Below are 71,230 nucleotides of genomic sequence, written 5' to 3' on the forward strand. Positions count from 1 at the left end.
TTCAGTTCTGTCACATGGCTGAGGGAAGCAGCCACCATTTTGGGTTTGGTTGGTAGCCAAACAGCACGACTGGGTAAAGCTGAGTTGGGGACTCTCTGTCCTTAACATCGGCCGGTTTCGCAGCCTAAGGTCACACCCCCTCAGAGCAGTCGTCTTGCCTAAATCACCCTTCCTGATCCCCATTACCTTTGAATCTTTCAAACCTCCTTTTTGGACTAAGAGCAACAAGCACTGGGGGAAACATATGGCCCACACTGAGTATGTGTGGGGGGGTTGTTTTTTTTTTTTGGGTATCTAAATATAAGCCCACATGTGTCTTCTTTTGACAGGGCTCAAAAGAATCCCCTAGGCAAGGAACAGAAACACATCTGAATTTTCCCCATAGATTTAGTTGCTGCTTATTTAGCTTTCAGTTTTTATGTGAAAACGAGAAACGAAATGGGATGAGGGAGTTGGAAATGTAGGGAAGTTCAGGAGAGGGATACCATGCCGATCATCGGTTTTTACCTATGTATGTACCTAAGCATGCTCAATTGTATGTTCAGTTATTCAACCGTTTCACCCTGAAATAGTTATACTGTTATGTGATAACTTTGTTCTTCCTCCTACTCCTCTGGGGACACATTATGGTCACAATCAATCGATTGCTTCCTTCGTCATTTTACCGCATTCCCAGAAATTCCCGTCGTGTTTTCCTTCTCCGTAACACCCCGAAGTGGGGCCTCTCACAGCCTAGCCATGGTCTTGGGAGGCAGCAGGCTGGTGCGCGGAACTCACTGGATATGTTCGCTCAGGGCAGTCAGTGTCTGCACAAACTGAAGACTACCGGCATTTGGATCAGGGCATTTCTGGAAGTGCAGCAGTGTGGGCTAATGGATAGAGCAGGGGCCTAGGAGTCAGAAGGATCTGGGTTTTAATCCGGGTTTTGCCGCTTGTCTGCTGTGTGACCTTAACTTCCCTGGACCTCCGTTACCTCATCTGTAAAATGGGGATCGAGCCTGCGAGCCCCATATTGGATATCGATTGTGTCCAACCTGATTATCTTGTATCTACCACAGTGCTCAGTACAGGTTCCTAACCTTTCGTGCTCAGGGTGATCCTAGGGTCCCTCAGTAAGTAAGGAGATGGACTGCAGGGGATGGGGTTTCTGTTAGCAAATATGGAATGGTCAGGCCTGGAAGTAGCAGTTGGACAGGACCAAGAGCCCAGCTATAGAAGGTTCTTCTTCCCGTGAGCCAGACTTGTTCAACAAAACATCTCTCCAGAGGCCCTTGTGACGGCCTGCCGTCGGTCAATTAGGATACCATATCCAACTCAGCGTTTCAGGTTCGCAAGCAGGGACGAGCCAGGATTGGTCCCTCTCTGAGGATCACTGCTCTGGCTCACTGCACCCACCATCTACTTGTCAATCTTTTGGTGTTTGCTGAGCACCTACGGGGCCCTGGGTACCGTTCTGAGCACATGGGGGAGTAAAGGAGATTTAGGAAACATGATCTCTGCCCTCAAGCATCTCACAGTCCAGCAGGCTTATCCAAGGGTTTGGGTAAGATCTGCTCTGGGGAGAAGGCGCAGTTGGGAGTCTCCGTCCTACAAATGCAAGTCAATCCCCGATCTGCAGGGAAGTCACGGCGGAGAGTAGGGGTAGGGATTCCTCAGGCCAGCTCAGTGGCCAGAACTGCTCTCTAGAAGGCAGTCTGGAGGGTGTGCCCTGAGAGTACACCTGGCTGAGGGGTGACCATGAGGCAGAGCCATTTTGGCAACCCTGGCAGGCATCACCCGGGAGCTGTGGGGGCGTGAGGAATCTCAACAAGGTGTATCCAAGAGGTCGATTCCACACAACGAGGGGACCCATGTCCTGGGTCACAGAAGGCAACAGTCTTTTCTGCTAAAACTCAGTCAGTTCTAATTTACTGAGCACTTACTCTGTGCAGAGAGTAAGTGCAGAGTACTGTACTAAGTGCTTGGCGAAGTACAATGTAACAGAGTTGATAGAAACATTCTCTGCCTACAACGAGCTTAATTTTAGAGGAAGCTTACAGTCTAGAGGGGACGAGGAACCTTAGAGTCACCGATGCTGTTGAAATCTGAGCCTTTACCAGAAGGCAGGCCAACAGTGTCGAGTGAAAGCTCAATAGGTTGTTTCCACAACCGTTCCTGGGCCCACGGACACCCGTGCCCGCACAGCCGGCCTAACTCCATGAAGCAGAACGGGCCGTTGGAGATCTGGGAGTCTGGGTTGGGCAAAAGGTTGGAGGGGCTCCACGGTTTGGGAGGCTCTTTCTCACCTTGGCTGCTGAGTGTGGACAGAGGAGCCGGAGGGGGGTGTCAAAGAGACCCTTTGCCACTGGACTCTGAGTCTCCTCTCTCACGTTGCCTTGCGGGTTTTATCGTTCTCAACTTTTCTTATACATCTGTCGCCAAACTCCTACACTCCTTATCCTTAGATTGTGGGCCAGGGGCTGCGTTCATTTCTCACCTGTGCATGTCTGTGTGACCTTGGACAAGTCATTTCACTTCTTTGTGCCTCGGTTACCTCATCTGTAAGATCTGTCCCCTTGTGGGACAGGGACTGTGTCCAACCCGATTAACTTATATCTACCTCAGCACTTAGAACAGTACCTGGCATGTGGTAAGTGCTTAACAGTTACCATTATTATTATTACTTTTGTCTCCTCGACACTCAGTCCAGTGTTTTACATGCAATCAATACTCTTGTGACTTACTCAATACTAGTATTGTTTCCACCGCTTCTCACCAGCCCGCTGCTCCAGGCAGGTAGTCGGAGCTAAGAGGGGCACTGAGAATCCACCCTTCTAAACAAGCAACAACCCAAAAAACAACATATTGCCGTCCTGCAGAAATTCTGAGTGCACTGAAAAAACAAGACCATATGGTGGGTAGGGTGGGACTAAAAGGAATCTAGTTATCACGTTCTGAGCATTTCTTGTGCAGACTTGAGAGAAAAGCAAGTTCCTGGGACGGAACGTGGACGGCTCCCAAACCCTGTCTGTTCCCCAAGTGCCGCTGGAGAAGCTGAAGGCGCCTGGGGGAATGGAGCAGGACTCTAGCTCAACTTCCGAGGAAACAGAACACAACACACCCACACACCCACCCTAACCCCCTCGCCGAGCCTCTACAAATAGGAACGAACCGAGAAAGCTAAAGCAAAGGCAGCGATTTCCCAAACTGGGATTCTGATGGGGAAGAGGCTGTGCTTAGAAGATGTTTGCAACCCCCTCGACCCCCCCCCCCCCCACCGCAAATTCTGACCTGGGAGAGCAGGGACAGGGATTCTGCGGGCCATTGTGGCGGTCCACAGACCCTCTGAAACGCAGCCTGAATGGGATCCCTCCAGGTTGATGATGAGGATGAGGTATTTGAACTACCACTGTTAAAAGTCACCCAGGAACAAGGTGGAGTGAGGAGCCTCGGTCCGGCATTGCAGAGAGTTAAACTAAACAAGGCTGTTGTCTTTGCATGTAGAGAGGACTCCTCTAGACTGTAAGCTTGTTGTGAGCAGGGAACGTGTCTGCCAATTCTAGTGTGTCGAACTCTCCCAAGCGCTCAGCACAGTGCTCTGCTCGTAGTAAGCGCTCTATAAATACCGATGATTCGCAGTTCTTTAAGAAAGGACTGGCTCCGCTCTGATGCCTGGGTTCACTCTGAGCGTAGCGGAATCAACATTGGGTCGGGGGCTCTGGGAGGATTCTCAGTTACATCGGTGTGTTCATAAACACCCTGTGCGTTCCAAGTCAGGGAGAATCAATTTCATTCAGTCATTCAATAGTATTTATTGAGCGCTTACTATGTGCAGAGCACAGTACTAAGCGTTTGGAATGTACAATTCATCCACAGATAGAGACCATCCCTGCCCAGTGACGGGCTCACAGTCTAAATGGGGGAGATAGACAGCAAAGCAAAGCAGAACAAAACAAAACAAGACAACATCATCAAGATAAATAGAATCAAGGGGATGTACACCTCATTAACAAAATAAATAGGGTAATAAATAATATGTACAGATGAGCACAGTGCTGAGGGGAGGGGGAAGGGGAGGAGCAGAGGGTGGGGGAGCAGAGGAAAAGGGGGGCTCAGGCTGGGAAGGCCTCTTGCAGGAGGTGAGCTCTCAGTAGGGCTTTGAAGAGGGGAAGAGAGTTAGTTTGGCGGACATGAGGAGGGATGGCATTCCAGGACAGCATAGGACGTAGGCCAGGGGTCGACAGCGAGGCAGGCGTGAATGGGGGGACGGTGAGGAGGTGAGCGGCAGAGGAGCGGAGTGTACGGGGTGGCCAGTAGAAAGAGAGAAGGGAGGTGAGGTAAGAGGGGGCAAGGTGATGGAAAGCGTTGAAGCCACTTTTGAACTGGGTTATCTAGATTCTGCCCACTGAGCTTGCAGGGAGACCAAGATTCCTTACGGCTGTGATGAGAAGATGGGAAATTCAGGGATTCAGTTTAGGTATCCGTGTGAGAACACCAGCGACCCGAAGTGTTTTAGAAGATGAAATCCAACCTGTCGCTCATGTCTCACGTTGGAGCGGTTGGGCCAAGACTCTTAAAATCCTACTCTCTCTTTGGAAAGAAAACTGTGGAAGCTGCAATCTTCCATGGGTCATTTCAACCTAAAGGTGGCATCTTGGGACAGACAGTAGCAGCCCCCTAGCTGAGTCTTCCTCTGTTTCTGGACATTCCTGCCCATCTTTCTAAACCTAATGTGCCTACATCAGCCCACAAACTCTTCCTCAGATCATTTTCTAGGAGCAAAGCATTCTTGGTCCTGGTGGGTCTGGGCCTGGAACGCTCAGGTTTGGGTAATCCCCCCTGCCCCTCCCCACCCTCTTGCCTAATCATTCCTGGCAGGGCCTCCGCTGACCGAACGAGAAGGTCCAGCGGGCCTCAGCTGGCCCAAAAACCTGGGTGCCAGAGGGAGGAAGTCAAACAGCCCAGGACCAACCGGTTGAGAGAATGAGTAGCTCAGGCCCAGAGACACAGTCGGTGAAAGAAACGGGCGGGCTCCCTTGCCACAGACAGCTGTTGCCAAATGGAATCGGCCTGTGAGGCAGCGTGGTCCATGGCTCCAGGTTGGGACGCACAGTGGCTGTGGCTGTTTCCCCCGGCAAACAGGTGCAGCGGTGCCAGGAGCGGCCCAAAGCCAAAGGCAAGAGGCAGGGCCTCTGAGGGGGAGCCAGACTGCAGGCCTGGCAAATGCCATGCCTTTGGCTAAGCCCTGGAGATCCTAGGGGTGGATGCCCTTCAAAGCCACAAAGACAACCAAGAACCAGTGTCTTCAAAGCCTTATTCAAATCACATCTCCTCCTTGAGGCCATCCCCGACTAAGCCCTCGTCTCCCCTCCTCCCTCTGCCGTCAGCATTGCCTCTGCATTTGGATCCGTACCCTTTTAAGCACTTGATATTCATCCCACCCTCAGCCCCACAGCACTTCTCTATATAGCCATAATTTCTTTAAAACTCTCTCTCCCCCTCTAGATTGTAAGCTCCTTGTGGGCATGGAGTCACATGTCTACCAACTTTTTTGGACTCTTCCAACCGCACAGTGCAATGCTCTGCACACAGTAGGCATGCAGTAGATTCCATTGATTGATGGATTAATATCCCAAGTCATCTGTCTCTGCTATGGAGATAACCAGCCTGGCTTCCCTCCCATGCAGTCATGTGGCGAAGTCACTGTGCATGATGCATGAGCTTGGTTTGGCCCTTGGATTGGAAGAATTTCCACTAAAAATCTCTAAGGACCAAAGGGAATATCTCTAAGCACTTGGAAGAGTACAGTATAATAGAGTTGATAGTCATGAGCCTTACACTCAAGGAGCTTATTCACAACGTTCTAGCCATAACATCAAGTGAAACACATGCTCTGGAAGAACTGAGCGTATTGCGTTCCACCTGCCGTGCTGAAATGTCACCAGGCTTCACCCAGTGGATGGCACCTAGGGCATTTCTTCTGCGGGAAACTTGGGTGGATAAGAGCACGGGCCTGGGGGTCAGAGTTCTGATCCTGGCTCTGCCACTCATCTTCTGTGTGACCTCACTTCTCTGTGCCCTGGTGCCTCAGTGAGCTCATCTGTAAAATGGGGATTAAGACTGGAACCCCCGTGTGGAGCAGGGACTGTGTCCCAACCTGATTAGCTTGTATCTACCCCAGCCCTAAGTATAGTGCCTGGCTTAACAAATGCCATATTTAAAATAAAATTTTTTTTAAAAAAACTTCTACAGAGCCCCGTCCTCCATTCAAGTGCCTAGGAAAGACACCGGGATCCCATCCATCTGTCCTGCTTTATTGCTTTACACTGCAACATAATCAGTCAATCAGTGGTACTTACTGAATGCCTACTGAGATTAAAGAGCTGTATCAATTACCTGGGACAGTGTGCAGAAGTAAGACACACTCCCTCCCCACAAAGACCTTATATCCTAATGTGGGAGACTGAAAAGAAGCGCTTAGTACAGTGCTCTGCACACAGTAAGTACTCAATAAATACGATTGAGTGAATGAATGAAAGTATGTTCAAATGTACAGAAGGAAGAACAAGGATATAACAGGTGGCATAACTATGTCAGGATGAAATTAGTTGAATCAATAGCTGTTTATACATTATATATACACGTTAGTACTGAGGATGGGAATAAAATACTTAACTTCTATGGATGACTGTTATTTTGACATGACTTGGATTTTTTATGGTATTTGTTAAGGACTTACTATGTGTCAAACACTGTACTGAGCTCTGGGGTAGACACTAATTAGGTTGGACGCAGTTCCTGTCCCATATGGGGCTCACAGTCTAAGTAAGCGGGAGAACAGGAGAACCAAGGCACAGAGAAGTTAAGCAACTTGTCCAAGGTCACAGAGTAAACAATTGGCAGAGACAGGATTAGAACCCAGGTCCTTCTGAATCCCGGGCCTGTGCTCTTTCCACTAAGCCATGCTGCTTCTCCTGGCAGCATGTTGTGAATTAGAGAAGTAATGTGGCCTAGTGGATAGAGAACGGGCCTGGGAGTCGGAAGGAATTGGGTTCTAATCCTGGCTCCACCACTTGTCTTCTGTGTGACCTAGGGCAAGTCACTTAACTGTTCTGTGCCTCAGTTCCCTCATCTGTAAAATGGGGATTAAGACTGTGAGCCCAATATGGGACAGGGACTGTGTCCAACCCAATTACCTTGTACTTACCCCAGCGCCTAGTACAGTGCTTGGCACATAGTAAGCATTTAACAGATACCACAGTTTTTATTGACACGTAGTAATTGCACAATAGATGTTATTGTTTTTATTATTATTACTATTAACACAGGAGGGCTTCTTGGAAGACATGGGCTTGTAAGAGCGCTATGAAGATAGGGAGAAGTTGGGGATTTGAGGGGGCTGGGAGGGCAGCCTAAGGGATCAGAGGTGGGACGGTCGGAAGCGACGTACAGTTAGAAGGTGAGTTTGGGAAGGATGAAGCGTATGAGTTTGAGAGTAATGGAGGGAAGAGAGCTAACGTGCATGAGTTATCTTCGAAACATGTAGAATGTTCATATCTGACAATGACTCTCCCCACCTTCAAAGCCTTATCGGAGGCACGTCTCCTCCAAGAGGCCTTCCCTGACTAAGCCCTCGTTTCCTCTTCTCCCTCTCCCTTCTAAGCCACCCTTACACTTGGATTTGCTCCCTTTATTCACCCCTTCCCATCAGCCCAACTGCACTTAAGTACATATCTGTAATTTATTTACTTATATTAATGTCTGTCCCCCACGCTAGGCTGCAAACTCACTGTGGGCAGGGATCACGTCTACCAACCGGGTCAGGGTGTTATGTTGTACTCTACCAAGAACTTAGTGCCGTGTTCTGCAAGCAGTTAAGTGCTCAATCAGTACGATTGGTTGACTGATACTGGGAAGATTGTGACTGTTGAATGCTGAAGCACCAGCTGGAAGGGTGAGGAGTCTGAAAACTGCTCCTTTAACCTTATAATGGCGGGGTAGCAAATAATAGCTATGGTATTTGTTAAGGGCTTACTGGGCACCGAGCACTGTACTGTGCGCTGGGGTAGATACAAGATAATCAAGTAGACACAGTCCCTCTCCCACATGGGGCTCACAGATTAATAGGAGGGAGAAGAGGCATTGAATCCCCATTTTACAGATGAGGAAACCAAGGCACAGAGAAATTAGATGACTTGCTCAAGTGTACACAGAGGGCAAGTGGCAGAGCCAGGATCATAACCCAGGTCTTCTGACTCCCTGGTCCAGGCCTTTTCTACTAAGCCACATTTACTGTTTGAATTTTTGTGCTTTTTTCTTACATTATTTTGTTGTCTTTAGCATTTCAGTCTTTCCTCGTTTGTCCATCTCTGGCTCCTCTCCCCTTATTCTTATATCGCGAGCCCCTGTGGGCCAAAATCGTGTCTAAATTATCAGTCGATGCTGAACACCTGGTAGGTGCCAATCAGTAGTATTGCATGAATAAATAGAACTCTGCCGCAACTGGATTTTCAGGTCACCTGACAGCCTTGGTAAAATTTGACATCTGTTCAGTCGGAACCCCTGTTTTTTGAAAGATGCACTTATTGATTTCTTAATGAGATCATGGGCCCTTTGAATAGCTCCGCAATGGTTCTCCCTGAGGGCATGATGAAAAGTCACGGAATGTATCGTCCCTGCTAAAGAATTCCCTATTGTCATGTACCAGTCCACGGTGCTGACATTTTTGAAACCAGCCAGTTTAACTGTGGAACATGTGAATGATGTGTTTTGGGCGTGCTTATCAGGCTACCCACTCCACTTCATCTCCTAGCCCAGGGGAAGGTCCACCGAAGTGAAGATTTTTATCTCATCTCCTTATTCAGTACCTGGACTGCAAGGTTAGGGTGATAGGCAGAGTAATTTCCCAGATCGATCAATCAATCAATTGTATTTATTGAGCACTTACTGTGTGCAGAGCAATCGTTCATTCATTCAATCTTATTTTTTGAGTGCTTACTGTGTGCGGAACACTGTACTGAGTGCTTGGGAGAGTACGATGTAACTGAGTTGGAAGACGTGTTCTCTGCCCACGTCCAGCTTATGGTCTAGAAGACAAGCTATCCTTTCCACGTTGGCCCCTGGTCACTGTGCGGCTAACAGTGAGGCTTCCCTATTGTTAATTAATAATGATGATGATGACGATGGTATTTATTAAGCGCTTACTATGTGCCAAGCACTGTTTTAAGCACTGGGGTAGATATAAGGTAATCAGGTTGTCTCAGATGGGGCTCACAGTCTCAATTCCCATTTTACAGATGAGGTCCCTGAGGCCCAGAGAAGTTAAGTGAACCAAAGTCCCACATCTGACAAGTGGGGGAGTCAATAATAGAACCCGTGACCTCCGACTCCCAAGCCCGTGCTCTCTCCACTAAGCCATGCTGCTTCTATGCCGGTTATGGAGAGTTGAAATGATTTCCACTTCTCCCATTTGGAAAATGGGTTCGGGGGCAAAAGGTATTTCAGGTGGTTTAAGAACCTCCGTGTAACCATCTACCGGGGGAAAGTCGTAGGATTAATTTCCAGGTTCCTGTTTGGAATTGATTGTAATTGTTGCGTTGTGGCCACTAGATGACACCATCAGCTAAGCAAGCAAACCAAATTCAGCTTTTTCCACATAAAATCCTACCGCTCCATTCTCTGAGACGCTTTAAAGGGGAGTCACAGTTTCTTTAAAATAATGACTGACAGTTGGAAAAACAGCTGCAAAATATGTTGTGCTGAACTTACTTAGTTTTAAATATCATTTCCTGGATTTGGGGCGTTTGGTGTCATTTACCTAATTAATAATCATAATGATAGAAGAAGTGTTATTTATTAGACACTTTACAGTGTGTTAAGTACTATCCTAAGTGCTGGGAAGGACACAGAAACATTGGTTTAGGCATGGTTCCTGGCCCACAAGAGGCTCACAATCTAAAAAGAAGCAGTGTGGCTTAGTGTTAAGAGCCCTGGCTTGAGAGTCAGAGGTCATGGGTTCTAATCCTGGCTCCCTCTCATGTCAGCTGTGTGACTTTGGGCAAGTCACTTAACTTCTCTGTGTCTCAGTTCCCACATCTGTAAAATGGGGATTAAGACTGTGAACCCCACGTGGGACAACCTGATAACCTTGTATCTATCCCAGTGCTTAAAACAGTACTTAGCACATAGTAAGTGCTTAACAAATACTGACATTATTATTATTATTAAAGTTAAATTTGAATATATGAAAGATATATTGGTTTCCCGTGGGGGGGCTTTGGAGGGGGGATGGTGATTGTGGGGATTGTGGTCTTTGTTATGGGCTTACTATGTGCCAGGTGCTGTTCTAAACTCTGGGGTAGATACAAGCTTATCAGGTTGGACACGGTCCTTGTCCCACATTGGACTCAAACTTTTCATCCCCATTTTACAAATGAGGTAACTGAGGTACAGAGAAGTGAATTGACTTGCCCAAGGTCCCACAGCAGACAAGTGGCCGAGCCAGGATTAGAACCCAGGTCCTTCTGACTCCCAGGCCCATTCTCTATCCACTAGGCAACACTGCTTCTCTGTCTGTCTAGCCTCCCTTCTTAGAGGGTAAGCTCTTTGAGGGCAGGAACCACATCTGTCTCTAAAAGTGTATCTCTGGCTCCTAAGCAGTGATAGATATATAAACTGTAACCACTCCATAAATCCTTATTGCTGGGGGTAACGGTGACCCCCCGCAGGAGTCTTTATGGGGAAGGAATCTTTCCCCACCAGCCGTACTTAAGTCAGTCAGTCAGTGGAATTTACTGAACACCTGTGTGCGGAGCTCTGTACTAAGTGTTTGGGAGAGTACAGTACAATGGAGTCGGTGGGCAAGACCTTTGGGAAGGAAGACGCTAAAATAATTTATAGATCTGGGAAGAAAGAACAGGGGATGTGTGGATGAGTAGGTACCTGTATAGTAAGCGGTGCAAGTCAATATGTATAGAAGTGTGATGAATGGTTGTGAGTATCCAAGTGTGTCGTTGGCCCAGAAGGGCTAAGGTGGTAATTGGGTCGGGGGGTGGGGGTGGGGGGGTGATGGGGGATTGGGTGCCGGGGGCGAAATATGAGGTGGGGAGGGGAGAAATTAATCAAGGAAATCCCTTTTGGAGGAGGTGAGATATCAGGCGGGTTTTGGCTCAAGTAAGAGCAGGGGATGAACCCAAGTACGAGCATCCCTTGTGCGTTTTAATTGGACCTGAAGGTTATCGGTCTGGATTCAAAGATACCGCAGCATCAGGCACCAGAGGAGAAACAATTAGCCCGACCAGAAAATGAGGCAGCTGCTTCCTTCAGTTTTTCTTTCCCCTATGGACAACAGAGGTCAAAATAGAAAGGAGCAAAGACTATTTCAAAATCCCCTTCCGGGGTTCCAGCTTTGATCATTTCTTAGTCTTTCCCCAGGACACAGCTGACTGGCATAATTAATTAGTAAATTAATTATGATGTTTGTTAAGCGCTTATTATGTGCTCAGCACTGTACTAAGCACTGGGGTAGATCCAAGATAATCAGATCGGCCGTAGTCCCTCTCCCCCATGGAGGTCACAGTTTAATCAGGAGGGAGTAGGATTTAATCCCCATTTTACAGATGAGGAAACAGGTACAGAGAAGTTGTGACTTACCCAACAGGCAAGCGGTGGAGCCGGTATTAGAACCCAGGTCCTCCGACCCCCGGGCCCATGTTCTTTCCACTAGATCGCCCTGCTTCGACAGAAACTTTACTGGTAAGGGACTATGGGATTGATCAGTAAGACGATTCAGACCAACCGATGCTTCAAAATAGGAGAGAAAAGGCTTTGCAAGGAGCATCTGCTAATAAATCAACTTCAGGACCCAGGAGTAGATAATTTTTTTTTTTCAATAACTGCCATCAACTGCGCAAAACCTACTCTTTGATTTGGAAGGAAGAAATGTCCCGATCCAGAAATCTTCCTGTAAAGAAGAATGTTTCCTGATTCGGTGTCAGGGCCCCCCTGAACGAACAGTCTCTCGGAGGAGTTCTGATTTCCAATTCACCGACGGCAAACATGTAGACCGCCAGACGATTGGACTGGGAGAAAACTCATCAGTCTGGGGCTGTTTTGTCAAATACTAGTTGGGGGGGGGGTGTATTGAAACTTTGCCTCACCAGAGGGTGGGGTTGGGGTGGCGAGAGGAGAGAGGAGGCCCTGGAGCTGAGGGTCTGGGGAGGTATAAACCTTGTCCGGGCCCGGGACACGAACGTGGCTTCGATTGATTGGGAGCTGAGACCCGCTGCATTCTCAGACTGTGCCAGGAAGGTCTAAGGCCACAGCTGCAGAAACACTTTGGATCTGCAGAGGCCGAGGACGTGCTGGGCCCCTGCCTTGCTTCCCAGTGCCAGAGGGGAAGGAATTAATAGACGAGAGACAGGAAACTGGGCCAGGCAGAGGCAACGGAAGGGACCGGGGGGAGCCCTCGGCCCCCATCTCTGTGAGGTCCTGACTTCTCCAGGCAGCTCTATGCATTCATTCATGCGATTGTATTTTTTGAGTGCTTACTGTGTGAAAAGCACTGTACTAAGCGCTTGGGAGACTACAGTGTAACAACAGACAGATAAAGTCCCGCTCAAAATGAGCTCACAATCTAGAGGGGGAGATAAACATTAAAATAAATGAATAAATAGATAAAAAATAAATTACAGATATGTACAGCTATATGCATATGTGCTGTGGAGGTGGGAGGGAGGACGAATGATGGAGCAAGTAAGAGAGGCACAAAAGGGAATAGGAGCAGAGGAGAGGAAGGCTTAGTCAGGGAAGGCTTCTTGGAGACGATGTGCCTTCAATAAGGTTCTGAATAATAATAATAATTCCGGTATTTATTAAGCGCTTACTATGTGGCAGCCACTGTATTAAGCACTGGGGTGGATACAAGCAAATTGGGTTGGATACAGTCCCCGTCCCACGTGGGGCTCACAGTCTCAATGCCCATTTTGCAGATGAGGTAACTGACTTGCCCAAGGTCACACAGCAGACAAGTGGCAGACCCGGGATTAGAACCCATGACCTTCCGACTCCCAGGCCCGAGAGCAATTATCTGTCGGATACGAGGAGGGAGGGCGTGCCAGGCCGGGGGCGGGATGTAGGCGAGTGGTCGGTGGTGAGACAGACGAGATCGAGGCACAGTGAGAAGGTTGGCATTAGAGGAACAAGATGTGCAGGCTGGGTTTTAGAGGAGAGTAGCGAGGTGATTAAGTGCTTTAAAGCCAAGGTTTTATGCATATTGGAACCGCAGCCTAGCCTACATCCACACCGCACACACTCTCAGTCCTGCCGGAGCGCGCGTCTCCCCTCGGAGAAGGCAGAGACCAGAAATGCCCCTCCGAGGGCTGACCGGGATGGGAGGCAGGCAGAGCGGCCGGGGCCAGTGGTAGCAGAAGAAGGAGAGTCGGGGTGCAGGAGGAGCCTCAAGTCTTTTCCCTCCCGTCCCCAGCCTCCTCTTCCTCCTCTGCTGCCGCCCGATTCCCCCCCACCCCCATCTCGCCCCCATCTCTGACCTCTGGCTCCCAACTCTGCGGTCCGGGAAGGCAGGGGCTGCTGGATGAGGAAAGAACGGGCTGGGACAGCTGGGGTGGGGAAACAGCAGCTGGGTCCCTGGTAGAACCCAGCATCCTAGAACTTTCCAAATGAGAAAAGTGGCACGAAAATAATAATGACAAGTTTAGTACTTACTAAGCGCTTAATATGTGCCGAGCACCGTTTACCCCACCCTTCTACCCTGGGGTAAATACAAGTTAATCGGGTCGGACACAGCCGCTGTCCCACGTGGGGCTCACACTCTTATCCCTGTTTTACAGATGAGGTAACTGAGGCACAGAGAAGTTAACTGGCTTACCCAAGGTCACACAGCGGACACGCGGTGGAGCCGGGATTCGAACCTGGGTCCTTCTGACTCCCAGGCCCATGCGCTATTTACTAAGCCACGACTAGAGAGGGCCATGGGGGGGGGGGGGCGAGTCTAGAAAAGTCTCCCAAGGGAGGGGGAGAGCAGGGCTGGAGTGGCATTCCTTGGAGTTAGTGGGGTTAGATTTTGTATCTTGACAGGAAAGCAATCGTGCACAAAACATCTGAGACTCAGGGAGCCGCAGATTCGCTCCTCTGTCAGGTACTCTTTTTAAGGAATTTATTAAATACTTACTATGTGCCAGGCACTGTTTGAAACACCGGGATAGACACAAGATCATCAGGGTGGAACACAGTCTCCCACATGGGGCTCGCAGTCTTAATCCCTGTTTTGCAGATGAGGTAATTAAGGCACAGAGAAGTGAAATGACTTCCCCGAGGTCACAGAGCAGAAAAGTGGCGGAGTCGGAATTAGAACTCAGGACCCTCTGGCTCCCAGGCTTGTGCTGTATCCAGCAGGCCGTGCGTCTCATATGCTTCTCATATACCTTGCCTGACATCTCCGGGTCTTTTCCTCTGCTCTCATACATGAATGACTTACTATTCTCTGGACCTTATCTGCTCCTGGGAGCTTCTTTACCTACTTCTTTTCATCTCCATTGGCCAAACCGTCCCTCTGGATTGTTCACTGTTTGCCCCAGCAAGCCTCAGGATTCGAAAGTAACTCTGATATCTACTGACCATTACTGTATGCCAAACACTGTGTTGAATGCCAGGATAAATCGGATCAGACACACGCCCGTTCCATATGGGGCTTCCAGCCTAGGATGTAGGAAAGTAGGTGTTTATCCCCATTTCACAGATGAGAAAGTATGCACAGAGAGGGAAAGTGATTTGCCCAAGGCCACGCATATCCAGCAGACCAGTGACAGAGGTGGGATTAGAACCCGCACCTCCTGACTCCCGGCCCCCATGCTTTTAAAGTTGCTGACAGCTTCCCTGCCTTCTCCTCAGCCCAGAGTAAGCATGTGTTTCTCCGTCGACTACAAAGAACCAGGCAGATTTTGAAATGACGGACGGAGCAGGGACCGATGCCGTAGAGCTTTAACTTGCCGTAGTAGATCCTGGGCACTGAGGAAGGAAGAGGGCTTTTATCCTTCTCCCCACAGTTGTGTTTCCTGCTTCTCTCAGAGAGTGTATTCTAGCCCCGAATTTGACAGTGACAGTATCAAAAGTCATCACGGGAAAGAATCAGAACTGCAGCTCAGCTCCTGGCCTGCTCTGTGATCTTGGGCAAGCTACTTAGCCTCCTTGTGCCTCAGTTTCCTCATATGTAAAATGGGGTTATAATAGGGCTCCCTTTCCCTATCCTTTAGACCGTAAACTCATTACGGGCAGGGAACGGGACCGCTAATTCTATTGTCTTGTACTCTTCCAAGCTCTCAGTACCATGCTTTGTACACAGTAAGTGCACAATAAATACCACTGAAGGATTGGTCGATTGATCGATTGACCTCCATCTGTCCAATCTGATTACCTGCTATCCGCCCTAGCACTCGGTACGTAGTAAATGCTTACTAAATACCATCACCAGCTAATAAATAGTTTAATTGGATTGACGTTGCAGTTGGATTTTCCAGTCCCGCCACTCAGAGGATTGCAGTCAAAGAGTGATGTTGCTCAAACTTTAAGATTGTAGGTCCTGGCTAAATGTTTTTGTGCGCGTTCTAGAGAGGAAAAAAACATTTGCTTCAGCACTGCCTTTCACCTTTTTCAGTGCTCGCCATCGAAGTCTTCATTTTGCCTCCGTTGTTAGTTTAGCCACAGCACTTGTGCACACATCTTTAATTTATTGATTTATATTAATGTCTTCCCCTCTAGACTGAAAGCTTATTATTATTATTACTATTATTATTGTATTTGTTAAGCACTTGCTGTGGGAGGGGAATGTGTATACCAACTCTATTATACTATCCCAAGTACTTAGTACATCTTAGTACATTGCTCTGAACACAGAAAGTGCTCAGTAAATACCATTCATTGATTAATCGTATTGTTTTTTAATCTGTGATGATTGCATTGCACCTTCTCCACCTCTTAGCACAGTGCTTGGCACACAGTAAAATCTTAACTAATGCCATTATTATTATTATTATTAGTTGACTGTGTCATCAGTGCTTAGCTGCTGAGCTATTTGGATGCAGTGCTTGTAGGAGAATAGGCTGGATTCAGGTGGGATCCTGATTCCAGCAGGATCAGTTGGTATTCCAAGAGAATAGACTGATGGAATTTCAACCTTCCTGGGATTGAGTTCAGAATTTATTTCTAGAGGAGGCCAAATCAGGAGCACAGTTTCTGTCATGAAACAGCTCCGTGATCCACTGACTGGGGCGGGGGGAGGGTATGGGAGAGGGTGTGGTGGTGTGTGTTAGAGAGAGTGCTGTTTAGAGAGAGCCACTGTCTCAGTAGGTATTCTGCTCAGCTCCCAGGATGGTAAGCAGATAAATACCGGGAGTGGACAGAATGTGAATGCTCAAGGTATTACCTGTGATCATCACCACCGACAGCATTTCTTGCGCGCCTGTACGCAGAGCATTGTACCGGCTCTTTGGGAACATACAACAGAAGTAAAAAGACAAGCGCCCATGCTTGTTGCCCACAGCACCTTGGGTATTTTCGGAGGGCTCCAGCTGTTGTTTTAGAGGGAGCCGATAGCAAATTAGTTTCCCTCACATAGCCATCGGCCTTTAGGCCCAAGTTGGAAATGAATTATGCAGAGATCCTACTTATAGATTTTTATTCTGCATTAAATTATATGGCACTTTATAGTATGTTTTATAATTAAGTCCAATCACAGGCTAAAGGACAGATTCCATTTTAACAAGACCCATAGATTAGAATTCATTTTAAATCATCTTATAACTTCATTTATTAAGAATGGCTGTCCAATGCCTTAAATACCTCCGCTGCCATAGAATGCACCTATATATTTTTTTAAATAATTGAATAAGCCTTCATCAGACATTCCTAAATGGATCTTAATGCATTTGGAATCAGGATCAGATTTCCCGTCCATTCTCTTCCATTGTGGAGGCAAGCGGGGTGGGTGGGGGCGGTGGAGGGAGAGGAGGACGGGAAAGAGAGGAGAGGCAAACCGTATCGCATTGGAAGGGATTTCTTTTGTCCTTATTACATATCACAGAGAACCAGGGCACGGTGCAGCTCGGATGTCATCTTACATATAAAACCAAGTGGACACCGGTCAGTGGCATCTGTGGTGTCTAATGATGTCTGCTATTCAGTTCGTCGTGGGCGGGAATGTGTCTGTTTTTTAATAATGTTGGTATCTGTTAAGCGCTTACTATGTGCCGAGCACTGTTCTAAGCACCGGGGTAGACACAGGGTAATCAGGTTGTCCCACGTGAGGCTCACAGTTAATCCCCATTTTACAGATGAGGCAACTGAGGCCCAGAGAAGTGAAGTGACTTGCCCACAGTCACACAGCCGACAAGTGGCAGAGCCGGGATTCGAACTCATGACCTCTGACTCCCAAGCCCGTGCTCTTTCCACTGAGCCACGCTGCTTCTCTTTTTGTCATATTGTACTCTCCCAACAGCTTAGTACAATGCTTTGCACACAGTAAACGCTCAATAAATGATTGAATGAATGAAGGAATGAAGATAATTTGGATCAGTAGTGCTGATGGTATTTTTTAATGTTATCTCTACAGCGCTAACTAGATGCCAGCACTGTACTTAGCATTGGGGTAGATACAAGGTTGGGCACAGTCTGTGTCCCAGTCGGGGCTCACGGTCTTTTAATTCCCATTTGGGATGAGGTAACTGAGGTGCAGAGAAGTTAAGTGACTAGCCCAAGGTCACACAGCAGACCAGTCAGTCCGTGGTATTGATTGAGCACTTACTGTGTAGAGCACTGTACTAAGCCCTTGGGAAAGCACAGTATAACAATATAACAGACACATTCCCTGCCCAGGTCCTCGAATTCCCAGCCCCATGCTCCTTCCACTAGGCGATGCCGCTTTGCTAATCTATTTACCGTGTGATGACTAGGTGCAGTGCACGCCACTAAATGCTGGAAGAGAGGAAAGATCTATACCTCCGGGCCCACTGGATTAATGGTCTGCCCCACTGCTCGACTTGTTGGGCGAAGAACTTGAAGCGCATGCTGTGTCTGCAGAGGGGTGACTTGGCTTGGGGACTCCCCAGTGAGTGGATCCAGAAATAGCAGATGGGGATTTTCTGTACAGTCTGCATCTTCATTGATTCAGTCAGATTTATTGAGCGCTTACTGTGTGCAGAGCACTGTACTAAGCGCTTGTAAAGTACGATTCAGCAATAAAGAGAGACAATCCCTGCCCACACCGGGCTTACAGTCTAGACACCAGTTTTACAGTCTCTGGTTGGACACCGTGGTTCCAGACGGTCAGGCTAACAAGCCACAGGTCAAACAAGTCTCAGTCAATCCATCAGTCGTATTTATTGAGCACTCACTGTTTAGAGAGCACTGTACTAGGCCTTTGGGAGAGTAATAATAATAATAATGGTATTTGTTAAGCGCCTACTATGTGACAAGCACTGTTCTAAGCACTGGGGTAGATACAAGGTCATCAGGTTGCCCCACCTGGGGGTCACAGTCTTAACCCCCATTTTAGAGATGAGGTAACTGAGGCACAGGGAAGTTAAGTGACTTGCCCAAAGTCGCACAGCTGACACGTGGCAGAGCCAATATTGGAACCCGCGACCTCTGACTCCCAAGTCCGGGCTCTTTCCACTAAGCCACTGTTGTCACGATGGCCCCTTGGAGCAGAGGCAGGATTGTCCGGTGGCTGGGACAGCAGAGTGGGAGACTTCCTCTCTGATCTTATTTCCACTGCTACTTCAGAGCCTCAGTTTTCCCATCTGTAAAATGGGGTTGCAAATGGCTGCCCCGTGGGTACCCCAAAGGGGAATTTTTATCCGTAAGAAGTGTTTGGGGCTACTCTGAATACAATGGTCATGGCAAGGAAGGAGCCACTGTCTGCCCAGTGGACTGGAGCTGGGTTGGGTTCAGATGGAGGTAGAGAGGATAAAGTAGAAAAGAGAAGATAAGTTTTCTCTTTCTAGAAACTTTTCCAATCCACCCTGCCGGAAATCCGAATGGCACACGTCTTTATTAGGAAGGAGGGAAAAAAGGTGCTTTATTTTTGATTCTCCGTGTTTGCAGCAGTTTTCTTTGTTGAGAGGAGCATGACCTGTAAAGTGAGTGAATATTTTTTACAGTATTTGTTAAGCACTTACTGTGGGTCAGGCGCTGTACTAAGCACTGGGATAGATATGAGCTAATCAGGTTGGACACAGTCCTTGTCCCTCATGGGGCTCACAGTCTTAATCCCCATTTTACAGATGAGGGAATTGAGGCACAGAGAAGTAACCTGCCCAAGGGCACACAGCAGACAGGTGGCAGAGTCAGGATTAGAACGCAGGCCCTTCTGAATCCCAGGCCCATGCTCTACCTATTTGGCCACGCTGCTTTTTCCACCCATCTCGGACTACTCTGGGCCACTTTTGCCTTGCCAGTAACCCATGCGGTGCTCATCTGTGTTTATCTTTCACCTCCACCCGGTTCAAAGGCTGTATCCATAGCTCAAAAGTAACCCCAGACATGGAGAGGCTGAATTGGCTATGTCCCAACCCAGCTGGATGGCCAGCAGACCCCCCCCCCCGCCGGACTCCCCCACCACCCATACACAGGGGACTGGAGTCCAGACAGAAAACCACAGGCCAAACAGTTGGAGCTGGAGCCTGAGTCCACCTCGCTGATGTAGTGGAAAGGCCTGGGAGTCAAAAGATCATGGGTTCTAATCCCGGCTCTGCCGCCTGCCTGCTGCGTGATCTTGGGCAAGTCACTTCGCTTCTTTGTGCCTCGGTCATCTCATCTGTAAAAAGGGGAATGAGACTGTGAGCCCCATGAGGGACAAGGACTGTGTCCAACCTGATTAGCTCGTATCTATCCCAGTGCTTAGTACAGCGCCTGACCCATAGTAAGTGCTTAACAAACACTGTAAAAAATATTCACTCACTTTACAGGTCACTCACTTTACAGGGGGGACAGGGACTCTGTCCAACCCCATTTGCTTGTATCCACCCCAGCACTTAGCACAGTGCCTGGCACACGGTGAGCACTTAACAAATGTGATATTATCATTAATAATAATAATAACAAACTCTGTTGCTGCCAGTCGATCCCTCGCTTTCAAGCTGTTTGTGGGATGGGCTCGTAATACCCCTTCGTCATTGGGGCTCTGCTTACCTGACTTTTGGTAGCGGATTCACCCAGCCTTTTGAAATATCATCAGTGTTGAGTGCACAACAATTCATTTATATTGAATTGCAGTATAAATCTCCTTAGCTGGTAAATGAAAGAGAGGGTACATGGTTAAGGGCCCCAGAAGCTGTAGAACGCTGCACCCTAAATCAGTCAACCAGTGAGTGGCATTTATTGAGCACCCACTGTGTGTGCAGAGCACTGTACAAACCGCTTGTGAGAGTACAACAAGCCGGCAATGAGCTTGACTCTCAGGACCCCAGGAGGAGATGCAAAAACCGAAGTATTTTCTTCTACCTGAATACGTTTGGTGAATTCCACTGGTTTTGTTCCCAGTACTCTACCAAGCGCTTAGTATGGTGCTGGGCACCTCGGAAGTGCTCAGTAAATACCACTGATTGATCGAGCCTGGGACAGAGGTGGGGTAGCTGGCCTCCGTTCATCCTCAACCTTGGGGGAGTCAGTCAGAAAGATGGGGGATGATCAGCATTATTAAATTTTTTCACCTGTGGGGGTTCACTCACTGATAACATTTGTTACAATGGGAGATGGCATTCAATTGAATGTGGGAAGGGAACATGTCTACCGATGCCGTTGTAGTGTATTCTCCAAATGCTCTGCACACAGTATGTGCTCGATAAATATGACTGATTGATGGGTTTATTAATTAAACTGGGGGAGACGGGAACCATTCTCGTGGAAGACGGGAAGAGACTTCAAAATAACATTTGCAAATTAGAGAAATAAGGTGAACTTTGACAGCTACAAGTGCAAAGGGTTATTATTACTGTATATATTTAGTATTTACTTATTTGCTAGGCCCTAAGGTAGTACATGTTGGGTCAAAACCTGAAACTATAATAATAATGATGATGGTGGTATTTGTTAAGTGTTTACTATGTGCCAGGCACTGTACTAAACGCCAAGGCAGATACAAGATAATCAGGTTGGACACAGTCTGTGTCCCCCACGGGGCTCACAATCTTAGTCCTCATTTTACGGATGAGGTATTTGAGGGAAAGAGAAGTGCAGTGACTTGCCCAAGGGCACACAGCAGACAAGTGGCAGAGCCGGGATTAGAACCCATGACCTCTGACTCCTAAACCCATGCTCTTTCCAGTAAGCCACGCTGCATATAAAGAAGTGAGTGTAAAGGGAAAAGAGGAAGAGGCCCAGAACAGACTGTTAGGGGATTAGAGGCGGAAGAGGAGCCAGTAGGAGAGACTCAGAAAGCAGTCAGAAATGTAGGAAGGAAACCAAAGGGAACTGACTGTGTCAGTGAAGCCAAGTTTAACTAGAATTACCAGGAGGAGAGAATGATCCACAGTATCAAAGATGGCTGAGAAGTCAAGGATGATTAGGATAAAATCAAGACATTTTGGTTTGGCATTGGTGATCTTGGAGAGTGCAGTGTAAGGGACAGAAACCAGATTGTAGCGGATCAAGAATGGAGTCAGAAGAGAGCAAGTGAAGGAGTGAGCGTCTACCATCCCTTCCAGAAGCGTAGCCGGGAATGGGAGCTGGGAAAGGCGGCAGTAGCTAGAGGTGCACTGGGATTGCGAGAATGCTTTTTTTTCAATAGAGGGGAGTTTGGAGCATGTTTGCGGGCAGAGGGAAAGGAGTTCACCTGCCCCCTCAGGAGGCTGGACCTGTGAATCTCCTGATGTTCCATCCAGCTCTGATTCTAAGTTGGACTCTCCGTCCTCTTCCTGACTTGCTGTGCATCTTGGTTTCATTGATTCCATCTGAAATATTTATGTGAGGAGGATTTATGAATTTAGAAGATAGCAGCGACTACAAGGAGGAGTCACGTAATAGCATCAATTAGCGTGGGGAATGGTACCTGCGGAGTCGATGCGATGGACAAAGATGAGCGATATTTTTTTTCCTATTTTTAAAAAGGCAGCCCTGCCTAGTTGATCATCCACCGACTTCCAAGCCAGCCCCCCGGGAGAAAGGTGAGGCCAGTGCCTACGTTTCAACGGACACAAAATCGCCCTTCACCCCAGTACCCTGAGGTGGTCTCATACAGGCTTCTCAGAGCCCAAATTCAGAACCCCAGCGGACATGACTTCCCTCAGGTTTCGTACTGGATCTGTCCCTCCCTGAGGGAATAACCCATTCCACCCACCGTGTCGATGGTCTGGGATCAGTAAAACATCCTGCAATCTGCCTGCCTAGCTGGATGACGGCTGCACCTTAGATTAGACTGTAATCTTGTGGTGGCAGGGAATGTGTCTACCGACTCTATTATATTGTACTCTCCCAAGCGCTTAGTACAGTGCTCTGCACACAGTAAACATTCAATAAATAGGACTGATTGATCGATTGATTGATAGATTATTTGTCACTAAGAGGGAGGTATCCTCCACTCAAACAGAGTGCTCTACTCTCCCAAACTTGGGAGCCGGGGTTGGAGCTACCAACTGTACTGTACTCTCCCAAGTGCTTAGTACGGTTCGCTGCAGAAAGTAAGCACTCAATAAATAGTATTGATTGAATCAACTCTCAGTGGTGCTCCATAAATGCCACAGGTGGTGAGCGGTCCCCCCGAAAACACTAACACTGATCTTGATTTTTCAGTGCATTAGAAAGAGGAAGATAAATTTTTCTCAGTGATGGGCACTTCCGTTCACCTTTTAGTGTTAGTTCCTAAAGCTTCCCACCTTTCATTTTGTAGGAAAGGAAGGTTGTTCAATATGGTAAATGAATTCTTCATGTTCTAGGAATTGTATATATATATATATATATATCTATACACACACACACACTTTTTTTTTTGCTGTCAGGTTCCAGGCCTACTCACCAATTCAAAATCGCTAAACTGCTCCCTTCCTTATCAGAGTATGTGCCTTCCGCAAAATTCGATCTCTTTTAAAGTGCCTGGCACATAGTAAGCACTTAACAAATACCATCATTATTATTATTATTTCCCAAGCCCCAACTTCTTACCTTCCCAATTTTTTTTATGGTTTTCGTTAAGTGCTTACTACACGCTGGGCACTGTTCTAAGCACTGGGGTAGATACAAGGTAGTCAGGTTGGATATGATCCCTGTCCCACATAGGGCTCATAATCTTAAACCCCATTTTACAAGTGAGGTAACTGAAGCACGGAGAATTGAAATGACTTGCTCAAAGTCACAAAGAGGACAAGTGGCAGATCCGGATTAGAACCCAGATCCTTCTGACTCCAAGCCCGTGCTCTATCCACTAGGCCACGTTGCTTCTCCAGGCTGTCTTATGCAAAATCCCTCGCCTTTGTGATTAAACCTCATCTTAGTTTTTGGTCCACCCATTGCTGCTAGTCCACAAAACCAAGAGCACCTTCCAGCTTCCCTGCTTCAGAGATGGGCCGAAAACTGCTACCTCAGTGCACCTAATCAGCTTTTGATCCTTTTTAGAAGCTCTCCTCTGCTCCTGCCTTCTCCCTTCCTTCTTGCTAACAAGATAATCAAATCCAACTCCCTGAATGTCCTAAATTCACACCATTTTGTTCATTACATTCTCGGTCTCTACCCAATCATATTTTCAGAAACTACCAGTCGCTTTCCAGAATGTAATGTACATCTCTAGAGTGACAGGGTCTGAACCAAAGAGAGAGAGTCAAGAGTCAGGAGTTCTTAGCCACACTGCCTCTGACTTCCTTTGCAACCTGAGGTAATCATTTACCTTTTTTTTTTTTTTTGGCGGGGAAAGGATGAGGGGTTGTGTGGGGGGGAGAGAGGATGTCCTTAATTTCTCTTTTATGAGAGAGTAATGTCAATGAACTAGGAAAATTCCCCAAAGAAGTGATTTCAAGTAAGGGAAGAAATAGCGACAATTGAGATTCTTTCGTTAATTAATTATAAAATGGGAATTCATCTATTCTTTTGATGTTCCTCTAACCATACTGATGAGATGGATTTGCTCTTGTAGTGGTGGGAATATGTGGTTGTTTTTTAATGGATAAAAAGTTTCTACATTGTCAGAGGAAAGGGCCAATGTGATTTGCTCATTTGTGACAAATAGAGTTTCTGGTTTTGGGTCCTAATGCTGAAGGGCAAATTCTTGTTTTGGTGTGTGATGAGCAAAAGATCATGTATGGGGGAGGGTGTTGGGTAAGACAGAGTCATTTCAATGTTTGAAACACCCACTTTCTTAACGTTCTTGCAGTTTCTTTCCTTTATAATACAGGATCTGAAATCTAGTAGAAAAAATGTTTTCTGTATATTTTACAATTGCACATCAACCGCTTAGAAACGGAATGTTAATTTTTACTTGCTTTTAAAAGAAACTAAATATAAACCTCAGATGGGTCCAGCCTAAATTCATTTTCTGCGTGGTGCTCTGTAAGAAATTTAAAGGGAAGAAAAAGAAAAAAGCTCTCAAAAGTACTTCGGGGTGTATGTTTCCAACATACGTCGAACCATGCTTTTGAGTTAGTGAATCATTGAGAGGCTTCGATCCAAATGGTTTGGCATAATATTTGCCCATTTTTATGTTCTCTAGTTAATACGTAATTTGTATTCTTGAGAGATCCTTTCTAAAATTATATTTTGGATCGAACGATTTCTACCGCAGTAAATCCGCAAAAATAGGTTCTCTCTGTATACTTGAAACGGTTTTCTTTGTTACCGTTTTCAGGTCTAATTTGCCCCCAAGACTTTTCATGTAAAGTAAGATCATTAGACAAACATTTCATGCTGACACAATCTAATAAGCAGAACTTTATTTTTACAAGATGTATGTAAACTAATCACTTTTAAATTGCTTAGTCAATAAACACACTTCATTACATCAGCACTGTTATGTTTACCAAGTTGAATTCTTTTATTGGAAAGAGCTGAGTGTGTCGAGCGCACTACTGTAATTTAGAAATTCACAAGATTAAAGTGATACATCTGTACATATATTCCCGGAGAGATAGGACATCAACACGTGAAAACCTAAATAAAGCCGGTTCCCCTTCGGTCCAGTAATTTGGGTGATCGTTTTTTTTCCCTCCGAATATTGTTCCAAAGTGAAAGATTTTATTTTAGTGCTAAAAACGGTGGCATCCTTTGATCCATCCCCGCACAATTTAATATCAGATTTAATATCAGTTTGCAAGGGAGTGTGTATTAAGCCTGTAATTACACGAAGGTTTAATCCACGGAAATGATGCCAAAACGGTGTACGTGTCAACTGACAGAACAGCCCGCAGTGTTCGACTTCCCTTATATTCTGCTGCATAAACACAACTGACACTTGGGCATATCCTCCCTTTAAAGCGGCTATCCCACCCTCGGGGGGTTTCTCCCCCAGATCGAAAGATGACAAGGTTTCCGTTGGTTGTGTTACAGAAAAACAAAGAAAAAGAGAAAATTTGCGTTCTTTATTTCACTTACCTGCTTTTTTCCCCCCTTTAATTGAATGGAGTTCAGAACCCCTGCAGTAGCAGAAATCCGTCGAGTTTGGCTGCATGGAAAACTGATTTTTGCATTTCAGTTTTCCTTGCAAAAGGCCCTCGGTCGATCAGGTGAGAATGAGCAGCGTTCAAATCGTCCTACTCACCTGCTCCATCGAAAGTCGTTTGGTTCCCCTGCAATGAGAATTTGGGAAACGGAAGCCGCTCGGGCTGCACCCGCAACTTTCTAGAACAGCGAATTTTGCAAAGCCTCGCTGAGAGGTGCCGTGGCCCAGCTCATAGAAGGGACCCAGCAGAGCAAAGCAGGCCAAGTAGATCTGTCGGCACCTTATTTTACGCGTTATAATTTTTTTAAAAAAATGGTGGCGACAGGGTGCATCTAAAAGGTTAATGCGTCCTCGTCCGATTATTTTAAAATGTAATATATTCTGACTTTTTGGGGGGGGGGGAGTGAGTCGGTGTCCTGACTCTTCTGGGCGATAGAGGGCGCTCTGGCATTGTCGACCCTCGGCGCCTCGGAGCGCAAAAGCGCTAGCGTCTTCCTCCTCGGGAAATCGGAATGAAGCAAAACCATTGCAATTTCCCAGTAGTGCAGTAATACTTCATCTCGGACAAAACAGGAGCAGCTCAATGGGGTTTTTTTTTTTTCAAATGATTCCGAGAAGCTTTAATTTCAGACCGCTAAATGCAAGTGGCAATTGCAGAAGGGGTTCCGAGGAAAATCTCGTTGAAGTTCTTCCCCTGGGAAGCTGTGATTGACTGTTATAGTGCAAAATTGCTGAGGATGGAATTTCGAAGCAGGAGCCCTGGCGATGGACATTAAACCCGTCGATTATTTCGAAGGGGGGGGGGGAGAGGGGATTAAATAATCTTAAAAGATTCAGAAACGCACCAGATCGCACCCTGCGGATTTAATCACGGAGATGGCCGAGTTGAGTTTTCCTATCTCTTTGGTGCCCCGGTTTACGGTTCTTATTTAAGAAATGTTGCCGGGATTACTTTTTGACTAATAAATCTTTAGGAGGGAGTCGCTCCGGCCGTCATAAAGGTGTAGGATTAGAATAGGGGATTAGATCCGTTGGCATTACGTAATGGGTGGTTATTACACAACTCGGCCGGAGATGTGTTGGGCGATGCGTCGCGTTCTCCTTCGAGACGTCTCTAGGGAAGCGAGGGGGGTGAGATTAGAGAAATCGGATGGGCACTGCGGAAGAATTTAAAGATATACATTCCGGGGCCTGCAGGAAAAAAAAAAAACACGTTAATGCTTAATACCCACTCGAAATGTCTTGATAGGCATTCGCCCAGGCGTTGAACAAAAGCCGCAAATTCAGCCCTAACGAATCTGACCGAGTTCGGCTGTCCTTACTCTTCTCTCCTTCCCCTTCATCTCCCTTGACTCTCTATGATTCCTAAAATTAAAAAAAATAAATAAATGAGGAAACGGAGGGAAGAATCCAAGCGGCAGACCAGGAAAAAATGCATTTTAGCTTCGGAAGGCGCGAGGGGTGACGAGGACGTGTGAAGTCAACGTGGAGGGGGAGAAACAAGTTATCGGTCCCCCTTTAAAAGAGGGTGACAGATAGTGGGGTCCCCGGAGATTGGGTGCAGGGGGGACTTCAGGGCTTTTCGGGCGGATTTAGTTATCCTAGCTGAGCGTCTCTCCATCCGGGCCGCGTGTTGCCTCAGTCCCTAATATCACACCCCCAGCGCAGTAGGAAGGCGCGGTCCCTTTGGGGTTCAGGCCACATTTCGACCCTTTCGTCCTTTGGCTTCATTAGCGCCTCGTGTCCTGAACTTTTGCCCACCGGAGCAGCTTCAGCCGCGCTGGACCATTCGGACTCGGGGCGGCCGATCCCCGGCGGGGGAAAAGTAAACGCGGCCGGGCCTTGATCCTGGGGTTTAAGGATGTGAGCTAATTCGGAAGAGAGCATTTGTCGCTTTAAGGTTTAAGCTCTTCTCCCCTTCCCCGCAACCGAAGTTTTGGGGTTTTTTCTTTCCCCCTGCCGGGGAAATTAAGAACAAACGAGGTGAGGGGTCAAAAGCGCTGCAGACGCCCGCACCGAGAAGGGTCCCCCGGGGTGGCCGGGGTGGCACCGGCCTTGCTCGAAATGCCCAGGTCCCGCGTTGCCCCTGTGCGGGGCCGGGGAAGAGGGGAGAAGGAAAGAGGGCGGGGGGCCCGGGACGCGCTTTTTTAGCCCCCCTATCCCGGCCCGTTCCCTCCCACCCCCCTTCGGGTGAGGGTCCGGGGGGATCGTGGAGAGATGGGAGGGTCCCTGGCGACTGGGGAAGCAAGACGCCTGCGGGCTGCGGTGTGACACCGTCAGTCCCGCCGACGTTTTCGGGCAATCGTATTCGTTGAGCGCTTACTGCGTGCGGAGCGCTGTACTAAGCGCTTGACGGGCGGGGGCACCGATTCGGGGCGGGGGGGGGGTGTCGGTCTCCCCGAGCTCCACAGTCGCCAGGTTGGACTTTTAGCATCTCCCCTCGCCTCCGCCGAGGTGCGGTTCGGATGAACGAGACTCTGTCCCGGGAAGCTGGACGCGGCGGGACGATTCCCCCGGATCGGCGTCGGTGGGCGGCCCCGAACCGGTGCCCGGCCGTGGGAGACTGGGTGGTCCTCCCCACCCCGGCCCCCCTCCCCTCCCCCGAGCCTCTTCCCTTTCCCCTTTTCCTCTCGGGGTCCCGGGGGAGGCAGGCGAGCGGGCCGGGCAGGGAGGGGAGGGCCTCGGGGTCAGCACCGCGGCCAGCGGCCGGACCCGCCTCCGCCGCCTCTCCGGCCTTTGTTCCCGGGGCCGCCGGCGGGTCCGGGCGGAACAAAGCCAGCCACCGAGACCCCCCCACCCGCCCCCGTTCTCCCCCCCCCCCCGGAGTCCCCTGGGTTCCTCGGCCCGGCCCGGCCCGGCCCGGCCCGCCTCGCCCAACCCCCGAGCCCGGGGATGCTCCGGTGGCCCTCCCGGAGGGGGAGTCCCTGCCGCAGAGCCGGCCCGGGCCGATCGGAGCCGGGCCGGGGAACCGCCGGGTGCCAGCGGAGTGTGACGCAGACAGTGGGGGCCGCGGTCTGGACGAAGGCAGGGAAGGCAGTGGCGTGGCGTGCAACAACGGCATCTAATGCGCCCCGTGGCTCTTTTCTCTCGGAGCCCACCCCCCGGCATGGCCCGGGGCTGGATTGACCGGCTCCTCGATGCCCGCCCCCCCCCCCCCAAGAAAGGACTGTCCTCGCACACCTGCCCCTCTCTAGGCGGTTGTCCCTGGAGCCCCGCTCCGAAAGCTCCTTTGGAAAGGGAGGCGGGATGGGCAGAGGGATAGAGGAGGAGGAGGAGGAGGGGAAGAAGGGGGATTTGCCGAGTGTCCTTTCCCGGCTCCAAGGTGTTCGCTGTGGGGACCCGGGATGCCCCCCCCCCTCCCCTCGCCGGGGCGGGCCGTGCCCCGCGGGATCCTCGCGGCGATACCAGGCTCCGCTCTTGGCATTCACCGCGTGCCTTAATTGTATGACATTAAATCAAGGTCCGCTGTGAACACGGAGAGGCAGAGTCTCCCATCTCGGCGCCCCCCGACCCCGGGAGGGCACAGATGGCCCCCCTCGCCCACCCCTTCCCCCCCAACCGGGGGCTCCGCGCTACATGACCAGGCGACACCGCGTCCGGCCTTCTACGTGGCCGCACACCTGCCCTTCGGATGCCAGGACCAGCCCACAGTTGGTGCCCCCCTCTGCCCCCGAGAAGCCATTCAGGCGAGCTGCTCTTTGCCCCGGAATGGCGCCCGGGCTACTTTTGAGGGATGGCAGATATTTTCTTAGCTGTCACCGCCATCCGTCTTCCCAAACGCCTTCGCAACCCTGTTGGCGGCGCCCGGGGCGGGATCGTTAAGAGTTACAGGGCGGGGAAGGGGGGAAAGGGGCAGGAGACGGGGGGCGCAGATTCGTACAGGTTGGCACGATAGTGATATCCGTGTCCGGGGGCGGGCAGGGAGGGGGAGGATTATTATTATTATTATTATTGTTATTATTTTTTCCGTCTGAAGGCACCCGAGAGGCCAGAAAATAAAGAGGGCGGACCGGGTCAGCTTTCTTTGTAATGCGGAATTAATAACCGATTCGCACCTGCCCGGGAGGGTCCGGTCAGCCCATGCGGCCCGGCTGCGGTGAGGCTGCGGAGAAAGAGAGAAGGGCTGTGCGTATCGCTATGGCGTTTTTGCGGGGACCCGGGGTCCGGGCAGCAGCTCGGGGTGAGCGGGAAGGCGTCCGTGCGACCCCCCTCCCCCAAACCCCCGCCTCCCCCCCCCCCCCGGGCCGAGTGGGAGGGGGCGCCCGGACGAGTGACCTCTCCGGGCCGAGCTGGACAGAGCGCTCCTGGCAAGAGGAGGGCAAGTTGCGGCTCGGGTAGTCCAATGCGGCTGCAGCCTGGCCCGGGGGAGGGGGTCGGGGGGTGAGAGGAGGGGGAAGGGGCTCCGGACTTGGGTGGTCCACGGGACTTTGGAGGCGTCGGCGACTCGGTGTCCGGAGGAGAGGGGGGAGGGTCCGGTCACTCCAGGCTTTGACGCTCTAGATCCCGTGAGCCAGCCCCTAGGAAACAGAAACAAAAGCAGCCGAATTAGGGACCGGAGGCCGGCCGGGGGTGGCGGGGGGGGAGGGGGAGGGCAACCAGGACGGGCGGGATGGGGGGCGGGGATGGGGCTGGGGGGTTGGTCCGCAGGCTCGGCCGGGAGGGCGGTGGCCACTAGCCCGGCCTCGGGGAGGGGGAGGAGGAGGAGGAGGAAGGTGGGAGCAGAGCTGCGGCTCAGGGGCGCTGTGGACTGCAGGTAGGGGACCGATTTCCCCAGCTCGGACCTTCGAGGCTCGTCCGCAGCCCAGAAGCTAAAGGTCCGCTCCCCCTTCCTCTTCTTCCTCCTCCTCCTCCTCCTCCTCCCTCCCTTCCCACTCTCCCCCCGCCCCTTCCCTTGCACCCCCCTCCCCCCCCAAGCCTGACCCCGGACTCGCTTTAGAGTCCTGCCAACTGCAGCGCGGGCACATTCCAGCAGGAAAATCGAAACGATCGATTGGCGGGTGTGGGGGTGACCCATCGGGGGTGCGGGGGTGCGGAAGGGAGAGAAACGGGGGGTGGGGGGTAGAGGATGAAGGAAGAAAAAAAAAAAAACCCCAACCCCAACCCGTTCAAACCTGCAGAGGGTGAGAGCTCCTTTCTCCATAGCAGGTCGCCGCTGCTAGGTGGTTTGGGGTCGGGATGGGGGGACGGGGGGGGGGGGAAGGGGGAGCTGGAGCGGGGCCGGTCCTTCCCCCTCGCTCGCCGATCCAGAATTAGGGATTAATGGCTCTCTCCAGCCAAACAAATAAGGCATCTGCCTTCAGCACAAGAGGATTACACGGGGCTGCTGACGTCACCAGCCAGGCAGATGTTGGCTCCCAAAGTCCCGACCGGCGCTCTCCGGCTGTGTCCTTGAAACCAAAGAGAACCGCGGAAAGGCTCTTAGCCCCGCAGAGCCCCATGCGGGTCCCGCCAAGGGCGAGGCCCAGCTCGCCACCAGCCTCGGCCTCCTGCTTGGACCTTCCTGCCCGGGAAGCGGGGGGGGGGGGGGGGGGGAAGGTGGGGGGGGGGGGTGAGGCTCGGCCAATCCCACCGGCCCGGTCCCCTTTCCCACCCAGGAAGGCCGCGGGTTCGGCTGGCCCAGCTCCAGGACCGGGTCGCCAACTCCTTGGGCCCAGAGTCCGGCCCGGGACCCGGCAGGATCCCGCCACCGAAACTCTGTCCCCGAGTCAGCTTGGAGAAGATGAGCTAAACCGCCAAGCTCCCGCATAGTCCTACTTCGCCTCCCTCCCTCCCTCCGCCTCCTCCAATCCGGTGCCTGGATTCCTCTTAAACTTAATCTTACCGTTAATGCCGCTCTAGTATAATTTGTCGTCGTCGTTCCTTCTCCCCCCCCCCCTTCTCCCCCCCTCCACCCCCCTCCGTCTTACAGTAACCTTAATTCCACATCCTAATATAACTCCACAGCCCAACGTGGACGAGAACCACATAAAAAGGACCCGCTTCCACGCGGCGAAACTCCACCATCGGGGGTTTTGATTTCCGATCGGGTGAAATGAGAAGGTGTTCTCTTCTCCCCCGCCTCCCCCCCCAAATACTGCTCCACAGACTCCCGTCGCAGGAGCGCTCCCTCATCCGGAGCGATTGAAGTGTAATTTTCTAGAGGAGGCTAATACGAGTAAAAGCCAAAAATTAAATTCCACCTTAGACCCCGGGCCTCCTTCAGGCTGAGGCCGCCCTTGGACAAAATCGCCTCAGATGACCGTTTCCGAGGCCGAGTAACCCTTTGCTTTTTAAATGCCATTTTAGGGCCTTTAACCCGCCCCACCGAGGCCGTTTAACGAATTCATCAAAAGGCACGCGGAAACGGAACATTCGAGGAAATCATTTCGGGGGACGCTCTGCAGTCAACAAATGAAACGATTCTAAACGAACTCTAGATGTAGGCAGGAATCGCAAGCAACGGAAACGGCGATCAAAATAGAAAAAAAAAAACCGCTGGCCTCCAAAGCCTCGCCACTAAATGAAGCCTCCGTCTCGAATCAAATCAAATCTTCACGTACCAAACGGTCAATGACTTCGGGATAGCAATAAGGTGAAAGTGAATGGTAGGTTATGACCTTATAAGGAGTAGAAAACAGGTATGCAACATCCAGACGGTGAAAGGGTAGCGGCTTTTATAGGCCTGTTTCACGTTACCTTGTCCGTCAAAGTGGCATTTAATTTTTCCAATTCTATGCATCGTGGAAGTCGGTCAGTGATAAAAATCAATTTAATTTACACTAGTGTCACTCAACTCAATGAAAGAGCGGGACGATAGATTTATTTGTTTTTTTTTTTTTGTCTCAATGTTTAGGGAAGAGCCCGTAAGTAGAGTGATTGGATATTTCTTTTAACTCTTGTTTACTGCTAACAAAAGATACGCTTTACGCTGTGTAGTAAAGAAATGCAATCTTTGGGACGGGGTCACTATATATTATATATATATATATACATTTCGGAATACCAATCCCTGCGTCTTAGAAACCCGGCAGCCGCATAGTGTGGAAATGACATATATTGAAAAGAGATGGGGCTGAGAGTTTTGAAAATGCATTCGTGTGCATGTGTGTGGAGCGTGTGTATGCCACTCAGACGTGTTTTGAATGATAGCCTTGGGCTTTCACAATATTTTCTCGAGCAATATTCTCCTTTGCCTGTGATTTAATATCCGTTCGCTGTCCATGGTTTTGATCCGTATGAGGGGAGTTGCGAATGGTACATTTTTCCCAGTGTAAACCACAATGCCTCTGCCCGGATTTGGCTATCCCGCATTCTAAGGGATGTCAAAAAGGAGGAAGACGACGCTTGGCAAGATCTTTTTCTGCGATATTTACTTTCGGGTCTGGAACGCTGCAAACGGACGGACTAAGTTTGTATCGGTTTGCATTTCATTAGATTTTAAACTGAGACCGGTACCGGGTCTCCTACTCGACCTTAGAGCCAAAGAAAACGAAACTAATAATGACAATACTTTATCGATGGGCACAACTCTATCTTCCTCTCTGACAATCAACACGGGTACACCCCCCACCACACACACACACACACACACACACACACACACACACACTTTACTGGTCCATACGATTCGACCGGTAGAGAAAACTGTAGGTTAAAGAACAGCTATTTCGGACAAACCATATAAGAGCAGGACATGCACTTTTTAAAAGCAGCCAACAGCATAAACGATCATTTTCAAAACACAAACCGTGACCCTTAATCCAATAAAGAAGGCGTACGCTATTTCGTCATTCATTCTACCCGAAATAAGTCTTCGCCGTCCGTTTAAAAACAAAAGAATTCCCTCCAAGAGAGCTTTTAGGTTCCGGGATGATTTCTGAAAGGGGGGAGGGGAGGCGGAGGGCAAGTGAGAAACCTCTGGAGCGTTTAATCGGAGGTCTTGCCGATCCGTCTTGGAGGTTCTTTTTTGATTTTTTCAGACCGGATGGCTCTGAAAAGTGATGGGACGTGGGTTTGTTGATTTGATTTGATTTCCCCTCCCCCCCCCCGGTTCCCATTCTAAAGCAGGGCAGGCAGCGCTTTGGCGGCCGAGGCGTGGGAAGGGGCCGATTTCAGGGCCGAGGCACCGAAGCCCCAGATGAGGTGGGTAACAATAGCCCCAGTGAGGTGGGACGGGGGAGGAAAGCGGCTGCCCCGCGCCAGGCCAGGGGGCCGCCAGGCACACCTCTCCATCCTCCATCAAAACATTTCCGAAGAGGGAGAATTTCAGAGTGGGGGTGGGGTGCGGGTGGTGGGAGGAGGGGGGAGACCCTTATGCCGGGAGAAAACGGCTTAAACACAATAGGCCTCGCCATTTTCTCCTTGCAAGACACAAAGCGGCTCGGCAGCTTCAGCACCACACAAAGAAAGCGGGCCCGGCGGATTTCTTTCTTTCTTTCTTTTTTTTCTTTCGCCTTTCCAGGAGGCCAGAACCACCTCTCTTTCTCTCCAGCGAGGACCGACCCGTCTGAGGCTCTGCACTCGCCGCTCCCTCACGCTCCCCCGAGCTTCCCCCCGCCCCAAACCTCACAGACACACACACACACTCACTCACACACACACACACACACAGAGCCATCCCTTCATTGGGGAGAACAAATAAAACCCCGCCCAAGAAGGACTCAAGCGCGCTTATCATGCAAGATGCCCGGGCTCCCGGTGATCCTCTCTCCTCTCCAGGCTGGACCTAAATGGACATTCTCCCCCCCCACCCCCCCAGCCCCCCTAAGCACCCCCCCACCCCCCAACCCTCCGATCTGCGCCAGAGAAGCTGTGAGCCGAGCGTTCTGCGCCTCCGACACCTCCCCGGTGCCAAGCAAATCAAACGCACCACGCCAGGGCCGAGAAACGAGCGGATGCCCGGCGCTGGCGCCCGCATCTCCCGCAATCCCCGAGGGGCTCCGGCCACCCGCCGCTCTAGAAAGCCTTCGCACGCATTCACGGGGCGAGGCGACCCCCCAGATCGCTCGCCCAAAACAAAACAACCACCGCCAAAAAAAAAAAAAAAGAAAAAAGCAATGTCAGCGCTCGGATGCCCTGGAAACAAAAGCCCCGACCACCGCCCCACACCCCGCCGCGGGCCTAGCCGAGGGGAGCACTTACCGCCGGCGCGCCATCGGCTAATCCGCGTCCCAATGTCTTGGCGGTCGCTGTTTTGGGTGTGTTTTTTTTTTTTAAAAAAAAACGGTTGGTTTTCGGCACATCCTCCACGGTTCAGAAGGAAGGAAAATCAAAACCTTGTCGGCTGGCGGGAGGGGGGAGGGGGAGAGGAACAGCTAGTTTTTCATGGTCTGCGCGCTTCACCCGCAGCCGAAGGAAAGACACGCACCGCAGTGTCTCCTCATTCTTTCAGCTGGAAATTCAGAAGCGCTCAACTCAAGAAAGCGTGGGGCTTTCTCTCTCCCCCCAACCTCCTTTCTCGCCACTCTCTCTCCTCCTTTCTCTCCTCCCTCCTCCTTTCTCGCCCATCTCCCTCCTCCTCCTCCTCTCTCTCTCTCTCTCTCCCCCTCCTTCTTCCCCCCTCCCCTCTCTTTTCAAAAGAGGGCAGTTCGTTTCCTGCATCCCAATGAGTTAAATCAGTCACTTTGCTCCTCATGCATCAGCAGCCTCTTTAACAACCCGAGGGCTGCAGGCACAAAAGAGCATTTAGCTGCCTCCAATTTGTGTAGAAGGCCTGTCCTTAATTTGTTTTTGGAGTATAATTAAATCATGGATTTCACCCAGTATAAAAAAAATGCCACGTCCCCAAACTCCGGCGACGAAACTGCTAATTGTAACCTTTTTAATAAATTCCCCGACTCACTGGCGGCCCCGGGCGAGGCAGCCGGGGGCCTCCCGAAGGCTCCGGCCGCTCCGCCCCGCTCCGCCCCGCTCCGCGCTCGCCCCGCATCCCCGCGTCACGACAAGGTGAGCGGCGGGCGCCGCGCCGGACCAGGCCGTGGGACCCTTGCTTGGCCCCCCCCGCCCCCCCGCCCGGCCCTTCCGAAGGCTGGACGAGGCTTTCCGAGGAACAGAGCGATAACGATATTAACAGCGACGATGATGGTATTTGTTACGCGCTGTGCCCAGCTCTGGGCTAAGCGCTGGGGGAGATACAAGGTTAGCGGGTTGCCCCACGTGGCGCTCAGTGTCTTAATCCCCATTTTGCAGAGGAGGTCACTGAGGGCCAGAGAAGCGACTTGCCCAAAGTCACCCAGCTGAGGCGTGGCGGAGGCGGGATTAGAACCCACGACCTCTGACTTCCAAGCTCTTGCGCCAGACCTCCAGAACGGCACCTGAAATATCGGTGGGGGAGAATTAAATGTCCATCAGAGCGACTGGTGGCGGGGGGCGGGGGGGAGAGGTCCAGTGCGGGGTAGATACCTTTCCGCTCCTCCCCTCCTCACTCGACCCCGCGTGGACACACAAACACAGCCGCACACACACGCAAATGCGTACACACCCCCGAGGGCAGTCCCATCCACATTGGCGCATCCGCACACACCCCCCCCCCCCCCCCCCGAGCGCGCCGGTGGCCTTGGCTCCTTGGAGCCATAGAAGGCCACCTCGGCCTAGCCGTCCCCTCCACCCCTTCCCCGACACACATACGGGAATGGCTTTGGTCGGAATTGGGCTCCGGAAGCCGCCATGGAGAAGGACGCGCCTTCCCGGGCCCGGCCTCGGGCCCACGTGTCCCGATTGGAAGAGATGAGAAGGATCTGGAAGATATTTCCCCGTCGCGGACCGTGTTCAGGGAGCCGACCTGCTGGGCCTGGGGACCCTAGATTTCCCCTCCGCTTCTCCTGCCGCCGCACCTTCTCTCCATTCATTCAATCGTATTTATTGGGCGCTTACTATGTAATAAGAAGAAGAATGTTGGTATTTGGTAAGCGCTTACTATGTGCCGAGCACTGTTCTAAGCGCTGGGATAGACACAGGGGAATCAGGTTGTCCCACGTGGGGCTCACAGTCTTCATCCCCATTTTAATAATAATAATAATAATGTTATTTATTAAGCGCTTACTACGTGCCGAGCACTGTTCTAAGCGCTGGGGTAGACATAGGGGAATCAGGTTGTCCCACGTGGGGCTCACAGTCTTCATCCCCATTTTACAGATGAGGGAACTGAGGCACCGAGAGGTGAAGTGACTTGCCCAGAGTCACACAGCTGACAAGCGGCCGAGCCGGGATTCGAACCCATGACCTCTGACCCCAAAGCCAGAGCACTGGACTGAGCGCTTGGAAAGTACGATGCGGCCACAGAGACAATCCCTGCCCACGACGGGTTTACAGTCTAGAGGGGAGGAGACTGACATCAAACCTTTGTCCCCCTCCCCCCGTCCCCATTTCGGTTACTCCCACTGGACCCTCGCCCACGGGCTATTTAATCCTCCCGGAGTGGAGGGAAAATCCGAAAACGCGGATTCCCTGAAACGAAGGGAGGTCTCCGGGTCAGCTGGCTCCTTCCGTCCCCCCTCTCCTTCTGGGGCAGCGCGCATTCCCCCAGATGGGAAAGGTCCTACAGTTATTCGATTGCATTTATTGAGCATTTAATGCGTGCAGAGGAGTGTGCTGAGCGCTTACGACTTCCCGGTTTGGGACGGAGCCGCCCCCCGGTGTATCGTTTCGGTGGCTAGCTCCCGTGTATCGGGCCCGTGTACGACCCTCCTGCTTCACCCTGGTGCACCGTCCCGTGTACAGCCCCCGCGGAATTGCATTTCCTCGGTTGATCGCCTCTCTAATAGCCCCCGTGCATCGCTCCAGGGCATCACCTCGGCGCATCGCCCCGCGTATAGCCCCCGCACATCTGCTGGGTGACCTTGGGCAAATCACTTCCCCCCTCTGGGCCTCAGTGACCTCATCCGTAAAATGGGGATTGAAACGGTCAGTCCCACCGGGGGACAGGGAATTGGTCCAACCCGATTTGCTTGTATCCACCCCAGCGCTTAGAACAGTACTTCAAATACCACCGTTATTATTATCACCTCGGTGCATCGCCCCCTTGTATCATCTCGGTGATTCCCCTCGTATATAGCCCTCGCCGGGGAAGCGGCGAGGGCTTAGAGACCCATTAATAATAATAACAATAATAATAATAATGGTATCTGTTAAGCGCTTACTATGTGCCAAGCACTGTTCGAAGCGCACCGGGGTAGATACGTGGTTATCCCACGTGGGGCTCACAGTCTTAATCCCGCTTTTACAGATGAGGTCACTGAGGCGCAGAGAAGTGAAGTGGCTTGCCCGAGGTCACACAGCAGACAAGTGGCGAGGCCGGGATTAGAACCCAAGTCCTCTGACTCCCAAACCCGGGCTCTTGCCTCTAAGCCACGCTGCTTCTCCGGGAGAATGACCGCATGCTCGTTGGTCCACCTGTCCGAATATTGCTCGGGATGTGAAGGATGTGAGATCCGGCCCCGTTCGCTCGGTTATCGGGGGGCGGGAGGTGGAGAGGGGGGCTCCGGGGAGGGAGGAAGCCAGGTTTTTGCAGGGTCTGGGCCCGGACGATGCTGCTGCTGCTGCTGCTGCTGGGCAGTGCCGTGGGGGCAGGGGGCAGTAATGCTAATAATACTAATAATAATTATGTTACTCGGTAGCTTACTGTGTGCCAGGCACGGAACTAAGCACGGGGGTAGTTACAAGTTAAGCAAGTCGGGCCCAGTCCCTGTCCCACGTGGGGCTCACAGTCTTAATCCCCATTTTACAGATGAGGAAACCGAGGCACAGAGAAGTGAAGTGACTCGCCCAGGATCACACAGCAGACAAGCAGGAAGGCAAGGCCGGACCCGTTTAAAGACATCGGCTACCCCGAGGCCCCCGTCCTCCCTCACCAGTAAAGCGTGTTTTGGGGGGGAGGGGACTGGGGGGGGCACCAGTGGGGGGAGGGGGCCGGGAGGGTGGGGAGGGGGCTCTGCTTCTGGTGGCCGCCCGGCGCGGTGGGAAGGGGCCGGTTCGGGCTAGCGATTAGGCGATTGGTTGGTTGGGCCCCCAACCTGTCCTTAGGCGACCACCCCACCGGGCCCCTATTCCCCCCCCCCCCAACACTTCCTTACCCCCTCACCGTTCCCCCTCCTCTCCTGCAGCCCCTCACCCCGCCCCTCCCCATCCTCCCTGCAGCTCCCTCCACCCCTGCAGCCCCTCCCCATCCCCCTGCAGCCCCTCCCCATTCCTCCTGCAGCCCCCCTCCACCCCTGCAGCCCCTCTCCATCCCTCCTGCAGCCCCCTCCACCCCTACAGCTCCTCCCCATCCTCCCTGCAGCCCCTCCCCATCCCCGTAGCCCCTTCCCATTCCCCCTGCAGCCTCCCCCACTCCCTCCCCATCCCCCTGCAGCCCGTGTCCCCCCTCCATCCCTGCAGCCCCTCCCCCTCCCCCCTGCAGCCCCCCTTCCCCCTGCAGCCCCTCCCCCATCCCCCCTGCAGCCCCCGTCCCCCCCTCCACCCCGCAGCCTCTCCTCATCACCCCCTGCAGCTCCCGTCCCCCCTCCCCACCCTGCAGCCCCTCCTCATCCTCCCCTGCAGCCCCCGGTCCCCCTGCACCCGCGCACCCCCTTCCCTCTGCAAACTCCCCGCCCCTGCATTCCCCCCCGTCCCCCTCCACCCCCGCAGCCCTTTCCCCAACCCCGCAGCCCCTCCCCCCCGTTTTTCCTCCCTCTGCAGCCCCTTCCCCAGCCCCCCGGGGTGGGGTGGAGGGGAGAGGGCCCCCCTTCCCCTTCCCCCTCCCCCCCTGCGCCGCCCACCCCGGGGGCCCGGCTTTACCGCCCCCCTTGCGGGGCTCGCTTTAACGCGGCGCCGAGCCCCAAACCCGCGGCTCCGCACCGTTCAGCGCGGTGGCTCAGGGCTTATGAAAATGTAACCCAACTCATTGCCAGAAGTTGTTGCTAATTAGTGGATAATAAACTTCTGTAGCCGGGGCACAAAAGTCTTTTAAAAGTGCAAAGGTGCTCTTTGTGCGGGCAGCACAAGGGGATTAGCATATCAATGGGGCGGGGGACGGGGCATCGTGTGCCCCCCCTCGTCCCCTCTGCCCAGCCCCCCCTGCCCCTCCGCCCCTCGCTCTGTCCCCTCTTGCCGGCTCCCCCCCTTTCTCCGCGTTTGCTGCGGATTTAGCCGTCGGGAGAGTGAAAGGGCGAGGGCGGGCTCCGGCCCCAGAGGCCGGAACAGTGAGAGCCGCCACCCACCTCGGAGCCGGCAGACCCCAGCCGCCGCCCTTCCCAACCCCTGCCCTCCCCAAACTCCTGCCAGCCCATCTCCCTTCTCCTCCCCGCCAGACACAGCCCAGGCCTGCCCCTGTCCTGCCCCCAGCCCGAACCTCAGACCCGCCCTCCCCACCCCGTCAATCCCAGCCCTAATCTCAGCCCCATCCCGTCCTCGTCCCAGCCCCGCTGTCAGCCTCATTTATAGTAATAGTTGTGGTATTCGTTAAGCGATTACTAATGCCAAGCACTGTACTAAGCGCTCGGGTGGATGCAAGCAAATCGGGTTGGACACAGTCCCCGTCCCTCCGGAGGCTCACAGTCTTAATCCCCATTTTACAGAGGGGGTAACTGAGGCCCAGAGAAGTGAACTAAGGTGCCCGAGGCCACACAGCAGACAAGTGGCGAAGATGGGATTGGAACTCATGATCTTCTGACTCCCGGGCCCGTGCTCTATCCATTAAACCACGTCTGGTCCCGGTACCAATAGCAGCCCCATCCCGTCCCTGTCCCAGCCGGAATCTCGGTCCCAGTCTGTCCTGTCTTAACTTTAATATCAGCCGATTCTGTCCTTGTCCTAGCCCTAATATCAGCCCCATTCTGTCCTTGTCCCAGCCCTAACATCGGCCCCATCTTGTCCCTGCTCCGGCCTTAATCTCCTCCCCATCCCGCCCTGTCCCTGCCCTAATTTCAGCCCCATCCTGTCCCTGACCTAAATCAACCCTGTCCCTGTCCTAATCTCAGCCCATCTCATCCTTGCCCTACTCTCAGCAGCTGCCCTATCCCTGTTCCAGACCTAACCCTGGCCCGCCAGATTTCTGGTGCCTCTCTAGGCAGGGAAAAAGGGGAAGAGGAGGTTGTGGCTGAGGAAGAATAATTAGAAAAAAAGGTTAGAGGAGGAAGAGGATGCTCGAGAAGGGAGGAGAGATGGAAGGATGAAGGAAGGGGAGAGGAGGCGAGGACGCAGGGAGAATGGTGGTAGCTCCTTGCTTGCCCGGGCCTTCCCGCCGCGGGCTCCCCGACGTGGGCTGCCTGCCGAGGGTCTCCTTTCATTCGTTCAATCGTATTTATTGAGTGCTTACTGTGTACAGAGCCCGGGACTGAGCGCTTGGGAAAGTCCAACACGGCAGTCAAGAGAGACAATCTCTGCCCACAACGAGCTCACGGCCCAATACAAGTAAACAGACTTTACCACGAATAAATAAATAACTAAGCCTGGGGGTCCCCGAATTGGACTCTCTCCTGTGAACTCCCCGACGTGGGCCCACATCCTGCCTCTGGCCTGGAACGCCCTCCTTCCTCAAATACGCCAGACAATCACTCTTCACCCGGTCAAAGCCCTACTGAAGGCGCACCTCCCCCAGGAGGCCTTCCCAGATTAAGCCCCGCTTTTCCTCAGCTCCCCCTCCCTTCCGCGTCACCACGACTCGCTCCCTTTACTCTTCCCCGCTCCCCTCCCCACAGCACCGATGAATATTTCTATAATTCTATTTATTTATCTTGATGTCCGTTTACTTGTATTGCTGTCCGTGCGCCCTCCCCCCTCCTCCCCCCCCCCCCCCGACAGTGAGCCCGTTGTGGGCAGGGATTGTCTTTCTTTATTGCCTTACTGTACTTTCCCAGCGCTTAGTCCAGTGTTCTGCGCACAGTAAGCGCTCAATAAATACGACTGATTGAAGGAGCCGCTGCCGGGACTGGCCCCGTCGTCTGCCCCTCGGGGCCCAGGAGAGAAGGAGTCGCCGCTCTCCTGGGGGCGCAGCCCGGTGTGTGTGAGAGTCGTGGGGGGGAGGCTTTGCCTGGTTCCAGCACTGCCCGATGACCCCCCCCCACCCACCCCCGGTTACCCGCTCCGGCCGCCGCCCGGCCCTCCGCTCCTTGGGGAGGTGGCCGCTCCTGGGCTCTTAGCCCCAGCTCCCCGGACCCGTAGTCCAGCTCGGCCCCGGGGCTCTGGGCCCTGGGTCCCCTGGGTCCCTGGATCCTTGGGCTCTTGGGTCCCTGGATCCCTGGTCCCTTGATCCCTGGGTCCCCGGGTCCTTGGGTCTCTGGATCCCCGAGTCCCTGGGTCCCTGGATCTCTGGGTCCCCGGGCCCCTGGATCCCCGGGTGCCTGAATCCCTGGGTCCTTGGGTCCCTGGATCCCAGGGTCGTTGGGCCCCGGGTCCCTGGATCCCCGGGTCCCTAGATCCCCGGGTCCCTGAACCCATGGGTCTCCGGGTCCCTGAATCCCTGGGTCCTTGGATCCCCGGGTGCCCGGATCCCTGGGTCCCTAGATCCCCGGGTCCCTGAACCCATGGGTCCCCGGGCCCCTGAATTCCCGAATCCCTGTGTCCTTGGGTCCCTGGGTCCCTGAATCTCTGGGTCCCCGCGTCCCCGGATCCCCGGGTCCCCGGATCCCTGGGTCCCCGGGTCCTTGGTTCGGCTCCAGGTCAACCTCCGCCGCGCCGCTGAAGGACCCCTCCCCTGAGTCGGGGCAGAGTCGGGGTGCAGAGGGGGAGGAGAAGCAGAAAAGGAAGGGGAAGAGAGGGGGAGGGACGAGGAGGAGGAGGGAGAGAAGCAGGAGGAAGAGGAGGAGAAGGGGGACCAAGAGGAGTGGGAGGACGAAAAGGAGAAGGAGGAGGGGGAGGAAGAGAAGGAGGAGGAGGAGAGGAGGAGGAAGACGGCTTTCTTTAGGGCTGTTGCAATGCAGTGCATGCTGCAACCTCAGCATCTCCCCGCCCTGAGCCCTGCGCGGGCCGCGGCTGCGGGCGGAGTCCGGGCCCGGAGTCCGGGCCGGCCGGAGCGGCCAGAGGCCCCCACCGGCCCGTTGGAGGACCGACCCCCCTCTCTTCCCCTCAGGGAGGCTAGCTCTAGACCTCTCCTCTTCTTCCTCCTCGTCCTCAGGGGCAGCTCCCGATCGCCCCGAGCATGGCGAAGAAGGAAATCCCTTGGGCCTCTCTTCTTTCCCAACGGTACAATAAACTAAACTGGCAAGACGTGTAGGAGTTTTCCTTCAATCGCCCCCCGCCCCATCCCCCTTGGCCATCAGGAGGGGCAGGGAAAAAAGTGGAAGGTGCCGTTTGCCTAGATGCAAAACTTCAGTGAGGAATCTGAAAAGAACTTTATTTTCCTGCAAAATCCCCATTGTTGTTTGGCAAACAATAGAAGCCGGGTTGTGGGGGACGGGGCCTGTAAGGCTGTGAGAATGAATAGGGAATCTGCAGGATGTGTGTGCGGGTCACTGCGTGGGCTCCCTGCCCTAAAGCCCTTTCTCAGCTTGCCACAATACACCAGCCCAAGGTTTAGTCTCTGCTGGGTCACCGGCCATCTTCTATTGTTCAACACTTCACAACAAAAAACACTTATTAATCAGTGCTGACCAGAGGCCCCTCTCCAAAGAAGTGGAGAGAGGAGAGAGAGAGAGAGAGAGGGAGAGAGACAGACAGAGAAGAAAAGGAAGGAAAAGAAAAGAGAAGGGAAGAAAAGAAGATTGAAAAATCCTGGACAGATCATTCCAAAGCCAGAGCAATATTAAGGCTTTTTCACCAGTGGCCAAAGTTTTTTTTTGACCCAACAAAGTTTCTAATCAGGCCACAGTGGACTGGATCCCTCCCTAACTCGCCCCGAAGATGATGGAGACTTTTGGTTGCAAGTAAGGATGGCTCTTTAGGTCAAATTGGCGAGGCCAGACGGATCAGATCTGATTGCAGTCGGAAGGGACGTTTTTTTTTTTTTTCCAGTGAACCTTAATCTGGGGATGGTGCAGAGAAGATGTTTGCTTGCAAGGCACTGTTCTGTGTGTGCTTAGAGCTGATGGATGAGGTGTCAGGCCAGTGGTTGTTTGAGGACTTGTTTCAAAATCGTTTGAGCTGAATGCAGTCCGGAGGCTTGCTACTCGGTGGGTTTCAGTCTGGGTACATTCAAGGGCAAAACCCAAGTGCAGGGGGAGGGAGCAGAACCATTTATTCTGGGGGGGGGGGGCGAGGCAGAGCCAGGAGCAAGAAGTAGGATCAGTCGTTTTAGGGAGGAAGGAGAAATGGATTTAACATTTCAGCCAAAAATGCGATCACTCTTTCTGGTGCGTAGTTGATACTTGTAATTTAACTGTGGGTACTTGCATTTAATGATGATCTGTTCCTGATAATTACGCAGGTACCCAATTGCTTTCCATGTGCTCACCTAGCTCCATGAGCAGGGAACCTTCTGAACTTTCATAGCTGAATTTAGTACCACTGGGGCTCAATTGGGCATTTTTGGATGGCGAACTCTTTCTTATCCCTCTTTAATGTGGGCAGTCCACTATGCATAAATGTTCTTTCAGTTTTCATGCTGCTGCTGAGGTTATAATTTAGCTGTGGGAACAAAGCCCTTTCGGAGCAGTTTGTATTTACCATTGAGCAGAGACAACACATATTAAACCTAATGTGTGCCAGAGGACAGGGGGAATTATTCTCCCAAGAAAATTAAGTCAAAAGCAAAAGTATATCCGGTTTTAGGCTTTAAATTAGCTTACCGATGCAGAGTAGGTTATTTCTTGAGCAACATCACTAAATACTTCCCCCTCTAGGATCTGAAGAGTCCTTTCAAACCCGGGGAATGGATTGCTTATGGTTTGCAAGTTGCAGCAAATTGAGCTGTAGAACTCGATGGCTTAGTAATGAAAGCAAGAATGCAGAATTATTTGTTGGGAAACTGCTGGCATTTACCAGGGTCTGTGGAGTTAATGCAATAGTGTGTTGCATAGTTTATAGCCCGAAATGCAGTTTTCCTAGATGCCTATAGTTAGAGAGGCTTTTTTTTTTCAAGATAGAAAATGTTGGGGTTATTCAGATTTGGCAGAGCTCTCCCTGTTTCTGCAATGGAGTAATCAAGTGTGATCTGAATTATTTAAAGCTGAGGATTAAAGGCCTTAGTGCTGAGTGCTGACAAGCTTTCAAATGTAGACTGGGAAAAGTTTTCTATTCTTTTCTGTATGTGTACACTTTGAAAATAATTTGGTCAAGTGCATTGAAATAGTCTCCAAATTATGCATAGAAAGAATGAATAATTCTGTCACAAGTTGTTCTCCAAAGGAATTAATAAGATAATTCAAAATATACCAGGAAACTGTTCAACACGTAACACTGTGGCACCTAAAATGTATTGTTTTAACATGTCTATTTCTTGAACTTGTATTTGCTTTAAAGAGATCCGTTGTTTTAGTAATGTGGTTAGGCTGAGTACACAGCATGTATTCATTCAGTGAAAGCATTTGTGTGACATGACAGTTCTGATGTAATATTTTTCCCTTGGTGTGCTGCAAGTTTTTTATTCACTTTCTCATTTGTTTAAAGGAAGCTGTGTTCCATTTATGCATATAGTGGAGGGGTGTGTGTGTATGTGTGTGTGTGTGTGAGAACTGAAAGTATGTTCATAAAAGGGATTAATCCTGTAACATTTTCCTGGAAACTCTATTGTAGAAGAGCAGGGGGGTTGTTAAATAAATATAGTGAAGGAAGCTTCAGTCATAATATAACCTACACCTAAGTCTATGTACCGTATTTATCATCATACAGCTTAATATTATTGTCGCATAAACACAAAAGCCAAATACTTGTCTTACAGTTTTATGCTAAGAAATTAAGTAAATAGCATTATAATGACATCCTCTTAAACATACCAGTGACACATAATATTTCTCATGGAAATTGGGACTGCTTCTACATTTGTCAAAGGAGAAAATGATATTATGGAAATGCTACTTTCAGCAAACTTTGAAATTGGGGAAACATGATTTGTTGATATTGTTTATTTTGAAGTAATATTTATTAAGTACTGTGAATTTTTACAAAATTGCAGTTACTCTAAAATGCATTTATTCTGGGAAATTTCATCTTTGCTGAATGAATCAATGTCTTAAAGAACCTCTCCTCTCCAAAACAATAATCTCAAAGTTGCATAAAAGGCTTAGCGCATCTGAAAGGTTACTTGATGGGTTTTTAAGATGTTTGTGACCTAGGATGTGGGCGACCAAGTGGTTCTTCAAAAATATAATTACTATAGAGAAGATGTTAAAGAGGGAATGCAATTTTTACCTCTCTCCCTGTGAAAGGGAAAATATCTTCCTGACCTCAGATGCACCCCTACTCGGGTGCTAGGGATGGCCCCAGTCAATCCATAAATCAGTCAATCTCATTTTTGAGCGCTTACCATGTGCAGGGCACTGTACTAAGCACTTGGAAGCGTACCACACAACAATATATCAGACACAGTCCCCGTCCACAACAAGCTTCTGGTCTAGAGGGCTTCACAGCTAAGGCTGTGGTTACAAAATAAGAGAGATCCATCTCCCCAGAATTTATTTGTAACATATTTTGCTTCTCGCATTACTTGGTCTCTTCCTGACGGAAGTCCACTAATCCAGCCTCTCTGGTCATCTTGCCAGAATTGGCCAAATGTGATTCAAGTTTCTATCAACGTGATCTGACAGAGTTAAGTAGCAATAGGTTATAGCGGGGCATAAATGTGAACTCCACTGAATGTCGCCTTAATGTGTATCGTTTTCTTTCATCCCCAAACAAATCAATGTGGTTCTCCATGTTAGTTTGCGAGTTAAAAAGGAACTGCTGGAAATTTGACTTGCCCCCTCTGATTTGTTCTTCTGCCAGTGCATTCTGGTTAGATCGTCTCGATCTAAGGCTTCTGTGCGGTGAATCAACCTGGCACTTATTTATTTATAAACCTCCACCTCACTGGAGATTGGTGTGTTTTATTTGAGAAACAAGCGCATCACACAAGGAGTGTTTACTGGAGTCTTTGCATCTGAATACTGTCTAAATAGTCCTGGCTCCGCGACAGCCTTCTTCAATATCGCATTTTGGATGGGTTCAAAGATGAAGCATTGGCGGGCCTTCAGCGCAGGTTTCTTGGTTCAGTAATGTGACGCCGGTTTTGGAGGAAGTCAAGTCAGGTGTCTTGGGATGCACCTCGTTTTCCTCCTAGCGCCTCAACGATTACCCCCTGTTTAGGACTCTTCCGCTCACTTTTGGTTGCCCACTCTCTGCAGTCAGAGTGAGCTCATTCGTAAATTTTTCACACAGAAATCTTCCTGCTTCGATAACTGTCTGGGTCAGCGGAGGTTTAGAGGGTGATCAGGAAAGGTGGGGACAGTGCATTCCTTTTCCCTAACCAGTTCCAGAGGTTTTTTTTTGAATGGTATTTGTTAAGTGCTTACTATTCATTCAGTTGTATTTATTGAGCTCTTACTGTGTGCGGAGCACTGCACTAAGCGCTTGGGAAGTACAGTTCAGCAACAAATAGAGACAATCCTTGACCACAACGGGCTCACAGTCTAGAAATGTGCCAGGCACTGTACTAAGTGTTGGGGTAGATACGTGCTAATCAGGTTGGATGCAGTCCATGTCCCACATGGGGCTCACAGTCTTAAAACCCCATTTTACGTACGAGGTTACTGAGGCCCGGAGAAGTTAAGTGACTTGCCCAGGGTCACCCAACGGACAAGTGGTGGAGCCGGCATTAGAACCTAGGTCCTTCTGACTCTCTAGGCCACACTGCTTCTCAAGAAGAGGCGAGGTCAGGATGCTGACCCACAGAAAGCCAGGGGTTGGTCTTAGGGGTGTCCAGCATATGGCCCATAAATGAGAAGCCATTTTGTATTAGGATTGCACGGCTCTTGGCCTAGGGACAGACCTCATAAGGGGGCCTGTAGTTATAATATGCTCAGTTGGGTCTGTCGGACCATTGGATTTATTGAACACTTAATGTGTGCAGAGCGCTGTACTAAGTACTTGGGAGAGTACGAAAGAACAGATACATTCCCTGCCCACAGTGAGCGGACAGTCTAGAGGGAGAGACAGACATTAATAGAAATCAATAAATTACAGGTAGTAGCCTGCTCGGGACCCTCTGATGGAGACAGAAGCAGTTGGAGCCCCTCTGAAGGGGGTTGGTGACCCAGTTTCTCTGTCCTGATAGCCAGGAAGGACTTTCCAGGGCAGGGCGAGTAGGGACTTCTTGGGCAGAGAAAGCAGTTGAATAAAACTGAGCTTGAAAAGCAGTGCACAGTGTAATGCTTTCCTTTCTCCCATGAGGAAGGATCTCCTAGTCTCTTCCTGTCTTCCTGAGCGCTTCCGTTACTGGGGCGGAACCATGGTCCATCCAGTCCATCCTGTTATCCTAGCACTCTGAGGGTACGTTCTTGAAGATTTCCACCTCAGGGAAGACATTCACTGTCACAGTCACAGGGTGTGATGCTGTGTATGTACCTACCACCGTTCCTTTGGATCCTATGTCGTTCTGTGTCCAAAACAGGTTCATGTTGTCCTAAGAGTGTTCCCTACTTCCCTGATGACGATCTAGCTGATACCAGTCTGGCCTAGTGGAAAGAACATGGACCTGGGAGTCAGAGGACCTGGGTTGTAATCCTGCGTTCTAATCCTGGCTCTGCCAATTGCTTGCCGTGTGACTTTGTGCAAGTCACTTAACTTCTCTGCCTCAGTTTCCTCAACTGTAAAATGGGGATTAAATCCTTATTTCCCCTTCTACTTAGACTGTGAAATCCTTGTGGGACAGGAACTGCTTTGAACCCAATTAACTTGTACTTTCCCCTTAGAACAGTATTTGCCACCTAGTAAGCGCTTAACAAATACCATTTAAAAAAAAAAGGCAAAGTAGAAGGACAGTTTGCGGCTGAGCAGAGCGTATTCTGTCTCAACAGTGATACCTGGCTGCCTGGACTCCAACCTCTCCCTGTAGACTGCGAGCTCCTTGTGGGTTGGAATGGCTTCTACCAACTCTGTTGTATTTTACTTTCTCAAATACTTGGCACAGTACTCAGCACATAGTAAGTGCTCACTAAATGCTATTGATTGATTGATTGACTGGAGGAACCAGGCAGTGGGTTCATCCACCCTGATGTTTAGAGTTGGGCTATTTTATATCTAATCTTTTATGTGTAAAATCTTTCCCAGTGGTGGCATTCAGTCAACAGTATCTTTTGAGCACCTATTGTGTGCAGAGCACTGAATCTAGGTCCTGGGAAAGTTTGCTAGAATTACTGGACATGATCTCTGCCCTCAAGGAAGATACAGTCTGGCAGGAGTGACAGACAGACAGCTGCACTGTATGCAGGAGGACAAAGGAAAAGGAGACATGGACATGAGCTAGTGCTAACATTGTAGAAGCATAGAGGCAGTGACCATGAGAATTCCAAAAAGGGATAGTTCCTTAATTGTATCTTGTGGAAAACTACATTTAGAGAGAAGAAAGGCCTTAGCCATGAGGGAGAAACGTTCTGAAACTATGAAAAGGAGCCATTATGTTACATTGCACCCAGGCTTCACCACACACTGCTTCAATGAAGGCTGCAGTTAGGTGAAGTTTAAGAGTGTCCCAAAGGTTATCCTAGAAATTGCAGGCCCTCCGAGGTAGTCCTCTGGGACGCTCCTCCCAACTAGGCAGATTGGAAGAAAAACGGCTGGTCAGATCTCACAGCCCCCTGTTGATTTAGTGGGGTTTGTCACCCACTGAGAGCAGCAGATAAACAGTATTATCTTGTCTGAATTCCCTGTCCCAGCAATTATGCCTTGTATCTGTAAAGCGCTCTTGTGTTTTCAAAGGGCTTTCACATTAGGTATCTCATTTTCTGCTCACAGCATCGGTCGTGAGTTAGAGAGGAAACTGAGGCCCAGAGCAGTTAAGTGACTTATTTAAGGCCGCAAAAGCTGGGATTAGAAGCCAGGTCTCCTGACTCCCAGACCCAAACTCTTTCTCATAGACCATATTATCTCCCAGCTAATTAAGATGTGCCAAGAACTCTGCCAAAGCCTGAGGTAGACACAAGATGATCGCATTGAACCCAGTCTCCGTTTCAGTCTCCCGACTCCCCGGTCCCATGGTCTTTCCATAAGGCCATGCCATCTCTCCTGGAGGAAGAGATTCACCCCGATGGTTATTTCTCGGGAAGTGAGAAACCCTTTGTCACCTCCAGGATTCCCGGATCCATTCCCACCCATTGGGAAAATGTGAGCCTAACTGTCCTCTGACCCACGCGGTTCTTCCCCGGCACATTCTCCAGCGAATCACTCGTTGGCAAAAGTCTGGCTCTCGGGAAGAAGGATTTTGGCAGTGGCAATAAGAACTACCCGCAGTTCTGCCGGAACCCGATAGAAGAATCGAGGAATTAGGGTTGTGGTAAAACACGATCCACAAAGTTGGTGAATAGACTCAATTAAAGAAGAAATGGTTGTGCACATTATGCACGGCGTCGGTCTGGCATGATGCTTACAAGCTCCCCAGCCTCGTATAAATTTTTTTATTGATTACCGTGTGCAAAGCACTGTACTAAGCGCTTGGAAAGTTCAATTCAGCAACAAAGATAATCCTTGCCACAGTGGGCTCACAGCCTAAAGGGGGGCGGGGTGGCGACACATATATCTAAACAAGTAAACAGGCATCAATAGCATCAGTATAAATAAATAGAATAATAGATTCATATACACATCAGAGCAAGTAAAACAGGCAGGTATTAATATACTCAACCTCACTGCACTGGACCAGACTGGACTTTAGGTGGCTTTATGGTTTTGCAACTTTACAGATATGAGTATTATTTACAGGATTTCATGTAGTAAAATAGTAATTCATTCAATCGTATTTATTGAGCACTTACCGCGTGCAGAGCTGAATAGTACTACTACTACTAATAGTAACGATCTTTAAGAACACATTGTTGTGTTGTAATCTCCCAAGCTCTTAGGACAGTGCTGTCCACACGGTAAGCGCTCTATAAATGTGATTGATTATACTTGCGTTGTTGGAGAATTTCCTGTATGTTAACGTTTGCTGCCATTGTAGTTCTCTAGGGTGCCGTGGGGAGAGAAGAGATTCTTTTGCTCCCTGCCCAAGAGGGAGGTGTCAGGGAATTAGAGTAGCTGCTGCCATGCTCCTGATGGGACTCCTCAGAGGGCCTAGCGCCATGCACTTCAGACCACCTCTATTTCACCCCACCCTTAACCTCTCGCCCCCATCGCCGCCTCTGCCCGCCATGGCCGGCATGAGCCGTGTCAGTAAAACCTGCTCCTTCACTCCCACTATATTTCTCTAGCTAGCTCTGAGCCCAGGGCTCACTCAGCTCCAGGCAGAAGAGCAGCGTGGACAAAGTCGAGGAACTCCCTATTCATCAATCAATCGGTCACATTTCTTAAGCAGCTGCTATGCACAGAACCCCGTAGAAGCGCTTGGGAATGTTCAATAAGGTCTGTAGACCTGGTCCCTTCCCTAAGGAGCTGACAGTCTAGTGGGGGAAACTCCCACTTCTCAAAACACACCTCTCTCCATCCTCTTCTCAATTCCTCTGCTGGGTCTTTCCACTCTGGTCCTGTTGGATCCTCCAGGGGCCACCAAATCTGGCCAAGTGGGGTCTGCTCCTTAGGAAAGCCGGTGAGCTCCGTGTTGTCTCCTCCCTCCCTTCCTTCACCTAAACCGGGGTGTAACTGGGCTTGGTTTGTTTCTGGGGCTGCGGCAAACCACAGCAAGACGGCCCATGCCATTGCCACTGGAAACTTTTCGGCACGGCCATGGATAGAATGACCATTTGGACTGCGGTTCTTCACTTCGACGTGGACTGCGGATAGAGCACGGCCTGGAAGGCAGAAATATTTCTAAGCCCAGGTACGCCACTTGTCTGCCGTGTGATCTTGGATAAGTCACTTCTTAACTTCTCTGTGCCTCAGTTCCCTCATCTGTAAAATGGGGATTAAGACTTTGAGCCTTGTGTGGGACAGGGATTGTGTCCAACCCGATTATCTTATATCTACCCCATCGCTTAGTACAGTGCTTGAAGCATAGTAAGTGCTTAACAAATGCCATCATCATCATTCTTATTATCTCCACTCCATAGGCCAGCTCAAATGATAGGGACTGGGCCTGAGCTCCCTTAGGCCCTGGTTTATCCAGACTGGTTTGGGATTAACTCTCTCAGGGCACCGGGTGCAGAAGTGAAGGTTTATTTGCTACCACGTCCCGGCGGGAGATTTCATCACCGTCATCCTGCCAACTAGTTTACATCCTGGAGTAATTCTTAGAGGTGACATTGATATTGAGGTATTTATTAGGAGCTTACCATGTGCCCTGGAGCAGATATAATATAATCGGATTGGATAGAATCCCTGTTCCTCGCAGGGCTCAGAGGAGTAGGTATCTCACTCCCATTTTGCAGATGAGGCAGTTGATGCACAGAGAGGTTAAGTGACTTGCTTGTGACACATGGCTGGCCAGCAGCAGAAGTGAGATTAGAACCCAGATCTCCTGTCTTTCAGACCCATGCTGGTTTTATTAGGTCACATTGGACCAGTTTCTCCATGTTGGCTTCTTTGAAGGGTTGAAATGGGAAGGGAGGCAAGGCTGGAAGCAGAATGGCATAGTGGATAAAGCATTCATTCATTCAGTCGTATTTATTGAGCGCTTACTGTGTGCAGAGCACTGTACTAACAGCTTGGAAAGTACAGTTCGGCAACAAATAGAGACAGTCCCTACCCAACAACAGGCTCACGGTCTAGAAGGTGTCTTGGAATCAGAAGATCGTGCGTTCTAATCCAGGCTCTGCCATTTGTCTGCTGTGTGACCTTGGGCAAGTCACTTAACTTCTCTGTGCCACAGTTACCTCATCTGTAAAATGGTGATTAAGATCATGAGCCTCACATGGGACAACCTGATTAGCTTGTATCTACCCCAGCACTTAGATCAGTGCTTGGCACATAGTAAGTACTTAACAAATACCGTAATTATTAGGATGATGTCAAGCTAGGGAGGTGGCTGCCTCAGGGGCAATGTAGGAGAGGTGGCCAAGTTTGAAAATTGGAAATTGCCCGGCCCCTTTCTGCCTGAGTCAGAAGTGGTGCCTTTGTTTCCAGGGACCAGGAGAGGAACACAGTGGCTTTGGAGAAGTGGGGAACACAGTTGCCCCAGACACATGCTCTACTTCCTTTTGGACTTCCTCATGATGTCATGTGAAGCTGAATGGGCAAACACCGAAGCGTAACGATGTAATGAGAGCCAGGAGGAGGCAGGAAGGGATTTCCCCCCCCGCCCTGGGTGGCCAGAAGACTGAAGATGGGCCTGGGCTGAGGTAAGGTTGGCTATGACTGGGGTAGAAGGCTCAGGCGGAGGCCAGCAGACTGAATAAGTATGATCTCAGAAATCCAGTAGATGAGTCCAACCTGCATGAGGCACTGTATTTGATTTCAAGCCAACATTTACGTTGCTCAAGCCAACAGAACTTCACATTTGCAACACATTCTCCAGCTTCCTGCTAATGGTTCTGTTTTCTGGTGGGGATTTATTGAACTGTGAATCTGCATTAGTGGTCTTCAATTTGAAACGATTAAGGGGGGGGAGGGGGGAGATCAACATTTAGAAAACCGAAGTTGCTAAAAAATGTAGACCTTTCTCTCTATATACTATAGACTATATACGTAAATATAGTATTTAGTCAATCAAATCGATCATTCAGTGGTATTTATTGAGGGATTACTGTGTGCAGAGCACTGTGTTAAGCACTTGGGAGAGTCCAGTACAGTATTTGTTAGCATTTGTTAAGCGCTTACTATGTGCAGAGCACTGTTCTAAGCGCTGGGGTAAACACAGGGGAATCAGGTTGTCCCACGTGGGGCTCACAGTCTTAATCCCCATTTTACAGATGAGGGAACTGAGGCACAGAGAAGTGAAGTGACTTGCCCACAGTCACACAGCTGACAAGTGGCAGAGCGGGGATTCGAACTCATGAGCCCTGACTCCAAAGCCTGTGCTCTTTCCACTGCGCCGCGCTGCTTCTCATAACAGTAGAGTTGGTAGATAAGATCCCTGCCCTCAAGGAGTTTATAGCCTTAACAGAACAGGAGTTTTAGAGAGGCCGGGTCAAATTAGTACCATGGTCAATAGAGGTGAGACAGAAAGCAGTGAGGTAAGTCTCCCAGCCTGGCACTTTAGACATTGAAGTGAAATCTGTAAATGATCCAGTGACACTTTTAAACAAACCGTACGGTATTCAAAGGTAATAGTTGGGAAGCGAAGACAGTAATCATCTCAGACAATTCATTTCCCAACGAGGGAAGCCTGAGCCGGAGTGTCTCCTGGTTCGAAGTTCCACAGCCCAAGCTGGAAGACTTTCCCCCAACCGGGGAAAAGATGGAAAACCACCACTGATGGAACATTCTTACTTGAAGCACTCAGCTGGGGCAGGGCCAAAATCAATGCACTGATCCCAGGCCTGGAAGTCGGGCCCTCTTTTTGTCCCTCCCCGGACGGGAATGGGAAATCCATGCTCCCTCATGCCCCTCTCTCTTTAGGTGCCCTTTAATTCCCTCAGACCTAAAGTGGAGATAAAAGGCTTAGGTCCCAGGAGGGATGGGGAGGACTAATTAATTAATGGACTTGAAAAAACCCAAAAGCAGCATATCAATTTTAAGTATTGCTAATAAGAAAATCCTTTTTCATAAACTCCACGCCTTCGAAGATGAAAACTCAGACATGCCTAAGATACCAAAGACTGGCCTTCATATATAATGTATCTGGTTATTTATGATCTACCCAGCTAGCATATTAAAATAACATAAACTGCGATGAATAACAATTGCTGCTAGGAATGGAAGTTTTCTGTGAAATGTTCCAAGTCTTGGGCAGACCCAGAACTCAAACTAGGCTCTCGCTTGGCACGGGCCGAAGGTTTGCAAAATCTCGACGGGTGGCTGGGGCTCCATTCCAAGTGAACCCGAGCATAATAGGCTTCTGATCGAACATATGCCAAACTTAGTGGGCCAAGCGCTGGTTAGCTTTGACTTTAAAAAGGCAGTTCAGGAAGCGATAACTCCAGGCAAACCACGGAGGAGAACAAGGGTCTCTCAAAGGTCCCCACGAACCCCAACTACCTCATGGCATAATGCACATTTCTAAGAAATGCTTCCAAAAGGTCTGGCCCCATTGTTCCCGCAGATGCACACGTGGAATCGGTCTACAGGTAGAGGAGGGTATGCATGTTGAGAGAAATCAAAACCAAGCGACTGATTGTGAATGTCTCCTCTCGGGGCAAACGTTACCTATTGTGTTTTTGATGGAACAAAAGGAAATCTGGTCTCTGGTGCAGTTGGCTTGCTAGGATGGGAAAATATCGTGGTGAGCTTGTGGAATTGTAAGGGATTTTGCTGTGAGAATGCACCCTCGTACGTGCCTTATTGGTGCAGGAGTCTGGGTGATTGAAAACTGCTTTCTGGGGGTGCCGACCACCCTGTTTTGCCCTTCCACCAGCCCGCGTGAATTCTTCAGTTGGCCCTGAGGCTCCCCCTTGCCGGCAGTGGGTGCTTAACAAAAGTCATAATTATATAAGGTAATCATTTTGGACGCAACACGTGTCAGCTGGGCCTTTCTGAGGCCCAGAGAGGTTAACTGACTTGCCAATGGTCACACAGCAGGCTAATGGTAGAGCTGGGATTAGATGATTACACTGGGATTAGAGCTGCCCAGCCCCATGCTCCTTCCACTAAGTCACGCCATCTCAAACCGGGGGGAGTTCTCTCTTTATATGGGGACAGTGTGTGTGGAAACTTTACTTTATCATCCGCTTCCTCCATCTTCTCATAATGAGCTCAGGGTGCGCTGATGTGGAGGATGTGTATATTGGGCACAGTGCGTGTGTGTGGGTGTGTACCCCGAACAAAATGGGCTTGTAGAACCAAATTGTCAACTTAGTCCTGGAGATTTGCAGCTCTCCCAGTGGGATCTGACCCAGAATCAGAAAGTCATGACATTTTTCTCAATGCATAAAAAATAAATAGTACCAGAAGAGTCAGTTTTCATAAAAGTAATAGAAAAATTGGTTACCTTTAAAAGCTTCTTAGAAGTATGAAGTATTTAGGACACATTCCTCTTTCCCTTGTACTACATAGAGCTGTTAACTGCAGGGGAATGTTTCGTCATACAAAGAAGGACTTCCTGTTTCAGATGATTTTTTTTTTCCATTAAAAAGGATCTGTTCAATATAGAAGGAGCAGTATTGAGCGTTTTTCCTGACCAATAATTGGCTGGCAGGATTTAACATGAGTATTGATGTGTTTATGTGGAGCTAAGCTTCGTGGTAGGCTTCTCTCAACATTCTCACATCCTTCGACATAAATGGGAAAATCTGTGCATCCCACGATCTTCCCTGTGCTCCAACTCCTCCTAAAATCCCATCTTTTTAATCGTATTTGTTAAGCACTTATGTACCAGGCACTGTACTAAGCGCTGGAATATAAACAAGCAAATCAGGTTGGACACAGTCCCTGTCCCACATAGGGTGTCACAGTCTAAATCCCCATTTTACAGATGAGGTAAGTGAGGCCCGGAGAAGTGAAGTGACACGCCCAAGGTCACATAGAGACAAGTGGCAGAAGCAGGGTTAGGACCCAGGTCTTCCTCCCTCATAAACTCCCTATCCCCAGCCTTATAATAATAATAATAATGATGGCTTTTGTTAAGCGCTTACTATGTGTGAAGCACTGTGATCAGTTAGCAGCCAGGCACCCTCCTCCTCCAACACATCTTTGTTTGTGCTTCCTCAGCCCTTGTGAATAAAGGTGTATAATCAGGTGGCACGATCACTGATTCACTCTGATTTCTCTAGTTTGTTGATATTTCTATGTCTCTTCGCAAATTGGAATAGAAATACCTTGTGGACAGGGAAAAGGTCTTGGGCCTCAGTTGTATTTTCCCAAGTGCTTAATATGCACTGCAAAATTAATAATTCATATAATACATTATAAATTATATAATACAATATATCAGTAAATACTATTCATTCATTCATTCATTCATTCATTCAATAGTATTTATTGAGCGCTTACTATGTGCAGAGCACTGTACTAAGCGCTTGGGATGAACAAGTCGGCAACAGATAGAGACAGTCCCTGCCGTTTGACGGGCTTACAGTCTAATCGGGGGAGACGGACAGACAAGAACAATGGCACTAAACAGCGTCAAGGGGAAGAACATCTCGTAAAAACCGATGGCAACTAAATAGAATCAGGCGATGTACAATTCATTAACAAAATAAATAGGGTAACGAAAATATATACAGTTGAGCGGACGGGTACAGTGCTGTGGGGATGGGAAGGGAGAGGTGGAGGAGCAGAGGGAAAAGGGGAAAATGAGGCTTTAGCTGCGGAGAGGTAAAGGGGGGATGGCAGAGGGAGTAGAGGGGGAAGAGGAGCTCAGTCTGGGAACGCCTCTAGGAGGAGGTGATTTTTAAGTAAGGTTTTGAAGAGGGAAAGAGAATCAGTTTGGCGGAGGTGAGGAGGGAGGGCGTTCCAGGACCGCGGGAGGACGTGACCCAGGGGTCGACGGCGGGATAGGCGAGACCGAGGGACGGCGAGGAGGTGGGCGGCAGAGGAGCGGAGCGTGCGGGGTGGGCGGTAGAAAGAGAGAAGGGAGGAGAGGTAGGAAGGGGCAAGGTGATGGAGAGCCTTGAAGCCTAGAGTGAGGAGTTTTTGTTTGGAGCAGAGGTCGATAGGCAACCACTGGAGTTGTTTAAGAAGGGGAGTGACATGCCCAGATCGTTTCTGCAGGAAGATGAGCCGGGCAGCGGAGTGAAGAATAGACCGGAGCGGGGCGAGAGAGGAGGAAGGGAGGTCAGAGAGAAGGCTGACACAGTAGTCTAGCCGGGATATAACGAGAGCCCGTAATAGTAAGGTAGCCATTTGGGTGGAGAGGAAAGGGCGGATCTTGGCGATATCGTAGAGGTGAAACCGGCAGGTCTCGGTGACGGATAGGATGTGTGGGGTGAACGAGAGGGACGAGTCAAGGATGACACCGAGATTGCGGGCCTGCGGGACGGGAAGGATGGTCGTGCCATCCACGGTGATGGAGAAGTCTGGGAGCGGACCGGGCTTGGGAGGGAAGATGAGGAGCTCAGTCTTGCTCATGTTGAGTTTTAGGTGGCGGGCAGACATCCAGGTGGAGACGTCCCGGAGGCAGGAGGAGATGCGAGCCTGAAGGGAGGGGGAGAGGACAGGGGCGGAGATGTAGATCTGCGTGTCATCTGCGTAGAGATGGTAGTCAAAGCCGTGAGAGCGGATGAGTTCACCGAGGGAGTGAGTGTAAATGGAGAACAGAAGAGGGCCAAGAACTGACCCTTGAGGAACTCCAACAGTTAAAGGATGGGAGGGGGAGGAGGCTCCAGCGTAGGAGACCGAGACTGATCGGCCAGAGAGGTAAGAGGAGAACCAGGAGAGGACAGAGTCCGTGAAGCCAAGGTGAGATAAGGTACGGAGGAGGAGGGGATGGTCGACAGTGTCAAAGGCAGCAGAGAGGTCAAGGAGGATCAGAATGGAGTAGGAGCCATTGGATTTGGCAAGAAGGAGGTCATGGGTGACCTTAGAGAGAGCAGTCTCAACAATATTACTACAACTACCACCTGGAGTGAGCACAATGGGGTCACCGATGATGGTGCTGGTTTCAAGGATATATAGATTCATTCATTCAGTCATATTTATTGGGCACTTACTGTGTGCAGAGCACTGTACTAAGCCCTTGGGAGAGTACAGAATAACGATAAACAGACACATTCCCTGCCTACAACAAACTAACAATCTGGAGGGGGAGACAGACATTAATATAAATAAATTTCAAGTAGATTCCCCTCCTTCCACCTTATTTCTATGGAGCCCCCAGAAAAGGCCTAATTTACTTCCTTCTTCCTCCATGTGGGACTCCACGTCACCAGGACAGATACCTGGCAGACTCGATTTCCCCAGGGGGCTCAGCCCCCACGGACCTCAGAGGAAGCCACTGGCAGTCTGACTGTAATTCGTCAGGCATCCTCTGGCGGTTAGAGAGAGGGGAGGGTCCTGGCCATGAGCCTTTGTTTCTGTTTCCATGTTATTAAGGGATCTATTTCAATCCACTGCCAATTCATCTCCCTTAACTTGCTTACATTCTCTGCTTTTAAAGTTTCAGTGTCATGCTGCAATTCTGTAACACTCAGCCCATTGTAACATTGGGACATTGAAATGCCAAAGATCCAGAGAGCCTGGGCGTGCATCCATTTTAGAGAACAAAAGACCAGGAGACCAGGAGAGGTACTTTTAAAAACCCATTTGTCGTCATCATTGTCGTCGTCGTCGTCGTAATAGTGGTGATAGTATTTCTTAAGCACCTAACTGTGTGCAGAGCACTGGGGAAGCAGCACGGCCTAATGAAAAGAGCACAGACTTGAGAGTCAGAAGACATGAGTTCTAATCTCAGCTCTGCCAATTGTCTGCCGTCTGACTTTGGGCAAGAAACGTTCTCTGCCTCAGTTTTCATCACTGCCAATTGGGGATTAAAGCTCTGTTCTCCTTCCACGTTCGTTATACTGGGAGCCCCATGTGCCACAGGGATTGTGTCCAATCAGATTATCTGGGTTTATCCTAGCACTTAGAATAATAGTAGTAGTAATAATAATAATAATGATTAAACAAGATGTGTAAAGTGGACTTAGCACATGAGTGTTTAATTATTATTATTACTTTGTGCAGAGTTCTGTACTGAACAACTGGGACAGAACAATAAAGTCTTTAGACGCGATCCCTACCTCTGAGGAGCTTACGGTTTAGTGGGAGAGACATCAAAATACATTAGAAGTAGGGAAAGCAGCAGAAAATAAGAATATGAACATAAGTGCTCTGGGATAAGGGTGGGGTGAGTATGAAGATGGGGAGAGTTGACCGTTGGATATGAAGACGGCGGGAGTTCCGAGCAGGAGGAAGGATGTGAGCAAGAAGTGGACGGCGAAAGAGATGAAATCGAAGCACAGTAGGTAGATTGGTGTTAGAGGAAGAAAGCAAGTGGGCTGGGTTGTAGTGGGAAAAGAGATAGTTGCTGGAGTAATTTAAAGCCAGTGTTCAGGAGTTCCTGTTTGTTGTGAAGAAGGATGGGCAGCCATCGAAGGTTTCTGAGAAAGAAGACTCCACGGAATGATGTTTTTGAAAAATGATTTGGGTGGCAGAGTCACGAAGGGACTGGATGCAGGGAGGTCAGGGAGGAGGATGATGCAGTAGTTGAGTCAGGAATGACAAATCCTTGGACCGACAAGGTAGCAGTTTGGATGGAAAGGAAGGGATGGATTGAAGGGATGGATTCTACAGATGTTGTGAAGGTAAAGGAATTAGTGACTGTGGGTTGAATGAAAGAGATGAGCTGAGCATCATGCCAGGGTTACGTATGGGCTTGTGAGACAGGGAGGACGGTGGTGTTGTCAACGGTGGTAGGAAAGTCCACTAGATTGTAAAGCCCTCTGAGGTCAGGGAATATGTCTACTAACTTCATCGTACGGTACTCTCTCAAGCACTTAGCAGAGTTCCACACACACTGTAAACTCAATAGGCATAATGGATGGATCGGCTGATTAACTGAAAGTCAGAGGAAGGAGAGGGTGTGAGCGGGAAGATGAAGAGTTGTGTTTCGGGCATACTTCTGCTGCCGTGACAACCGCCTTCTTTTAGCAAGGAGCAACCTACAGTTGGTCTCAGGGTTTCTGTGGCTAGAAGAAGGCAGCGTGCAGGCTGACCTTCTCCTCTTCTTCCTCCTCCGAAGGGGCAGAGCCAAGGCCGGCTGGTGGTCTGCGTTGACACTGTTTCCCCATCCCACTTGCCCCCCACCAGAGAGAGAGAGAGAGGAGGAACCGAGGAAGCCACTGCTGCCACCTGTTGGGAGAAGGGAGGAGCGGCTGACCCCCCGTCTCCTCTTACTACCTGCTCTGAACCGCAGAGGGTGTGAGAATAATAACAACGATGGCATTCGTTAAACGCTTACTTTGTGCCAAGCACCAAGAAGGCAGAGCTGCCCCTCCACTGCCCCTCTACTCCACTCCCCTTCAGACTGGGAGCCCCATGCGGGACAGGAACCGTGTCCAACCTGATTATCATGTACCTACCCCAGAGCTCAGGGCAGTGCTTGACACACTGTCTCGACTTACGCCGTCGAGTCGTCTCCGACCCGTAGCGACGCCATGGACGCATCGCTCCCGGTACACCCCACCTCCATCTGCGGTCGTTCTGGTAGTTATCCGTAGAGTTTTCTTGGTAACAACATGGAAGTGGTTCACCACTGCCTCCTTCCGCGCGGTAAACCCGAGGCTCCGCCTTCGACTCTCTCCCATGCCGCTGCTCCCCAGCGTAGTTTTTGACTTGAAGCAGATTGCCTTCCACTGCCCAAGCTTGGAGTGGAAATGCCTCTGCTTGACTCTCCCTTCCATAGTCGAGACTGGTAGAGAACAGGAAACTCTCCAGGTGCGACCCTGAGAGGTGACACATTGTAAGCCCTTAACAAATACCCCATTGTTACCATTGCTTGGCCTCCAGAAAGGATGGGAGAAATGGAGCGAATTAGAGAACGGGAGAGGGAGGTGAGTAGGCTGGGCAAGAACAATTTTTGTTGCCAAGTAAATGCTTGCATGTCAGATAGGATACTTCTATAGCCCAGCTTGGGCTAAATGTACTTTAATTATATACATAGCCATAAATTATTTATTTATGTTAATGTCTGTCTCCCCCTGTAGACTCCATTGTGGACAGGGAACATGCCTATCAAATCTAGTACTCTTCCAAGTGCTTAGTACTATGCTCTGCTCATTCATTCATTCATTCATTCAATTGTATTTATTGAGTGCGTACTGTGTGCGGATCACTATACTAAGCACTTTGGAGGGTATAATATAATAGTAATCAGACACATTCCCTGCCCATAATGAGCTTATGGCATTGATTGATTGATTGGAAGTCTGGTCTCCTCGAGTGGGATGGGGGAGTCCTACCTCCAGAGCGTTGGGACTAAAAAGGAGTGGGGCCAGAGGTAGAGGTAGAGAGAGGAGAAGGAGAAAGGGAGAAGAGGAGGAAGAAAGGGAGAGAGATGAGACAGAGGAACTTGCCTTCTCTTCCTTTCCTCCACCTCTTGCCAAGGTTCAACTGCCACTGCCCACCGTTGTCTAGGTTGGTGGGACTGGAGAGCTGGTGGGCCCTTGGGTTGCCATCACCCACGTCGGGCAAAAGGGGTAGGTGATGGCAGATGTCCCGTCGCCCTGTGGTTGAATCCTACCATCTCCACCAAAAGTGGACAATTTATGGACCTCAGGCCTTAATAAAAATAATAATTGTGGTATTTGTTAAGAGCTTACTATGTGCCAGGCACTGTACTAAGTGCTGGGATGGATACAAGCAAATCAGGTTGAACACAGTTCCTGTCCCACATGGGGCCCACCTTCTTAATCCCCATTTTACAGATGAGGGAACTGAGGCACAGAGAAGTGAAGTGACTTGCCCAAGGTCACACAGCAGGCAAGTGTCAGAATCAGGATCAGAACCCATGTCCACCTGACTCCAAGGCCCATGCTCTATCCACTACACCATACTGCTTCCCCTATTGGCGGTGGGACACACCTCGGAAAACCTGGACATCCTATCCAAACTGAAACTTTTGTACCTCTGAACTATTTGCCCATTACTCTTACTGAGAAACTGAAATTGAAAGAGGGCAGCTGATTTAGGTTTCCACACTTCTTTGTTTCCACTGGGATAATGTGCTCTGTGGTGTGGTGAGGGAGAATGAGAGGAACCTGCATTTCTAACAATAATAATGATTATGGTATTTGTTAAGTGCTTACTCTGAGCCAAGTGCGGTGCTACGTTCTGTGCCAAACAAATATACCTGGAGAGTCCCGGTCCCACATAGGGTTCACAGTCTGAAGTAGGGGAGACAGGCTTCTAATCCCCATTCTGCAGATGAGGACACTGAGGCACAGCCAAGTTAAGTAATTTGCTCAAGGTCACAGAGCTGGCAAGCGGCGGAGCTGGGGTTAGAACCCAGGTCTCCTGACTCCCAGTCCTCTGGGTGAATGGCTCCTGTCCACTAACTGAACTTTGCCCTTGGCCCCTTGCCCCTTAGCTCTTCCTTACCCTTTTTCTCTCACCAGAGGAACTGTAAACTTGCAGGTTCATAATTTAAGCAGGAGGGCCAATTAATCTGGAGGAAAGTTTCATTTCTGGCAAGATCTTTGACGCTGTTTGAGTCTGGGGGAGGAATTTAGTTCTTTAGTTTATAAATAAAACACAGCATAGTCTCTAGCGTATAACGCCAATGCATAAAGCAACATTTATTTTGTATTAGTACATTTATGAATTATGAATTTTCTCTTGCTAAATTATTGGTTCAAGAAACATAAAATAAAATAAAAAAAGGGTTCATCTAAACACAGGCAGTAAAATATTTCATTAATAGGCCACAAACACAGTTTAGGATTATTATTTTTTAAAGAAATGAAAAGCACAAAGTGCTAAGACTGGAACTCTACTTTACCCTTGATCGATTGTTTTCCAGCCATTCTCTTTTCATTTCTTTGCCGCTTTTGTTTCAGTAATGCCCAAGTCCTATGTAGTCAGAGATGCTACTATTGGTCCAAGCCCAGACCCAATGGGAATTGCCCGAGGACCTTCTTCATCTCCTGCCTCCATTTCGAGTTTTCCTGTGCCATGGTGATGCGTTTGACCACTCCTTCTCAGTTTCTTTTGCGGGTTTCTCCTCTGGCTCCCACTTCCTAATTGTGGGTGTCCCTCTAGGTTCAGTTCTTGGTCCTCTTCTCTCCTCCATCTACGCTCATTCCCTCGGGGAGCTCATCCACTCCCGAGATCTCAGTCTCCTTCTCTATGTGGACATCTCCCTAATTTTCATCACTAGCCCCTCTCTCCTCTGCAACCGAGATATTCCTGCCCGAGGGCGTGGATGGCCCCTCTGCCTCATGGATATCCACAACGAAACTTCTCATCTTACCTCCCAAATCCTCTCCTCCACCTTAACTTTCCCCACTGTGGATAGCACCACTGTCATCCCCATCTCTCAGGTTCTTAATCTTGGCAATATCCTTTAGTTCTCCCTCCCTTCCTTTCAGTTCCTATATTCAGTCCTTCACCAAATCCTGTCAGCTCTTCCTCCACAAACTTTCCGAAATATGCCTCCTCCTCTCATCTGAGCTACCGCCACACAAATCCAGGCATTTATTCTATCCCAACCTGACTACTACATCAGTCTCCTTAGCGACCCCCCTGTTTCCAGTCTTTCCCTTTTCCAATCCATTCTTAACGTGGCTGCCCAGATCGATTTCATTCATTCATTCATTTAGTTGTATTTATTGAGCACTTACCATATGCAAAGCGCTATACTCAGCACAATATAACAACCAACAAACATATTCCTGCCACAGTTTCCTAAAACATCAGTCTGTGCAAGTCTCCCCTCTCCTCAGAAACCTCCTATCTATTTACCAATGGTATTTACTGAGCCCTTACTGTGTGCAGAACGCTGTACTAAGCCCTTGGGAGAGCACAATTCAACAGAGTTAGTAGACAAATTCCCTTCCCCCAAGGAGCTTGCAGTCTACGGGGGAGACAGGCTTTAATATAAATTATGGATCTGGACATAAGTGCTATTGGGCTGAAGGGGTGGGGGTGAATATCAAGTACTTAAAGAGTATAGATCCATGTGCACAGGAGATACAGAAGGGAGAGGGAGTAGGGGAGAAGAGAGCTTCACCCAGGAAGATCTTCTGGAGATGTGATTTGAATGGTTGTTCATTCCTCTTTGCGTCAAATAGAAACTCCTGACCACTGGCTATAAGTTCTCAATCAGCTCACTCCCCTCTACTTATGATCAGTCTTCGCTCGCTTGCAATTTGCACCCTCTGTTCCACTCAAGCCAACCTACCGACGCTGCCTCATTTTCGTTTCTCCTACTGATCGGTCAGTCAGACGGTGGTGAGCGAGATCAGAGCAAGGCACAGGATACGTGTGAAGCCCATTGTGATGTGGGGACTCTCATGGTGATCTGGCAAAGAGTTGATGCAGAAAGCTTGTGGCCAAAATCTTGTCAACAGTGGGAACAGCAAGATGCCACAGTCGTTGCCTCAGACTCTTTCTGAGAGGCAGCACGGCCTAATGACATGGGTTTTAAACTCGGATCTGCCGCTCGTCTGCTCTGTGACCTTTGGCAAGTCACTTCACTTCTCTGTATCTCAGTTACCTCATCTGTAAAATGGGGATTAAGACTGTGAGTCCCTTATGGGACGTGGGCTATGTCCAACCTAATTAGCTTGTATCTACCTCAGTGCTTAGAGTAGTACCTGGCAGTTAAAGCTTAGCAAATTCCATTTGAAAAGAAAGAGAGGGAGAGAGAGAGGAAGAGTGTGGGCTTCATTTGGATCTTTGCAAGACATGGCCTGTGGGCTGGTCTACAAGAAAGGACCAGCAAAGATTTTGAAAGTTCATCAGTAACCAGTCAATCAGTGGCATTTGCTGGGGGCCTACTGAGTACTAAGTGTAAGTTCCTTGAGGGCAGGAATTGTGTCTACTTAACTCTGCTGTACTCTCTTAAGTGGTTAGTACGGTCCTCACACAGTAAGCACTCAATAGACACCAGTGATTGACTGAAAGTACTTGGGCAGGTACAGCAGAAACAATGCACACAATCCTTGCACTCAAGGAGTTTACAGTCTAGCTACCAAGATGTCAGGGAAGGAAAACACAATCTGTTCTCTGCTTTGGGAATGGTTGGAAATTAATGTTTTGAACAAAAGACAGAGAATTCTCTCTCTCTCTCTCTCTCTCTCTCTCTCTCTCTCTCTGTCTGTCTGTCTCTCTCTGTCTCACGTACACACACACACACACACACACACACACATTCACATACACCTCCTTCATACTTGAAGCAGATGGGTCTAATGATGGAATACACCTTTTCAATATATGGCTGAAAAGGCCAATGCCACACCTACAGTCTTGACTTCACTGCGAACACACAACAACTGCCTCTTTTTGTGTTTTATGATTGTTGTTTCCAGGGCCTGGTGCTGTTTTTGCTTTTTCCTTCTCACTTGATAAGGTTTCCTTCCTCCATGGCTGTGCTCTGTGCAGTTTGGTCTGTGAAAACAGACCCACAGTTTATAACTGTTCTCTCCTTTGGGAATGGTTGGAATTGAATGTGTTTTGAACAAAAGGGAGACAATTCCTACACACACACACACATTCCCCCCAACCCTTCATACTTGAAGCAGATGGTTCTGATGGAGGAACACACCTTTTCATTGTAGGGCTGAATAGCTGAAATTATCAGTATCAAACGTTTATTGAGTGATCACAACGTCCAAGATACTGAACTAGGCCATGGAGAAGTTATGTAGGCAAAAGAAGAAACAGTCTTTCCAAGAGGAAGTGAAACATTTAGAAAAATGTCAACTGCTATTTTGAACAATAACCAATGTTGATTAAAAAGATGGTAAGCAGTACTCAACAGGAGAGCACAAGCTTTGAAAGGGTCTGCTCCTGACCTCCTTTTCGTCTTCACCACCCCACACTTCCATCTCTATCTTCTCCCAGGGTGGTTGTCATCATTATCATCATCATCATCAGTGGTATTTATCGAGTGCTTACTATATACATAGGACTGAACTAGGTGCTAGGGAGAGAACAGTCTAACAGAGTTAGAAGATATGTTCCCTGCTGTCAATAGACTTACAGTATTATGTCAACTTTCTTAGACAAGAGAAGCAGCGTGGCTTAGCGGAAAGAGCACGGGCTTGGGAGTGAGAAATCATGGGTTCTAATACCGCCTCCGTCTCTTGTCTGCTGTGTGACCTTGGACAAGTCACTAAATTTCCCTGTGCCTCAGTTCCCTCATCTGTAAAATGGGGATTAAGATTGTGAGTCCCACGTGGGACAACCTGATTACCTTGTATCTACCCGAGCACTTAGAACAGTGCTTGGCACATAGTAAGTGCTTAACAAATACAATCATTATTATTATTATTGTTAGAGTCCCAAGAAACCTTTCTCTCCCAGTGGCTGGTAGGCAACACTGGAAGGCAATGTGACATCCTAGAAAGAAGCATGGGGCTGCATGGCAGGAGATCTGAATTCTCATCCCAGCTCTGCCACTGACCTGCTTTGTGACTTTGGACAATGCATTTTAAACTTCTCTGTGCCTCCGTTTTCCAGTCTGTAAAATGGGGATAGGATATCCGCTTCCCCAGCTTCTTAGATTGAGGGCCCTGTGTCCAACCTGATTATCTTGTATCTAGGAGGGTTCTTGGCATATAGTAAGCAGTTCAGAGAAACTATTATTATTCTTATAATTACTATTATTACTATTACTACAGCCCTTCACTCTTTCTAGTCAGGCACTCGAAACATAGCACGGTGTCACTTGAACATTGAATAGAACAGTGCTCGGTACATAGTAAGCGCTTAACAAATACCGTCAGTATTATATGGACTTCTGCCCTTTTTAGGATCTCGATTTCACCTAACAAAAACAGTGAATTAAGGCACAGTACTAAATTTAGCCTCGACGTGCAAGGCCTAAAACAAGGTCTAATAAAGTGTAAAAAGGTCCTTCAAGGTCATTAAACAGACTAAATGTTTTTCATTAAAAATAAATTAAAATAAAATGAAAATGAACTTGAGGATTCACTTTTTTGTTATATAAAACCTGGAACAAGTAAACGGATTACATGAATAATTTATGATAATATTATTATAATAAGACAGGTTTTATTCTCAATCATAATAGCTATAAACAAATAGAGGGCCTTTTTCAATTTAAAGGTATTTACACTCAGGATTTTTAAAGGGAGAAAAAAAGAGATCAAGCCGTTTCCACTATGGTTTCATGTCTTTCCCCTGGAAAGCATATATAGAAAGTCAAAATGGACGACCAGACAGGTTGGTAACTGTCTGGGGTTTGGGAGTGTGCAAACTCAGAGACGTGCCTGGTGAATTCCCAAATAAGGAAAAGTGAGGAAAATCAGAGGCAGGGCTGGGGAAAGAAAGTCGTAACATTTTTCCTTCAGTGAGATTTCACTGGAATGTTTCACACCATTTGACCATTCAGTCAATTAATAGTATTTATTGAGGATTTCTCTGTACACAGCCCTATACTAAATGCTTGTCTCGAACGAAGGGGAGAGACTAATAATAGTGATAATAATAATAATAATGATAGTGGTATTTGTTAAGTGCTTACTATGTGCTATGCTCTGTACTAAGCGCTGGGGTAGATACAAGATAATCAGGCCCCTTGTGGCACTCATAGTCTAAGTAGGAGGAACGGGTATTAAATCCCCATTTTGCAGATGAGAGAGCTGAGGCACAGAGAAGTTGAGTGACTTGTCCAAGGTCACACAGCAGTAAATGATGGAGCCGGATTAAAACCCAAGTCCTCTGACTCCCAGGTCCAAGCTCTTTCCACTAGGTCATGCTGCTTCTAGTTAGAATACCCCATACTTGCTCTCAAGGAGCTTGCATTACATTTTGGGAAGGCAGACACCAAATAAGTTAGAAATAGAAGGAAGAAGAGAATGGAAGGATGGATAAGCAGAGCAGTAAGTACAGAAATAGTAAAACATGTTAATTGATCTGCGTGGCTGTGCAGTGGACATCTGCGAAGTCATAAGTGTGGAGATGGCGCAAGAAGGCTGATGTGGGAGTTGGGAGGATATGATCTAGGGAGAAACAAAACAAAGTGGGGAGACCCTCTTGAAGGAAGTGGGCCTTTTAGGAGAGTTTTGAAGATGGGGAGGCTGCTAAAGAAAAGTTTGAATTAATTTCCTTCCAGAGTGATTTCAGTTGGCCTCTCAACAGCGTTTGAGATGGGGATGGGGGAGTAGTAGGTATTTTTGGTTCTTTATTTGGCTCAACATTGTCGAAAAAAGTTTCCCAAAAGTTTCAGAATTTTAATCAGTTCCCCAATATTATTATTTTCTTGGAGAGAAATAATAATAAAAAAGCTTACTCCACTTACCAGTAAGCCTCCTCTTGCTCGCCTCTGCCAAACGTAAATGTAAAGTAATTTTTTTTTCCATTACATAACCGGCTTTTTCCTTCTTGGATGAGCTAAATGCAAGCGGATGAATAATCTAAAAAAGAAATGTCAAAATGTAGACTATTGAGTGCCCCGGTTCCAAGTGGAAAACAAATTTCTGCTTTTTGGTTAAACCACCGGCTTTGTTGACTTTTATGACAGAAGGAATTGCATCCCTGCCCTGGCTCTTGAGTGACTCTGTTCCACTAGCACATATATGTTGGAAAATCTATTTCTGAAATTCCCAGAAGGTCAGGGTCAGGGAGAGAAATGCCCCTTCCTGGGCCCAGACTATCCCCCAGAAACTGTTCCCTGAATATTGACTTTGGGAATTTTGGGAAGATTTTCAGGAAGGGTTAGCACCTTCTCTAGGGTCGCTGATCTGAGCCCACCCTCTCCATCGAGGTATTGTAGAGGAGCCTGACTGATTCCTTTGTATAACTCCACCAGCCATCGCTCTCATTTCTGTTCTCCTTTCTTCCCATCTGTAGCATTTGGTGTATTTATGTTTATTCAGTTGCACATCCAGTTATTTATTCCGATTCTTTAGTATCTTATGTGTTTCCCCATTAGAATGTAAACTCCTTGTGGTCAGGGAGCATGACGCTCCTTTCTGGTGTACTTTTCCAAACAGTACAATGCACTGCACTCAAAGGATGCTCAGTAAGTGCCACTGCTGGGGACTTTTAGCATGTTAATTCAAGAAAAGTGGCAAAACCTAGAAGAGACTTTAAGTGGACAAACCTGCACCATTCCATGTTGGGTACTGAGCTCTGCATTTCCTCTCTAGAGTTTTCATCCATTCGTTCATTCAATCATATTTATTGACTGCTTGCTGTGTGTAGAGGACTGTACTAAGTGTTTGAGAGGGTACAATATAAGAAAAACACACATTCCCTGTCCACAGTGAGCTTACAGTCTAGAGTAGAGTAGATCAGTATTAATCAATCAGTGGAATTTAGTCAGGATTTTGAAAGAGAGTTCAAGATCCCACCTGATGGATAATTCATTCGTAGTTATGATATTTATTGATCGCCCTCACTTGTGGGGAAGTTCAACAGAAGCCCAATAAGCTCCCCTCCCACAAGAAGCTTACAGTCTGACTATTGTCATTCAGCAGAAGAATATGAAAGCAGAAATTTTAAAAAGACAACAGTGCTCTATTGGTAATCTCCTAGGTTAATGTGAAGGTCACAAGGTATTTTGAATAGCGTAAGCAGGATAGGTAAGCTTGTCTGATAAATCAAGTTTTTCTCTACCTGAACTCATTCAAAATCTGACCTGTTTTTGTTGGACATAAAACCATGAATGTTAAAGTAGAACAAAGTGAGTATCAATCAATCAGTCGCATTTATTGTGCACTTACTGTGTACAGAGAACTGTAATAAGCACTTGGGAGAATACAACACAGCAATATAGCAGACACAGTCCCTATTGCTGAAAAGGTCGGGTATTCCAGACCCCAGTCAGCTTCCAGAACAAAGGTTAGTGGGGCTATTTCAAATGATTAAGATTTCTAGATTATTTTTTCGCTTCTGCCAATCAGTGGTATTTATTGAGTTGTTACTATGTGCTATGCACAGCACTTAATATTGGAAGAGAACATTAGAAGTAAAAGACACACTCCCTCTCTTTGAGATCTTTAGACACTTTCTGCTTTCATATGCTGTTAAGAAAAATAATGCTGTCACTAAAAGTTAGAATTGTCTGTTTTTGTAAAAATAGCTTAAAATTTAAAATGATAACCAGGTATTCACTTACTAATACCTACACTGATAGCTACATATTATGTACGTTGTATATATTTACTCAGAAGGAATTCCTGCTTTATATTAGCAGTATTATATTTACTTCCAATTATTGCCTGTGAAAGGATGCTGCTGGATGCATTTTAATAATTAGGTGTCTCAAAAATATAGCATGTCTTTGTGTGGGTGCAGTTATACAATATTTTGGTATGGTACTCTTTTTGCTCAGTGTCTTTCAGTTTAAGTGCCATTATCTGAGTTCACAGCAAATTTCCCCTTTTCTGATAAATTGGATATAGGTGAGATCAAAAGACCTCAAAAAAAGATGACAAGGAGATAGATGACAAGGAGATTCCTCTTATTTTAATCAATCCATCAGTGGTATTTATTGAGCACTTAGGAAGTCCAGAGCACTGTACTAAGCACTTCAGAGAGTTCAATACAACAGAATTAGCTGATACGTTCCCTGCCCATAAAGATTTTACAGTCTAGAGGGGGAGACAGACATTGATATAAATAAGTAATTTATAACATATAATTTAAAGACTCATACATAAGGGTTGAGGGATTGGGAATAATTTTCTTGAACTGTTAGATCCTCCAAAACACTGTTAAAACTATGACCATGCAAAATCATTCTATACTTTTATGAGATACCTAGTTATTAAAATGCATCCAGAAGCATCCTTTCATAGGTAATAATTGGAAGTAAATAAGTAATTTGTAGCTTTATATTAGCAGGAATTCCTTCTGAGTAAATATATGCAACATATATAATAT

At 49.1% G+C, this 71,230-nt stretch overlaps 3 long non-coding RNA genes across 7 annotated transcripts; 1 reads left to right on the forward strand and 2 right to left on the reverse strand.

Annotated features, from left to right (window-relative positions):
• Positions 1-24,872: 24,872 nt before the first annotated feature.
• Positions 24,873-28,416, reverse strand: LOC114813125. The gene is made up of 2 exons (XR_003760735.2): positions 26,863-28,416; positions 24,873-26,744 (listed from the first exon to the last, which is right to left on the reverse strand). It is a non-coding gene; the product is annotated as an uncharacterized LOC114813125 (long non-coding RNA).
• A 1,223-nt stretch (positions 28,417-29,639) lies between these two features.
• On the reverse strand, positions 29,640-35,067 carry LOC114813124. 4 transcript variants are annotated; one of them, XR_003760731.2, is made up of 3 exons: positions 34,751-35,067; positions 30,742-31,017; positions 29,640-30,147 (listed from the first exon to the last, which is right to left on the reverse strand). It is a non-coding gene; the product is annotated as an uncharacterized LOC114813124 (long non-coding RNA). The 4 variants fall into 4 exon arrangements; XR_003760732.2 differs by lacking the exon at positions 34,751-35,067 and adding an exon at positions 31,810-31,930; XR_003760733.2 differs by lacking the exon at positions 34,751-35,067 and adding an exon at positions 31,452-31,514.
• LOC114813126 lies at positions 32,133-34,335 on the forward strand. Of its 2 annotated transcripts, none has more exons than XR_003760737.2 (3): positions 32,133-32,214; positions 33,677-33,751; positions 34,071-34,335. It is a non-coding gene; the product is annotated as an uncharacterized LOC114813126 (long non-coding RNA). The 2 variants fall into 2 exon arrangements; XR_003760736.2 differs by having other exon boundaries at positions 32,151-32,214; positions 33,674-33,751.
• Positions 35,068-71,230: the final 36,163 nt, after the last annotated feature.

This window comes from Ornithorhynchus anatinus, chromosome 7 (genome assembly GCF_004115215.2).
Source record: "Ornithorhynchus anatinus isolate Pmale09 chromosome 7, mOrnAna1.pri.v4, whole genome shotgun sequence".
NCBI lineage: Eukaryota > Metazoa > Chordata > Mammalia > Monotremata > Ornithorhynchidae > Ornithorhynchus > Ornithorhynchus anatinus.